This window comes from Eucyclogobius newberryi, unplaced genomic scaffold (genome assembly GCF_026437365.1).
Source record: "Eucyclogobius newberryi isolate DKJ021-1_F unplaced genomic scaffold, fEucNew1.0.hap1 SCAF_306, whole genome shotgun sequence".
Classification (NCBI taxonomy): domain Eukaryota; kingdom Metazoa; phylum Chordata; class Actinopteri; order Gobiiformes; family Gobiidae; genus Eucyclogobius; species Eucyclogobius newberryi.
Window position 1 is genome coordinate 18,358 of NW_027315953.1, and position 61,643 is coordinate 80,000.

The following is a 61,643-nucleotide window of genomic DNA, read 5'->3' on the forward strand; positions in this document are numbered from 1 at the left end:
TGTGGGGTCCTGAGTCGTTTGTCGGGGTCCGGAGACGGTTGTGGGGTCCTGAGTCGGTTGTGGGGGTCCTGAGTCGGTTGTGGGGTCCTGAGTCGGTTGTGGGGGTCCTGAGTCGGTTGTGGGGTCCGGAGACGGTTGTGGGGTCCTGAGTCGGTTGTGGGGTCCGGAGACGGTTGTGGGGGTCCAGAGTCACTTGAGAGGGTCCTGAGTCACTTGAGAGGGTCCAGAGTCACTTGAGAGGGTCCTGAGTCACTTGAGAGGGTCCAGAGTCACTTGTGAGGGTCCAGAGTCACTTGAGAGGGTCCTGAGTCACTTGTGAGGGTCCAGAGTCACTTGTGAGGGTCCAGAGTCACTTGAGAGGGTCCAGAGTCACTTGAGAGGGTCCTGAGTCACTTGTGAGGCTCCTGAGTCACTTGTGAGGGTCCAGAGTCACTTGTGAGGGTCCAGAGTCACTTGTGAGGCTCCTGAGTCACTTGAGAGGGTCCTGAGTCACTTGAGAGGGTCCAGAGTCACTTGAGAGGGTCCTGAGTCACTTGAGAGGGTCCAGAGTCACTTGAGAGGGTCCAGAGTCACTTGAGAGGGTCCTGAGTCACTTGAGAGGGTCCAGAGTCACTTGTGAGGGTCCAGAGTCACTTGAGAGGGTCCTGAGTCACTTGTGAGGCTCCTGAGTCACTTGAGAGGGTCCTGAGTCACTTGAGAGGGTCCTGAGTCACTTGAGAGGGTCCAGAGTCACTTGAGAGGGTCCTGAGTCACTTGAGAGGGTCCAGAGTCACTTGAGAGGGTCCAGAGTCACTTGAGAGGGTCCTGAGTCACTTGAGAGGGTCCAGAGTTACTTGAGAGGGTCCTGAGTCACTTGAGAGGGTCCTGAGTCACTTGAGAGGGTCCAGAGTCACTTGAGAGGGTCCTGAGTCACTTGAGAGGGTCCAGAGTCACTTGTGAGGGTCCAGAGTCACTTGAGAGGGTCCAGAGTCACTTGAGAGGGTCCAGAGTCACTTGTGAGGGTCCAGAGTCACTTGAGAGGGTCCAGAGTCACTTGAGAGGGTCCTGAGTCACTTGTGAGGCTCCTGAGTCACTTGTGAGGGTCCAGAGTCACTTGTGAGGGTCCAGAGTCACTTGAGAGGGTCCTGAGTCACTTGAGAGGGTCCTGAGTCACTTGAGAGGGTCCAGAGTCACTTGAGAGGGTCCTGAGTCACTTGTGAGGGTCCAGAGTCACTTGAGAGGGTCCTGAGTCACTTGAGAGGGTCCAGAGTCACTTGAGAGGGTCCAGAGTCACTTGAGAGGGTCCTGAGTCACTTGAGAGGGTCCAGAGTCACTTGTGAGGGTCCAGAGTCACTTGAGAGGGTCTTGAGTCACTTGAGAGGGTCCAGAGTCACTTGAGAGGGTCCAGAGTCACTTGTGAGGGTCCAGAGTCACTTGAGAGGGTCCAGAGTCACTTGAGAGGGTCCAGAGTCACTTGAGAGGGTCCTGAGTCACTTGAGAGGGTCCTGAGTCACTTGTGAGGCTCCTGAGTCACTTGAGAGGGTCCTGAGTCACTTGAGAGGGTCCAGAGTCACTTGAGAGGGTCCAGTCACTTGAGAGGGTCCAGAGTCACTTGTGAGGGTCCAGAGTCACTTGAGAGGGTCCAGAGTCACTTGAGAGGGTCCTGAGTCACTTGAGAGGGTCCTGAGTCACTTGTGAGGCTCCTGAGTCACTTGTGAGGCTCCTGAGTCACTTGAGAGGGTCCTGAGTCACTTGAGAGGGTCCAGAGTCACTTGAGAGGGTCCTGAGTCACTTGAGAGGGTCCAGAGTCACTTGTGAGGGTCCAGAGTCACTTGAGAGGGTCCAGAGTCACTTGAGAGGGTCCAGAGTCACTTGTGAGGGTCCAGAGTCACTTGAGAGGGTCCAGAGTCACTTGAGAGGGTCCTGAGTCACTTGTGAGGCTCCTGAGTCACTTGTGAGGGTCCAGAGTCACTTGTGAGGGTCCAGAGTCACTTGTGAGGGTCCAGAGTCACTTGAGAGGGTCCTGAGTCACTTGAGAGGGTCCTGAGTCACTTGAGAGGGTCCAGAGTCACTTGAGAGGGTCCTGAGTCACTTGTGAGGGTCCAGAGTCACTTGAGAGGGTCCTGAGTCACTTGAGAGGGTCCTGAGTCACTTGAGAGGGTCCAGAGTCACTTGAGAGGGTCCTGAGTCACTTGAGAGGGTCCAGAGTCACTTGTGAGGGTCCAGAGTCACTTGAGAGGGTCCTGAGTCACTTGAGAGGGTCCAGAGTCACTTGAGAGGGTCCAGAGTCACTTGTGAGGGTCCAGAGTCACTTGAGAGGGTCCAGAGTCACTTGAGAGGGTCCTGAGTCACTTGAGAGGGTCCTGAGTCACTTGTGAGGGTCCAGAGTCACTTGTGAGGCTCCTGAGTCACTTGAGAGGGTCCTGAGTCACTTGAGAGGGTCCAGAGTCACTTGAGAGGGTCCTGAGTCACTTGAGAGGGTCCAGAGTCACTTGAGAGGGTCCAGAGTCACTTGAGAGGGTCCTGAGTCACTTGAGAGGGTCCAGAGTCACTTGTGAGGGTCCAGAGTCACTTGTGAGGGTCCAGAGTCACTTGAGAGGGTCCAGAGTCACTTGAGAGGGTCCTGAGTCACTTGAGAGGGTCCTGAGTCACTTGAGAGGGTCCTGAGTCACTTGTGAGGGTCCAGAGTCACTTGAGAGGGTCCAGAGTCACTTGAGAGGGTCCTGAGTCACTTGAGAGGGTCCTGAGTCACTTGTGAGGCTCCTGAGTCACTTGTGAGGGTCCAGAGTCACTTGTGAGGGTCCAGAGTCACTTGTGAGGGTCCAGAGTCACTTGAGAGGGTCCTGAGTCACTTGAGAGGGTCCTGAGTCACTTGAGAGGGTCCAGAGTCACTTGAGAGGGTCCTGAGTCACTTGAGAGGGTCCTGAGTCACTTGAGAGGGTCCAGAGTCACTTGTGAGGGTCCAGAGTCACTTGAGAGGGTCCTGAGTCACTTGAGAGGGTCCAGAGTCACTTGACAGGGTCCAGAGTCACTTGTGAGGGTCCAGAGTCACTTGAGAGGGTCCAGAGTCACTTGAGAGGGTCCTGAGTCACTTGAGAGGGTCCAGAGTCACTTGAGAGGGTCCAGAGTCACTTGAGAGGGTCCAGAGTCACTTGAGAGGGTCCAGAGTCACTTGAGAGGGTCCTGAGTCACTTGAGAGGGTCCAGAGTTACTTGAGAGGGTCCTGAGTCACTTGAGAGGGTCCTGAGTCACTTGAGAGGGTCCTGAGTCACTTGTGAGGGTCCAGAGTCACTTGAGAGGGTCCTGAGTCACTTGAGAGGGTCCTGAGTCACTTGAGAGGGTCCAGAGTCACTTGAGAGGGTCCTGAGTCACTTGAGAGGGTCCAGAGTCTCTTGTGAGGGTCCAGAGTCACTTGAGAGGGTCCAGAGTCACTTGAGAGGGTCCAGAGTCACTTGAGAGGGTCCTGAGTCACTTGAGAGGGTCCTGAGTCACTTGTGAGGCTCCTGAGTCACTTGTGAGGGTCCAGAGTCACTTGTGAGGGTCCAGAGTCACTTGTGAGGGTCCAGAGTCACTTGAGAGGGTCCTGAGTCACTTGAGAGGGTCCTGAGTCACTTGAGAGGGTCCAGAGTCACTTGAGAGGGTCCTGAGTCACTTGAGAGGGTCCTGAGTCACTTGAGAGGGTCCAGAGTCACTTGTGAGGGTCCAGAGTCACTTGAGAGGGTCCTGAGTCACTTGAGAGGGTCCAGAGTCACTTGACAGGGTCCAGAGTCACTTGTGAGGGTCCAGAGTCACTTGAGAGGGTCCAGAGTCACTTGAGAGGGTCCTGAGTCACTTGAGAGGGTCCAGAGTCACTTGAGAGGGTCCAGAGTCACTTGAGAGGGTCCAGAGTCACTTGAGAGGGTCCAGAGTCACTTGAGAGGGTCCAGAGTCACTTGAGAGGGTCCAGAGTTACTTGAGAGGGTCCTGAGTCACTTGAGAGGGTCCTGAGTCACTTGAGAGGGTCCTGAGTCACTTGTGAGGGTCCAGAGTCACTTGAGAGGGTCCTGAGTCACTTGAGAGGGTCCTGAGTCACTTGAGAGGGTCCAGAGTCACTTGAGAGGGTCCTGAGTCACTTGAGAGGGTCCAGAGTCTCTTGTGAGGGTCCAGAGTCACTTGAGAGGGTCCTGAGTCACTTGAGAGGGTCCAGAGTCACTTGACAGGGTCCAGAGTCACTTGTGAGGGTCCAGAGTCACTTGAGAGGGTCCAGAGTCACTTGAGAGGGTCCTGAGTCACTTGAGAGGGTCCAGAGTCACTTGAGAGGGTCCAGAGTCACTTGAGAGGGTCCTGAGTCACTTGAGAGGGTCCAGAGTTACTTGAGAGGGTCCTGAGTCACTTGAGAGGGTCCTGAGTCACTTGAGAGGCTCCTGAGTCACTTGTGAGGGTCCTGAGTCACTTGAGAGGGTCCAGAGTCACTTGAGAGGGTCCAGAGTCACTTGAGAGGGTCCTGAGTCACTTGTGAGGCTCCTGAGTAACTTGTGAGGGTCCTGAGTCACTTGAGAGGGTCCAGAGTCACTTGAGAGGGTCCAGAGTCACTTGAGAGGGTCCTGAGTCACTTGTGAGGCTCCTGAGTCACTTGTGAGGGTCCTGAGTCACTTGAGAGGGTCCAGAGTCACTTGAGAGGGTCCAGAGTCACTTGAGAGGGTCCTGAGTCACTTGAGAGGGTCCTGAGTCACTTGTGAGGCTCCTGAGTCACTTGAGAGGCTCCAGAGTCACTGTGGGAGTGTGTTATTCCTCATATAAAGACACATTTGCAATTAAATCTACCATTTAATATCTATAAAAATCTGATTAAAAGTTATCAAACTGAAAAGAGAAAAAGGAACAGGATTGAAAAGGAGCACGTTTGACCGTCCTCCACAAACAGAGCCCCACAGTCCACAAGCACAGCAGCTTCTGCATCTTCTGCAGCTGAATCTCATTCAGTGGGAGGAGCTGTGACCCCGGACAGCCTCTCGCTGACCTCCCACAGCTTCTTGGCCAAAGCGTCGTCTCTGGCTTTGGCCGACACTTGAGCCACAGCACAGTCTGAAAAGTACCTGAAAACACACAAACAAACACTAAATACATTTAACTTTGATTTTTGAAAAGAATATTTGTAATAATAATACAAATATATCCTTTTCACCTAGATTTCGAGTCACTTCTTACATTACAGCCTATTTTACTGTACAACAGGCTGTTATTTAGCATTAGAACATGTGTCGTTTGATTGATTTGATCAGATCGTGTGAGTCCATTTGTAAATATTCTACTTTGTTACAGTGACATTGAAACAAAAGCGCTGGCTGCTCATTGCAACGCTCCCTCTCTTTTCCAGACTTTATGTGCTCTACTTATTGTAATTTTGTAAATACTTTTGTACATTCACATTACTCTACTCTCCCCGCCATCGTCACGGGAAACGTAACATGTCTCCAGAAAGAGACAGCGGCGCTGGCGGGTCTTACGCGGTCCCAGCGGGAGCACAAGGACAGCAGCATCATGCTTTTCACAGAGACGTGGTTAACCCCAGAAATGCCGGATTCTATTATCAATTTGGACAAATTTCATCTCCTGCGCGCTGATAGGACGAGGGAGAGCGGAAAAAAGAGAGGAGGCGTGGCCTGGCTGTGTTTGTGAACGAGAAGTGGTGCAAACCTGGAACAGCTGTGGAACAAAGACATTGAACTGTAACAAAGACATTGAACTGTAACAAAGACATTGAACTGTGGCATAAGGCCATATTATCCCCCCGGGAGTTCTCACGTGTGATTGTAATCGCAGTGTATGTGGCCCCGTCTGCCAATGCTGACAATGCTTGTGAAAAACTGCTCTCCTGCACCCACAGGTCACAGACACAGCACCCACAGGTCACAGACACAGCACCCACAGGTCACAGACACAGCACCCGCAGGTCACAGACGCAGCACCCGCAGGTCACAGACGCAGCACCCGCAGGTCACAGACGCAGCACCCGCAGGTCACAGACGCAGCACCCGCAGGTCACAGACGCAGCACCCGCAGGTCACAGACGCAGCACCCGCAGGTCACAGACGCAGCACCCGCAGGTCACAGACACAGCACCCGCAGGTCACAGACGCAGCACCCGCAGGTCACAGACGCAGCATCCGCAGGTCACAGACACAGCACCCGCAGGTCACAGACACAGCACTAGCAGGTCACAGACACAGCACCCACAGACTCTCTTCCTCGTCTCTGGTGACTTCAACCACGCTTCTCCCTCTTCTGTTCTGACACACCCAGTATGTCTCCTGTCCCACCAGAGACAATAAAACACTGGACTTGTTCTTTGCCAACACCAGGAGGCTCCTCCCCCCTCCCTCCCCTGGAGGACCACACCCTTGTACACCTGAGGCCTGTGGTGCCCCGTTTGGTGAGGATGTGGTCTGCTGAGAGCGAGGAGGCTCTGAGGGACTGCTTCAGCACCACTGTCTGGACTGAGCTTTACGGCCCACATGGGAAGGACATCAACACCATCACAGAGCATCACGGACTACATCAACTTCTGTTTTGAGAACATTGTTCCATCCCGGACGGTGCGGTATTTTCCAAACAACAAGCCTGAAAACCATCTCAGGCTTCAAAATCCCCCCTGTCCAGACGGAGGGGGATCTACAGTGGGTGAACGAACTAAATTCTCACTTCCTGAGATTTGATCAATCACCAGCGCCTTCAACACCATCAGCTCCTGAGGGACAAGCTGGAGACGGCTGGTGTGGAGTATGACCTGCAGAGTGGATCCTGGACTACCTCACAGACCCACCCCAGTTTGTGAGAGCCCGGGACTGTGTGTCTGACATTCAGACCTGCAGTGTGAGGGACCTGCAGTGTGAGGGACATGCAGTGTGGGGGACATGCAGTGTGGGGACCTGCAGTGTGAGGGACCTGCAGTGTGAGGGACCTGCAGTGTGGGGGACCTGCAGTGTGAGGGACCTGCAGTGTGGGGGACCTGCAGTGTGGGGGACCTGCAGTGTGAGGGACCTGCAGTGTGGGGGACCTGCAGTGTGGGGGCGCCCCAGGGCACCGTCCTCGCGCCCTTTCTCTTCACCCTCTACACTGCAGACTTCAGGCATGGACAGCTGTGTCTTGCAGAAGTTTTCTGACCACTCTGCCATCATCGGACTCATCACAGACGATGATGTGGAGGACAGAGGACTGGAGCAGGACTTTGTGGAACCTCCTCTTCATCAACGCGGGGAAGACCAAGGAGATGGTGGTGGACTTCCACAGAGGCCACGCCCCCCTCACCAGTGAACATCCAGGGACGGGACAGGCCACGCCCCCCTCACCAGTGAACATCCAGGGACGGGACAGGCCACGCCCCCCTCACCAGTGAACATCCAGGGACGGGACAGGCCACGCCCCCCTCACCAGTGAACACCCAGGGACGGGACATTGAGAGAGTGACTCATACAAGGACCTGGTGTTCATCTGAACCACAAACTGGACTCATAACACAGACTGAACAGGAAGAGCCAGAGTCGGTTCTACCTCCTGAGGAGACTCAGGTCTTTTGGAGTGACAGGGCCACTCCTGACAGGGCCGCTCCTGACAAGGCCGCTCCTGACAAGGCCGCTCCTGACAGGGCCACTCCTGAAGACCTTCTCCTCCTCTGTGGTGCATCAGCTCCTGTAGGTGTGGTCATCACAGAGAGGAAGAGGAAGAAGCTGGACAAAGCTCTGTCCTGGGCTGTCCTCTGGACTCGGTGCAGGAGGTGGGGGACAGAAGGGTCCTGGCTAAACTCACATCTATGCTGGACCATGAGACTCGCCCCCTGCAGGACACTCTGTCCCCTGCAGGATACTCTGTCCCCTGCAGGACACTCTGTCCCCTCTGGAGGACACTCTGTCCACTCTGGAGAGCAGCTTCAGTGACTGATCCACCCTCGCTGTGTGAAGGAGACGTTTCACACTCTGTCCTTCTGCTGCTGTCACTCTACAACAAACACTGTCATACCCATGTGCAATACTGTCATACCCATGTGCAATACTGTCATACCCATGTGCAATACTGTCATACCCATGTGCAATACTGTCATACCCATGTGCAATACTGTCATACCCATGTGCAATACTGTCATACCCCTGTGCAATACTGTCATACCCATGTGCAATACTGACATACCCATGTGCAATACTGACATACCCATGTGCAATACTGACATACCCATGTGCAATACTGTCATACCCATGTGCAATACTGACATACCCATGTGCAATACTGACATACCCATGTGCAATACTGTCAAACCCATGTACAATACTGTCATACCTATGTGCAATACTGTCATACCCATGTGCAATACTGTCAAACCCATGTGCAATACTGTCATACCCATGTGCAATACTGTCATATCCATGTGCAATACTGACATACCCATGTGCAATACTGACATACCCATGTGCAATACTGTCATACCCATGTGCAACATTGTCATACCCATGTGCAATACTGACATACCCATGTGCAATACTGTCATGTCATACCCATGTGCAATACTACCAGACCCATGTGTAATACTGTCAAACCCATGTGCAATACTGTCATGTCATACCCATGTGCAATACTGTCATACCCATGTGCAATACTGTCATACCCATGTGCAATACTGACATACCCATGTGCAATTTTTATAATTTATCTGTTTTTTATTATTTACTTCTGTACCTACTTTGTGTTTGAATTTCCCCATTGTGGGACAATGTTAGCATGCTAGTAGCTGTTAGCATGCTAGTTACTGTTTAGCTCACGGCAGTGAATCTTTAGGACGCTTTGACTGCGTCAGGAAAGTGAGTACGTTTGTAGTGACTCGGGTACAGTTCCTTTAATAAAGCAGATCATGTACCTTCCACTGAGAGGCTCCAGTCCCTCCTGAAGGACACAGTGCAGAGTGGTCTGAGCGCCCCCTTCTGCATCCAGGAAGAACAGCGCAGCAATGGGCGTAATCAGAATCTCAAACCACCGACTCAGGTTTCGACCGATTTCAGTTTTGATGACGCCTGAGGCAGAAGGAGCAGCCACACGTTTAGACTCAAACACCACGTTACAGCACCCGATTCTGTTCAGACTGTGGACGCTCTCATCATCAGGCTCTTCACTCCACGTCTGTGATGATATAATATATTGGGGAAATCATAGGGGCCCCAGTAGGTCTGGGTGATGTGGAAACATTTAGTTTTTTTCTCATATGTGGATGTTTATAGCCTGATGAATTAAGAGAAGGTCGACATGTGTGTAACATGCCGGGAACACTTCTTATGGCTCATGTAGGAGAGAGCCTGGGACCCAAGGACGTCTCACATGTCCTAAAACATTCAGCGTATTTTTGCAATATGTTGAGACTGGTTTTGTGCACTTGGACACTCGGGTGAAGAGCGGGGCGGAGCTGTAGAGCACCACCTGGTGGTGAGTTGAATCCCGGACAGACTTGGCAGACCCAAGCGCATCGTGAGGGTCTGTTGGGAACAGCTTGAGGAGCCTCTGTCAGGAGGGTCTTCAGCTCACACCTCCAGGAGAGCTTCTCCCAGACCCCAGGGGAGGCTGGGGACATTGAGTCTGAGGCAAAGTAATAACACCTCCACCAGAAAAGTGACACAGTGCAGCTTTAACTAGCTCTTGACCTGGGTGCAGAGAGAAGCAGGACACGTTGGATCCCTCAAGCTGATTGGCCAGTTCTCGAGTGAAGAGCACGTTGCAGAGTTTACTGTGGGAATAGGCCTGGAAGAAGAGCTTTGTTTAGTTTAAGCTTCTTAAACACCAACATTCATTTTCAGTGATTGGATTGTAATGTGTGAGCTACTGTGCCCAGCTCATTTCATGTATTTGTGCTTCAGTAAAGTCTGTCCAAGTCTAAGGCTGCGTTCACACTTGATTTGGTCCTAAATCCTGATGTGGACTTGGTTTGGTCCTGTTCTGGTCCTTGTTTAGTCCAGGTTTAGCTCCCATTTCCATGTGGTGAGAGTCAAAGTGTGAACTGAAGTATCTTAAAACTGCATAGGAATGTGTAGGATAAACAGGAGAGGCTTCCTGGTCGAAAAACAGGAAATTTGGTTGAGTGACGGGGCGATGAAGAATGTGTAGGTTAATTTTCTGACCTCTCCTGGGGGTAAGACGATAGCCGTAAAATTGCATACAGCTGGACCCATGTGGGGCCAGGCTCACGAGGGGAGTTTTCTTTGTCTTTTAAATGTATAAAAGCGCCTCTATTCGAAGGAACGGGGTTCTTCCTCAAATTGGCTATGAGGGGACCCGGATCGTCGACATCTGTATTTGACTGCTGCTTATTCATGATTAAAACCATTTTCTAAATCACGAAGCAGTGTCAAGCGAGCTGTCTTTTGTCTACCCAACGCACCTTCGAAACACCACCTCTTGAGAGGCACCACAGAACGCATCCTCAGGCTCCAAACACCTGCTCACCTTGAGGTCAGTCGTGAGGTTCCTCTCTCCTCTGACCAGGTCTTTGGTGGAGTCCAGGAGAGCGAAGTCGATGTCTCCCATGAGGTGGGCCCGAGACGCCACCGTGACGATCCGACTCGGCGCGCACTGCTTCAGTCGGTCCAGCAGGAGCAGCGTGAGCAGGAAGTGCCCCAAGTGGTTGACTCCAAACTCCATCCCGAAGCCCTCGTGAGTGCGGCCGGGACTCACCACACCTGGAGCACACAGAGGATCCTCATTCAAACCTCATGAGTTCTGGAGCAGCAAAGATGACTCCACTTCAAGTTCATCGATCCAAAACACATCATCTACAGTGACAACAATGACATGAATCCAGAAGTCCTGACATCGTTCTCTGACAAACGGCGTTCACAAACCGGCGTTGTTGATGAGGAAGTCGAGGCGTGGTTCTGTTTTTAGAAACGTTTCCACAAAGTCTCGGACCGACTGCAGACGGGACAGATCCAGAGGCATGAACAGCACCTGGTTGTTCCCGCTCTCCTGAAAACACACACGGTTAAAGTGCAGAGAACACGGCAAGACATACGGCAAAACAACCTGTAAAGAGCAGATCATGAGGTCAGATGATGCTTCACATGTTCTGGAAGATGAGTTTCCCCACATCAAACGTTACGTTTGAACTGAAGTAAACTCTTTAAAGTCAGGGTTAGACAGTTATCAGGCTGCGAAACTAAACTAAACTAAACTAACCCACGCGTCCATGAATGAGCTCAAACTTGTCTGTGTGTGATTTATTTGTTAAACAGTTTTTTATTGTCTGATATTTAAATGAAAGGAGGAGAAAAGAAGTTCTGAATGGGACATGCCCTGGCTCTTCACTGGATGTCCACAAGGGGGCACCACAGGCTTTCACTTCAATTGGTCGATGCACTCACATGATCCATTTGTCTATTTTATGATGTAAATCTGCTTGTATTTTACTGACTGTTTCGGTCAAATCAACACATTTTCTGTTGTGATCATGTGATCACGTGATCACATGATCACATGATCACAACAGAAAATGTGTTGATTTGATCACATGACTTTTTAATGGCAGGTCAGATATTTCACCATCTTTGAACTGAAACTCGGGACAGACATTGAAACATTGTGTGTGAGCTCAGGAAACAAACTTGTCCCGATCAAATAAAGCGACAGCAATAAATCTAAATGAACCGTTTCTGAGAGAAACACAGTTCCTTTGGCACTCACTCTCCTGATGTCGAGCACGGCGGCCTCAGCTCGCTCTTTACTGCGACAGGCCAGAATCACCCGAGCTCCTCTTTTGGCCAAGCCCAGAGCTGTGGCTTTCCCGATGCCCGTGTTGGCCCCTGAAGACAGAAGAAGAGAACATTAAACTTACAATTAAAGCACAACAAAGTCACATCCACTGACTGTCACAGCAGCTCAGGTGAGGAGTGAGCTGAAGGGGATTCAAGTGAGGAAGGAGCAGGACCTGAGGCATCAGCTCCAGGCTCCTTAAGTCCTGCAGATGAACTGTGTGGAGTTATGGAGCATGTCTTCAACATGAGCCTGAAGCTGAGGGCGGTACCACAGGTCTGAAGACCTCCTGTCTGGTACCACAGGTCTGAAGACCTCCTGTCTGGTACCACAGGTCTGAAGACCTCCTGTCTGGTACCACAGGTCTGAAGACCTCCTGTCTGGTACCACAGGTCTGAAGACCTCCTGTCTGGTACCTGTGCCCAAGACACCGCGCGCCAAAGACTTCAACAGCTTCAGGCCGGTGGCTCTCACGACCTGATGAAGACACTGGAGCTGGTCCTGGACCACCTCCGCTTCACCGTGAGCTCAGCCATGGACCCGCTGCAGTTTGCATATCGTCCTGGCATTGGAGTGGAGGACGCCGTCATCTCCTGCTGCACCGCTCTCTCTCTCACCTGGAGAAGCCTGGCAGCTCTGTGAGGATCCTGTTCTTTCATCTCTCCAGCGCCTTCAACACCATCAGCTGCTGCTCCTTCTCACCAGTGAACCTCCAGGGACGGGAAAGGCCACGCCCCCCTCACCAGTGAACATCCAGGGACGGGACAGGCCACGCCCCCCTCACCAGTGAACATCCAGGGACGGGACAGGCCACGCCCCCCTCACCAGTGAACATCCAGGGACGGGACAGGCCACGCCCCCCTCACCAGTGAACATCCAGGGACGGGACAGGCCACGCCCCCCTCACCAGTGAACATCCAGGGACGGGACAGGCCACGCCCCCCTCACCAGTGAACATCCAGGGACGGGACAGGCCACGCCCCCCTCACCAGTGAACATCCAGGGACGGGACAGGCCGCGCCCCCCTCACCAGTGAACATCCAGGGACGGGACAGGCCGCGCCCCCCTCACCAGTGAACATCCAGGGACGGGACAGGCCACGCCCCCCTCACCAGTGAACATCCAGGGACGGGACAGGCCACGCCCCCCTCACCAGTGAACATCCAGGGACGGGACAGGCCACGCCCCCCTCACCAGTGAACATCCAGGGACGGGACAGGCCACGCCCCCCTCACCAGTGAACATCCAGGGACGGGACAGGCCACGCCCCCCTCACCAGTGAACATCCAGGGACGGGACAGGCCAAGCCCCCCTCACCAGTGAACATCCAGGGACGGGACAGGCCACGCCCCCCTCACCAGTGAACATCCAGGGACGGGACAGGCCACGCCCCCCTCACCAGTGAACATCCAGGGACGGGACAGGCCACGCCCCCCTCACCAGTGAACATCCAGGGACGGGACAGGCCACGCCCCCCTCACCAGTGAACATCCAGGGACGGGACAGGCCACGCCCCCCTCACCAGTGAACATCCAGGGACGGGACAGGCCACGCCCCCCTCACCAGTGAACATCCAGGGACGGGACAGGCCACGCCCCCCTCACCAGTGAACATCCAGGGACGGGACAGGCCACGCCCCCCTCACCAGTGAACATCCAGGGACGGGACAGGCCACGCCCCCCTCACCAGTGAACATCCAGGGACGGGACAGGCCACGCCCCCCTCACCAGTGAACATCCAGGGACGGGACAGGCCACGCCCCCCTCACCAGTGAACATCCAGGGACGGGACAGGCCACGCCCCCCTCACCAGTGAACATCCAGGGACGGGACAGGCCACGCCCCCCTCACCAGTGAACATCCAGGGACGGGACAGGCCACGCCCCCCTCACCAGTGAACATCCAGGGACGGGACAGGCCACGCCCCCCTCACCAGTGAACATCCAGGGACGGGACAGGCCACGCCCCCCTCACCAGTGAACATCCAGGGACGGGACAGGCCAAGCCCCCCTCACCAGTGAACATCCAGGGACGGGACAGGCCACGCCCCCCTCACCAGTGAACATCCAGGGACGGGACAGGCCACGCCCCCCTCACCAGTGAACATCCAGGGACGGGACAGGCCACGCCCCCCTCACCAGTGAACATCCAGGGACGGGACAGGCCACGCCCCCCTCACCAGTGAACATTGGGACATTGAGAGAGTGACTCACAAGAACCTGGTGTTTCATCTGAACCACAAACTGGACTCATAACACAGACTGAACAGGAAGAGCCAGAGTGAGCTCCACCTCCTGAGGAGACTCAGGTCTTTTGGAGTGACAGGGCCGCTCCTGACAGGGCCGCTCCTGACAGGGCCGCTCCTGACAGGGCCACTCCTGAAGACCTTCTCCTCCTCTGTGGTGCATCAGCTCCTGTAGGTGTGGTCATCACAGAGAGGAAGAGGAAGAAGCTGGACAAAGCTCTGTCCTGGGCTGTCCTCTGGACTCGGTGCAGGAGGTGGGGGACAGAAGGGTCCTGGCTAAACTCACATCTATGCTGGACCATGAGACTCGCCCCCTGCAGGACACTCTGTCCCCTGCAGGACACTCTGTTCCCCGCAGGACACTCTGTCCCCTCTGGAGGACACTCTGTCCACTCTGGAGAGCAGCTTCAGTGACTGATCCACCCTCGCTGTGTGAAGGAGACGTTTCACACTCTGTCCTTCTGCTGCTGTCACACTACAACAAACACTGTCATACCCATGTGCAATACTGTCATACCCATGTGCAATACTGTCATACCCATGTGCAATACTTTCATACCCATGTGCAATACTGTCATACCCATGTGCAATACTGTCATACCCATGTGCAATACTGTCATAATCATGTGTAATACTGTCACACCCATGTGCAATACTGTCATAATCATGTGCAATACTGTTATATTCATGTGCAATACTGTCATACCCATGTGCAATACTGTCATACCCATGTGCAATACTGTCATACCCATGTGCAATACTGTCACAATCATGTGTAATACTGTCACACCCATGTGCAATACTGTCATAATCATGTGCAATACTGTTATATTCATGTGCAATACTGTCATAATCATGTGCAATACTGTCATAATCATGTGTAATACTGTCACACCCATGTGCAATACTGTCATAATCATGTGCAATACTGTTATATTCATGTGCAATACTGTCATAATCATGTGCAATACTGTCATAATCATGTGCAATACTGTCATACCCATGTGCAATACTGTCATACCCATGTGCAATACTGACATACCCATGTGCAATACTGTCATACCCATGTGCAATACTGTCATACCCATGTGCAATACTGTCATACCCATGTGCAATACTGATATACCCATGTGCAATACTGTCATACCCATGTGCAATACTGTCATACCCATGTGCAATACTGACATACTCATGTGCAATACTGTCATGTTGGTGCAATATTCTTTGTCCATATAACGGCTGTAAATAAGTGTTACTATTTTTTTTTTTTTAACTTTTTATTAAGAATATAAAAAGGTTTTTTATAAGAGCTTTTCTATTAGAGTTTTTTTTTTTTTTAAGTTTTCTAGAAGTTATCTTTTCTTTTACTTCTGTTCCTACTTTGTGTTGCAACACTGGAATTTCCTCATTGTGGGACAAATAAAGGCTTATCTTGTCTTATCAAATGTGTCACATATTCTTTAAATCAGTGTTTCCGGTGTATTCCAGGGGGACTATGGTGACTATCGTCTCAGCCTGACCCCGTCTCCACTTTCACCTGTCCTGGGACTGTCCTGGGACTGTCCTGGGACTGTCCTGGGACTGTCCTGGGACTGTCCTGGGACTGTCCTGTTGCTCACAAATATTGGACTGAAATGAATAAAGCTCTGCGACTGTGACATTGGGACCCTCTTACAGAGACTAGAGGACAGGGTGGGACCCTCTTACAGAGACTAGAGGACAGGGTGGGGCCCTCTTACAGAGACTAGAGGACAGGGTGGGGCCCTCTTACAGAGACTAGAGGACAGGGTGGGGCCCTCTTACAGAGACTAGAGGACTGGGTGGGGCCCTCCTACAGAGACTAGAGGACAGGGTGGGGCCCTCTTACAGAGACTAGAGGACAGGGTGGGGCCCTCTTACAGAGACTAGAGGACAGGGTGGGACCCTCTTACAGAGACTAGAGGACAGGGTGGGACCCTCTTACAGAGACTAGAGGACAGGGTGGGGCCCTCTTACAGAGACTAGAGGACAGGGTGGGACCCTCTTACAGAGACTAGAGGACAGGGTGGGGCCCTCTTACAGAGACTAGAGGACAGGGTGGGGCCCTCCTACAGAGACTAGAGGACAGGGTGGGGCCCTCCTACAGAGACTAGAGGACAGGGTGGGGCCCTCCTACAGAGACTAGAGGACAGGGTGGGGCCCTCTTACAGAGACTAGAGGACAGGGTGGGGCCCTCTTACAGAGACTAGAGGACAGGGTGGGGCTCTCTTACAGAGACTAGAGGACAGGGTGGGGCCCTCCTACAGAGACTAGAGGACAGGGTGGGGCCCTCTTACAGAGACTAGAGGACAGGGTGGGGCCCTCTTACAGAGACTAGAGGACAGGGTGGGACCCTCTTACAGAGACTAGAGGACAGGGTGGGGCCCTCTTACAGAGACTAGAGGACAGGGTGGGGCCCTCCTACAGAGACTAGAGGACAGGGTGGGGCCCTCCTACAGAGACTAGAGGACAGGGTGGGGCCCTCTTACAGAGACTAGAGGACAGGGTGGGGCCCTCTTACAGAGACTAGAGGACAGGGTGGGGCCCTCTTACAGAGACTAGAGGACAGGGTGGGGCCCTCTTACAGAGACTAGAGGACAGGGTGGGGCCCTCTTACAGAGACTAGAGGACAGGGTGGGGCCCTCTTACAGAGACTAGAGGACAGGGTGGGACCCTCTTACAGAGACTAGAGGACAGGGTGGGGCCCTCTTACAGAGACTAGAGGACAGGGTGGGGCCCTCTTACAGAGACTAGAGGACAGGGTGGGGCCCTCTTACAGAGACTAGAGGACAGGGTGGGGCCCTCTTACAGAGACTAGAGGACAGGGTTGGGCCCTCCTACAGAGACTAGAGGACAGGGTGGGACCCTCTTACAGAGACTAGAGGACAGGGTGGGGCCCTCCTACAGAGACTAGAGGACAGGGTGGGGCCCTCTTACAGAGACTAGAGGACAGGGTGGGGCCCTCCTACAGAGACTAGAGGACAGGGTGGGACCCTCTTACAGAGACTAGAGGACAGGGTGGGGCCCTCCTACAGAGACTAGAGGACAGGGTGGGCATCCCTGGCCCTGCCCTAAACTGTTTAAGGTCCTATCTGGAAGACAGGAAGTACTTTGTGTCTCAGACCACATGACCCTGACCTGTGGAGTGCCCCAAGGGTCAGTCCCGTGTCCCCTTCTGTTCAACCTCTACATGCTGCCGTTAGGTCACATGACACGCAGTGAAAATGTGTCCAATCACAATGATGCAGACGAGTCAGATCTATGTTTGACTGTCACAGGTGAATCTGGACCATTCACTCTGTCACTGCATCAGATCAGTGTGTGGACCGGCCTCCTGCTGGTGCCAGAGTCAGGACTAAACATGGACCGGCCTCCTGCTGGTGCCAGAGTCAGGACTAAACATGGACCGGCCTCCTGCTGGTGCCAGAGTCAGGACTAAACATGGACCGGCCTCCTGCTGGTGCCAGAGTCAGGACTAAACATGGACCGGCCTCCTGCTGGTGCCAGAGTCAGGACTAAACATGGACCGGCCTCCTGCTGGTGCCAGAGTCAGGACTAAACATGGACCGGCCTCCTGCTGGTGCCAGAGTCAGGACTAAACATGGACCGGCCTCCTGCTGGTGCCAGAGTCAGGACTAAACATGGACCGGCCTCCTGCTGGTGCCAGAGTCAGGACTAAACATGGACCGGCCTCCTGCTGGTGCCAGAGTCAGGACTAAACATGGACCGGCCTCCTGCTGGTGCCAGAGTCAGGACTAAACATGGACCGGCCTCCTGCTGGTGCCAGAGTCAGGACTAAACATGGACCGGCCTCCTGCTGGTGCCAGAGTCAGGACTAAACATGGACCGGCCTCCTGCTGGTGCCAGAGTCAGGACTAAACATGGACCGGCCTCCTGCTGGTGCCAGAGTCAGGACTAAACATGGACCGGCCTCCTGCTGGTGCCAGAGTCAGGACTAAACATGGACCGGCCTCCTGCTGGTGCCAGAGTCAGGACTAACGGCCTCCTGCTGGTGCCAGAGTCAGGACTAAACATGGACCGGCCTCCTGCTGGTGCCAGAGTCAGGACTAAACATGGACCGGCCTCCTGCTGGTGCCAGAGTCAGGACTAAACATGGACCGACCTCCTGCTGGTGCCAGAGTCAGGACTAAACATGGAGCGGCCTCCTGCTGGTGCCAGAGTCAGGACTAAATATGGAGCGGCCTCCTGCTGGTGCCAGAGTCAGGACTAAACATGGGCCGGCCTCCTGCTGGTGCCAGAGTCAGGACTAAACATGGACCGACCTCCTGCTGGTGCCAGAGTCAGGACTAAACATGGAGCGGCCTCCTGCTGGTGCCAGAGTCAGGACTAAACATGGACCGACCTCCTGCTGGTGCCAGAGTCAGGACTAAACATGGACCGGCCTCCTTCTGGTGCCAGAGTCAGGACTAAACATGGACCGGCCTCCTGCTGGTGCCAGAGTCAGGACTAAACATGGACCGTCCTCCTGCTGGTGCCAGAGTCAGGACTAAACATGGAGCGGCCTCCTGCTGGTGCCAGAGTCAGGACTAAACATGGACCGGCCTCCTGCTGGTGCCAGAGTCAGGACTAAACATGGACCGGCCTCCTGCTGGTGCCAGAGTCAGGACTGAACATGGACCTTTGTACTCTACACTTATGGCCCCGCCCCTCATAAAAGTCTTCATTAGACAAACATTCTCCTCAAAAATCTGATAAATCATGGAAACATCGTCACGTGAGTCAGAAGTTTGCAGAATCAGACAAATAATAGAGACTAAAATGGCAGAAATAAAGAGTCTTTTACCTGTGACGATGGCGGTTTTCCCGCGTAACTGGGTTTGACTCGTGCATTTCGCGCCTCGGAACAAAGTGTAGTAAATAAAGACGTAAAGTAAAAGTGCAGCCGCGATGGAGAAGAGCAGGAGCGACATGTGTCAAACTGTCCACGGGACGTTCTGTTTGTGTCCGAGAAACGACCGTAAAGACTGAGATACACACACACCGCGTTTCCGCCGGAACTTCCGCTACAAAATAAAACTAGTGGTAAAAACATAATCGAACTTAAAGCGACGGCGCAAAATGTATGAATGAGTCTTTATGGTATTCTAGAAACATACATTAAAAATATAACATTTGAAATGCATTTAAAAGTACGTTTTATATCAATATGTATAATTTACAACACTGTAGCCCACAATCAACAAGTACTGATTCTCAGGGGCGATTCTAGGGAGTGTGGGGGCCCTAGGCAGAAATTCTTAGGGGGCCCTACCGACCAGTGTTCACAAAAAATCTTCGAGGTCTGTTTTGTCCTCACTGTGGTGTCACTACCAGGGCTAGACAGATAGCGAACATCCAAAAAAGAGAGTCCAACGAGAAGACTTGTCTTTAATGTCTTTTAAGACGCTTTTCCCCACAACTTGGAATTTTGTAAAACTGTAACAAACACATAAAAACACATGTAAACCTTATAAATGTACCTTCACATCAATTGTACATGAACAGATACATATAAGAGCAATGAAAATAAAGGTCTGAACACGTAGCCTAGCTTAAAATGTGACAAGGCTACATGCACAGCAGCTAGCAACAACCAACATTACACATATACAAAGCAAGTACAGGTTAAGCTTAAGTTTGACATAAGGGTATAAATGCAAACGTAGAACAACATTATAACACAGAATAACATTCAACTTACGGACAAAGACACCCCAAGGCAGAAAACGGGATGTTTTTGTCAGTAGCTGCCGGAGCCGGACGTGCTCGACTGAACGCATGAGGCCGAAAAACCAACTTATACTGACAACGTCCACTAGGGGCAGTGTCGGCTATCGCGCACACAAAGAAGTTTAGAAATGACGTAATCCTGTGTCAGTATTAAGCACAACCAGAAATAAACCATATATTAAGCGCACGGGCGGCTTCGCGGGGGCCCCCTAGTGGCCTGGGGCCCCAGGCAATTGCCTGGTTTACCTAATGGGATGCAGCGCCTCTGCCGATTCTTGCAAGTTTGACTTTAGAATATTTGTCCACGGATTTCAGGACCCCCCACCCACCTGGAGAGAACAAGGACCCCCCACCCACCTGGAGAGAACAAGGACCCCCCACCCACCTGGAGAGAACAAGGACCCCCCACCCACCTGGAGAGGGCAAGACACCTTTTTTAGAGGAGCTGATTCTCATCCCCAGACGCTTCCCTCTCGTCCCAGGGCAGGTGCAGGTCCGGGTTTGATGAAGCCGTCAGGACGACATCGTCTACAAACAGCAGAGATGAGATCCTGAGCTCCCCAGACACCGCCCAAGGCCTGGCTCCAGGGTGGGGCCCCGGTCACACCAATCCAGGCGATGTAACCGTGTTATTTTACTCGTCATAATCGGCTTCTGAAGCGCTCTCTGTCTGACCCGTCACCTCTGACCTGTTGGCCTTGGGTGACCCGACCTGGAGCGTGTTGCCCCCGACAACAGCTTTTGCTATTGCAAAATAAATATATATTGTAGGAAAAAAACTTTATTTGTGTTTTCAGCCTTGTTTATGCAACATTTAATAATAAGTTATAACTGTAGTTATAACACTGTCATAACTAATTAGAAATTGCTTCAAAATGCTATTTTTGACAAAATATTTTCACAATTCTGTATCACCTTTAACTGAATCCAGCACCTTTAACTAAGTAACACTGAAGTGGTGTCGTAGATGAAGTTATTAAACTCATAAACGTCGTCATGTGCCTCAGTTTCATCTTTCTGCCACAATAGACGCCGTTGTGTGATGTTGCACAAGGTCTCCCATGACGACCGACCCGTAACCACGGACACTTCGCTCTCTTTCATCAGGAGTTCGTTCCAGAGTCACGACGTTCTCATGTTCTCCACACGAGATCATCCAAAAGACATGAATCTGAGACGTCGTCTGTTTAGACCTGTTTTAGTCCTGGTTTAGACCTGGTTTACACCTGGTTTAGACCTGGTTTAGACCTGGTTTAGTCCTGGTTTAGTCCTGGTTTAGTCCTGTTTTAGACCTGGTTTAGACCTGGTTTAGTCCTGGTTTAGTCCTGGTTTAGTCCTGGTTTAGTCCTGTTTTAGACCTGGTTTAGTCCTGTTTTAGTCCTGGTTTAGTCCTGTTTTAGTCCTGGTTTAGACCTGGTTTAGTCCTGGTTTAGACCTGGTTTAGTCCTGGTTTAGTCCTGTTTTAGACCTGGTTTAGTCCTGGTTTAGTCCTGGTTTAGTCCTGTTTTAGACCTGGTTTAGACCTGTTTTAGTCCTGGTTTAGTCCTGTTTTAGACCTGGTTTAGTCCTGTTTTAGTCCTGGTTTAGTCCTGTTTTAGACCTGGTTTAGACCTGGTTTAGACCTGTTTTAGTCCTGGTTTAGACCTGGTTTAGTCCTGGTTTAGACCTGGTTTAGTCCTGTTTTAGACCTGGTTTAGACCTGTTTTAGTCCTGGTTTAGTCCTGTTTTAGACCTGGTTTAGTCCTGTTTTAGTCCTGGTTTAGTCCTGTTTTAGTCCTGGTTTAGACCTGGTTTAGTCCTGGTTTAGACCTGGTTTAGTCCTGGTTTAGTCCTGGTTTAGACCTGGTTTAGTCCTGGTTTAGTCCTGGTTTAGTCCTGTTTTAGACCTGGTTTAGACCTGTTTTAGTCCTGGTTTAGTCCTGTTTTAGACCTGGTTTAGACCTGTTTTAGACCTGGTTTAGTCCTGTTTTAGTCCTGGTTTAGTCCTGTTTTAGACCTGGTTTAGACCTGTTTTAGTCCTGGTTTAGACCTGGTTTAGTCCTGGTTTAGACCTGGTTTAGTCCTGGTTTAGACCTGGTTTAGTCCTGGTTTAGACCTGGTTTAGACCTGGTTTAGTCCTGGTTTAGACCTGGTTTAGTCCTGGTTTAGACCTGGTTTAGTCCTGTTTTAGTCCTGGTTTAGACCTGGTTTAGTCCTGGTTTAGACCTGGTTTAGTCCTGGTTTAGACCTGGTTTAGTCCTGGTTTAGACCTGGTTTAGTCCTGGTTTAGACCTGGTTTAGTCCTGGTTTAGACCTGGTTTAGTCCTGGTTTAGACCTGGTTTAGTCCTGGTTTAGACCTGGTTTAGTCCTGTTTTAGTCCTGGTTTAGACCTGGTTTAGTCCTGGTTTAGACCTGGTTTAGTCCTGGTTTAGACCTGGTTTAGTCCTGGTTTAGACCTGGTTTAGTCCTGGTTTAGACCTGGTTTAGACCTGGTTTAGACCTAGTTTCTGAGGTTCATTAAAGTAAAAACAGACACAAATCGACAAATGTATTTCTTTTGGCACTTTGAGTACAAACTGAGGTTAACAGCGTTAGCTGCAGCTTTGACTCGTTACAGAAACAGAAAAGTTATAATTTGGGCTTGTAATTAGTTTAATGACTCGATTAAAGCGTTTACTACGTTAATGACAAAGTCTGATCACAGTAATAGTACTGAAAGTACTTAAGTAAAAGTACAGTTACATGTTACGGCTGCAAAACCTGAACGTCCCAAACTGTGACTTAAATACAAGTTACTTTTACCAAGTATTTTACACCTGAGAAAGTACTTTAAGAAAACATCATTTCCCCCAAAAAACACACAGGGGACACTGGGACCCAGGGACCCAGGGGACACTGGGACATCGGGACACGGGGACATTGGGACCCAGGGGACACTGGGACCCAGGGGACACGTGGACCCAGGGGACACGGGGACATTAGGACCCAGGGGACACAGGGACATTAGGACCCAGAGGACACAGGGACATTAGGACCCAGGGGACACGGGGACCCTGGGACACGGTCAGTCCCTACTCCAGGCCGCACATGCTCTCGCTGAGCTCCCACAGTTTCTTGGCGGCGGCGTCGTCTCGCGCTGCAGAGAAGACGTTCCGGACGGTGCAGTTGGAGAAGTAGCGGCCGCTCAGAGGTTCGATTCCCGGCTGCAGCGCACAGTGCAGCGTGGTCTGAGCGCCCTGCTCGGGGGTCTTGAAGAAGAAGGAGGTCAGGGGCTTCAGGAGCGTCACCAGGACACGGCTGAAGTTTCGGTCAAACTCTGAGTTTATGGCTCCTGGAAACAACAACGAGCTCGACTTTAGGTCCAAACCGACTCTTCATCATGTGCCCCGTCCCGCTGACCTGGAGCCCCGCCCCGCCCCGTCCCGCTGACCTGGAGCCCCGCCCCGTCCCGTCCCGCTGACCTGGAGCCCCGCCCCGCTGACCTGGAGCCCCGCTTCGCTGACCTGGAGCCCCGCCCCGTCCCGCTGACCTGGAGCCCCGCCCCCTGACCTGGAGCCCCGCCCCGTCCCGCTGACCTGGAGCCCCGCCCCGTCCCGCTGACCTGGAGCCCCGCCCCCTGACCTGGAGCCCCGCCCCGTCCCGCTGACCTGGAGCCCCGCCCCGTCCCGCTGACCTGGAGCCCCGCCCCATCCCGCTGACCTGGAGCCCCGCCCCGTCCCGCTGACCTGGAGCCCCTCCCCCTGACCTGGAGCCCCGCCCCCTCACCTGGAGCCCCGCCCCCTCACCTGGAGCCCCGCCCCCTCACCTGGAGCCCCGCCCCCTCACCTGGGTGCAGTGAGTAGCAGGTCACATGGGTTCCCTTCAGCCTCTTGCTGAGCTCGTGCGTGAACAGGACGTTGCAGAGTTTGCTGTGGGAGTAGATCCTCAGCAGGTCGAGGGTGGAGCTGCCCCGCCCGAGCGCCCGGTGCCTGCTCAGGCAGTCGAAGTCCACGCGTCCCCAGTTGTGGGCGACGGACGACACGTTGACCACTCGAGCGCGACCGCTTTCCTTCAGCCGCGGCAGTAGCAGCAGCGTGAGCAGGAAGTGACCCAAGTGGTTCACCCCAAACATCATCCCCAAACCGTCCTGTGTGCGGCCCCCACAGTACAGACCTGCAGGGGCCACAGCGAGTCATGAGTCACACTGATACTGAGGGGCCCCCACAGTACAGACCTGCAGGGGCCACAGCGAGTCATGAGTCACACTGATACTGAGGGGCCCCCACAGTACAGACCTGCAGGGGCCACAGCGAGTCATGAGTCACACCGATACTGAGGGGCCCCCACAGTACAGACCTGCAGGGGCCACAGCGAGTCATGAGTCACACCGATACTGAGGGGCCCCCACAGTACAGACCTGCAGGGGCCACAGCGAGTCATGAGTCACACCGATACTGAGGGGCCCCCACAGTACAGACCTGCAGGGGCCACAGCGAGTCATGAGTCGCACCGATACTGAGGGGCCTCGACAGTACAGACCTGCAGGGGCCACAGCGAGTCATGAGTCACACCGATACTGAGGGGACCCGACAGTACAGACCTGCAGGGGCCACAGCGAGTCATGAGTCGCACCGATACTGCGGGGCCCGGACAGTACAGACCTGCAGGGGCCACAGCGAGTCATGAGTCGCACCGATACTGAGGGGCCCCGACAGTACGGACCTGCAGGGGCCACAGCGAGTCATGAGTCGCACCGATACTGAGGGGCCCCGACAGTACGGACCTGCAGGGGCCACAGCGAGTCATGAGTCGCACCGATACTGCGGGGCCCGGACAGTACAGACCTGCAGGGGCCACAGCGAGTCATGAGTCGCACCGATACTGAGGGGCCCCGACAGTACGGACCTGCAGGGGCCACAGCGAGTCATGAGTCGCACCGATACTGAGGGGCCCCGACAGTACAGACCTGCAGGGGCCACAGCGAGTCATGAGTCGCACCGGTACTGAGGGGCCCCGACAGTACAGACCTGCAGGGGCCACAGCGAGTCATGAGTCGCACCGGTACTGAGGGGCCCCGACAGTACAGACCTGCAGGGGCCACAGCGAGTCATGAGTCGCACCGGTACTGAGGGGCCCCGACAGTACAGACCTGCAGGGGCCACAGCGAGTCATGAGTCACACTGATACTGAGGGGCCCCGACAGGCTGATAAAGGATTTGGAAAGTCGTGCACTTAAACTTGGAATGAACCAGGTTTGGTTTGTGGGCGCGGCAGAACAAAGGGCCCGTGATCTTTGGCCCTGATAACAGGTTGCACAGGTTCAAACACACAAATTGTTTGAACAATCACAATTGTCCAAACACACAAAGGGCCGCGCCTTTCACCCTTCACCTTCCAAAAGCGGGCGGGGCCAAAGGGTCTCTGTGAAAGAAAAACTCACAGCAGAAAAACTTTGAGCTTAAGACAAGTCACAGTTTGACTTTAAATGTGCCATAACGTGCTTTTTTTCACGTTTCCTAGTCTATCCTAAGTGTATAATTGATAATAATAAGTGTTGTGCAACACCCTTAACATAATAGTTAAGAAATATCACCCAGACCTTGGTCCCCCTCACCAACCCGGAAATGCAGACGGCTTGGTTTGATATTGTGATAAAATGTGAATATATGATTATATTTCTGTGATGTATTTTATCTGCATAATAGTGATATATTATCTGCATCACTAGTCTAAGAGAAGAACGGGTGTGTGACAAACTGCATTTGTTTGTGAAGGTGTCGTAAAGATGGCCAGGGGAATGTTTACTCTCCTAGGGAGGGGGTGTAACAGCCCAGGGGGGTTTGGGTAAACATTACCCAGGCTTTATCTCTACGGAAAATACCAACCGTTGTAAAAGACAAGTGCCTTGATGTGAAGCTGACCAATGAGAAATGTGAGCCGCCTATTCCATAATATCTAATAAAACCAACCTGCATGAGAAAAAACGGCGTGAGACGCAGGAGGGTCACGTAAGCTGCTTACAACAGCCTGCGTGACCGGTCCCGGCGTTTCTCCCATGCATGTCACACAAACGTCTGATATTTCTGTGTCGTTTCATATTCTATGTTGAATTGTGTTCTCTGTGTGTTAAGGAATAGCATTGGTGTATGTCTCATTCCATGACAGATATTCGCCCCCACCCTTGCGAAGAGCGATCTGGCTCCCCCGCCCAACCCGTGACGTAGTCTCAGAGCGCGTGTGTGCCCCGCCCACCCGTGACGTAGTGTGTGTCCCACAGCTGTCTGCTCCGCCGTGCGCCGCTATCTATCTATCTATCTATCTAGATAGATAGATAGATAGGGGGGTGGAGAGGGGGGATGGTGACACGTGCTTGCCCTTATGACTCGGTCTTGTGAACACCGCCCGTCAGTTTGGAGATTGGAGGAAAGGAGATAGCCTGTACTAAAGCTAAACACTGCGGGAATCAATCAAAAAAACACTCTGGACATAAATGAAGCACAAATAGCGATGTAAGAAGGTTAAAAGCTCTGAAAAGTCTATTTTGCATGTTATGGGACCTTTAAACTCTCAAAACGAAAAAAACACACAAATAAAACACAAGTGAAACTTATTTCATTCCTCGCTAAAGCTTCGACACGAGGAAGTGTTATTTCTGTTGCTGTTACGGACTTTGATCCACAGAATACGTGACCTGTGTTTGGGGGCGTGACCGCGTGTGGAGGAGGCGTGACCGCGTGTGGAGGAGGCGTGACCGCATGTGGAGGGGGCGTGATCGCATGTGGAGGGGGCGTGATCGCATGTGGAGGGGGCGTGATCGCATGTGGAGGAGGCGTGACCGCGTGTGGAGGAGGCGTGACCGCGTGTGGAGGAGGCGTGACCGCGTGTGGAGGAGGCGTGATCGCATGTGGAGGGGGCGTGATCGCATGTGGAGGGGGCGTGATCGCATGTGGAGGAGGCGTGACCGCGTGTGGAGGAGGCGTGACCGCGTGTGGAGGAGGCGTGACCGCGTGTGGAGGAGGCGTGACCGCGTGTGGAGGAGGCGTGACCGCGTGTGGAGGAGGCGTGACCGCGTGTGGAGGGGGCGTGATCGCATGTGGAGGGGGCGTGATCGCATGTGGAGGAGGCGTGACCGCGTGTGGAGGAGGCGTGACCGCGTGTGGAGGAGGCGTGACCGCGTGTGGAGGAGGCGTGACCGCGTGTGGAGGAGGCGTGACCGCGTGTGGAGGAGGCGTGACCGCGTGTGGAGGAGGCGTGATCGCATGTGGAGGAGGTGTGACCTGCGTTGTTGATGAGAAGGTCCAGTCTGGGCTCCGATTGGAGGAAGTTCTCAGCGAAGTCTCGGACCGACTTCAGACTGGCTAAATCCAGAGGCGCGAAGAGAACGTCGGAACTGCCGCTCTCCTGGAGCATCAGCATGAGCAGCATGAGCACCAGACATCAGCATGAGCACCAAGCACATCAGCATGAGCACCTAACACACCAGCATGTGCAACTAACACACCAGCATGAGCACCAAACACACCAGCATGAGCACCAAACACACCAGCATGAGCACCAAACACACCAGCATGAGCACCAGACAGCAGCATGAGCACCAAGCACATCAGCATGAGCACCTAACACACCAGCATGAGCACCAAACACACCAGCATGAGCACCAGACATCAGCATGAGCACCAAGCACATCAGCATGAGCACCTAACACACCAGCATGAGCACCAAACACACCAGCATGAGCACCAGACATCAGCATGAGCACCAAGCACATCAGCATGAGCACCTAACACACCAGCATGAGCACCAAACACACCAGCATGAGCACCAAACACACCAGCATGAGCACCAGACATCAGCATGAGCACCAAGCACATCAGCATGAGCACCTAACACACCAGCATGAGCACCAAACACACCAGCATGAGCACCAGACATCAGCATGAGCACCAAGCACATCAGCATGAGCACCTAACACACCAGCATGAGCACCTAACACACCAGCATGAGCACCAAGCACACCAGCATGAGCACCAAGCACATCAGCATGAGCACCAAGAACACCAGCATGAGCACCAAACACACCAGCATGAGCACCAAGCACATCAGCATGAGCACCAAGCACACCAGCATGAGCACCAAACACACCAGCATGAGCACCAAGCACACCAGTATGAGCACCAAGCACATCAGCATGAGCACCTAACACACCAGCATGAGCACCAAACACACCAGCATGAGCACCAAACACACCAGCATGAGCACCAGACATCAGCATGAGCACCAAGCACATCAGCATGAGCACCTAACACACCAGCATGAGCACCAAACACACCAGCATGAGCACCAGACATCAGCATGAGCACCAAGCACATCAGCATGAGCACCAGACATCAGCATGAGCACCAGACATCAGCATGAGCACCAAGCACATCAGCATGAGCACCTAACACACCAGCATGAGCACCAAGCACATCAGCATGAGCACCAAGCACATCAGCATGAGCACCTAACACACCAGCATGAGCACCAGACATCAGCATGAGCAACTAACACACCAGCATGAGCACCAAACACATCAGCATGAGCACCAGACATCAGCATGAGCACCAAGCACATCAGCATGAGCACCTAACACACCAGCATGAGCACCAAACACACCAGCATGAGCACCAGACATCAGCATGAGCACCAAGCACACCAGCATGAGCACCAAACACACCAGCATGAGCACCAAGCACACCAGCATGAGCACCAAGCACACCAGCATGAGCACCAAGCACACCAGCATGAGCACCAAGCACACCAGCATGAGCACCAAACACACCAGCATGAGCACCAAACACACCAGCATGAGCACCAAGCACACCAGCATGAGCACCAAGCACACCAGCATGAGCACCAAGCACATCAGCATGAGCACCAAGCACACCAGCATGAGCACCAAGCACACCAGCATGAGCACCGAACACACCAGCATGAGCACCAAACACACCAGCATGAGCACCAGACATCAGCATGAGCACCAAGCACACCAGCATGAGCACCAAGCACACCAGCATGAGCACCAAACACACCAGCATGAGCACCGAGCACACCAGCATGAGCACCGAACACACCAGCATGAGCACCAAGCACACCAGCATGAGCACCAAGCACACCAGCATGAGCACCAAGCACACCAGTATGAGCACCAAACACACCAGCATGAGCACCTAACACATCAGCATGAGCACCAAGCACATCAGCATGAGCACCAAGCACATCAGCATGAGCACCAAGCACATCAGCATGAGCACCAAGCACATCAGCATGAGCACCAAGCACACCAGCATGAGCACCAAACACACCAGCATGAGCACCAAGCACATCAGCATGAGCACCAAGCACACCAGCATGAGCACCAAGCACACCAGCATGAGCACCAAGCACACCAGCGTGTCCTAAATGAAGGCGTGTCCTCACCCTCCTGACGTCCTCGGCGGCGGCCTCTCCTCGCTCGCGGCTCCGACACGCCATGATGACCCGGGCGCCGCGCTTGGCCAGGTCGACCGCCGTCCGCTTCCCGATCCCCGTGTTACTGCCTGAAAGACGCCGCAGCACGTGACGCGACAGGCTCCGCCCTTTCCTCCCGTTCGGAGGTGCAGTGCGTCACTCTGCCAGCAGGGGGTCATCAGGAACGTTCCACAATTAAATTTTCCAGTTTGACCTTCCACCGGAAAAGTGACGCAGTGCAGCTTTAACACCAGATCCACGTCAATCACTGTCATTATCGTCCTACTTTTTTATTTCCTTTCATGTCATTCATTTGAACATCTTTTTTATATTTTCTTGAGTTTAATCTATTGCAATGAGTCACAGAAGTAAAAGTAAATCTACAAGAGACAAACGCTTCATGTTGACGTCACTTCTGTGCTTCATTTAATGTTTTGCCCTTTAAATTAAATCCACTTTAAATTATAAATCCGATGTTACGTTCAGAGTCGAAGTTTCCTCGGAGTTATTTCTTGAATAATAAAGTATAATAATAATAGTAGAACTCTGTACCTGTGACTATGGCCGTTTTCCCGTGCAGTTTGACGCAGCTGGAGCATCTTTGGCCTTTCACGATCTTTTCGCGGTAAAAATACGCGGCGACGACAAAAACCGCTCCGCAAATCACAAAACAGAACATGTTTGAGTTCTACAGGGACCGGAACCAGAACTGTGCCCACCCGGAACCAAAGAGGAGCCAAAGAACTGTGTCCGCCCGGAACCAGAGGAAGAGCAGAAACTGTTTGCCACCGGCTCCAGCTCCGGACCCGCCCCCAGACCCAGGTCCGCCCCCGGCTCCGCCCCCCGCCCCTGCTCCAGGCAGTGATTATTATTATTATTATTAACAATGTTGTAAAGATCGGCGACGCGGCTGAACGTCAAGTGAGAACAGTAAATATCGTCTTGACCTTTAACTTTCATAAAACATTTAGAACAAATGTCACGGACGAAGCTGAACGTGGGAAATAAAGATGAATATTTCTCAGTTGAAGCGGTTTGTTGACGCCCTCTGGTGGCGACACGTGGGATAATGTTATATTGATGACGGCAGAACATGAATAATAAACTCATTATTTACATCCCAAATCAGCACTTTTGATCCAGGTTGAACTTCTTAAGGTTCTGATGTTTGTGTTAAAGTGTCGTTAAAGTAAATATAAAACTTAGTTTATTGGAAACACAACGTCACAAAAGTTACTTCTTAGAAAATCTTTTTGTATTTACACGTTTGAACAGACAAGCCAAGAACAGACAGAGCGTTTATGTACAGAGCAGGGCGGGGCTAAAAGGGGCCGGACTCAGGGCGGCGGCGGGTGAGTGCCGAGACGCCGCGGGGGCACCACGAGGACCCAGGAGGGCCCCGCAGGGGCACCACGAGGACCCAGGAGGGCCCCGCAGGGGCACCATGAGGACCCAGGAGGGCCCCGCGGGCACCACAAAGTCGACGCTGTACAGTTAAAAACCAAAACAAAATGGCAAATTCTACAGGAAAATCCGGCACGTTTCCAAACCGAGGCGCGGCCAATATTAATATTTACAACATGTACATCGTAAAGTGTGTACGGCGTGAGGCCCCCCACACTGTCGGACCCCTCACGCCATCAAGGCCCTCGGGGGCCCTCACGCTGTTGGGGGGGCCCCCACGTCAGGCCCCTCACGCCGTCAGGCCCCTCACGCGGTGCAAAAGCAGCAAAACAACAGAACGTTATGGAGTTTAATATTAAAAGATGAGACAAAGTCATGTTTCCATAGTAACGGTGAATAAACGCGGCGACGCCCAGAACTGACCCGACCGCTTCAGCCAAAACAACAGATTGTCGATAATACTTCAAGTTCATGCAACAAAAAATATAAAAAGAAAAGAGTTTCTCTGTCGAGCGACTGGCGGCGGCGCTTTCCCTTCAACGGTGCAAAACCAGCGCGATGCCAGGAAGTGGAGGAACAGGAAGTGGAGGAGGAACAGGAAGTGGAGGGAACTATGGGAAGTGGGGGACAGACGGGAAGTGGAGGACAGACGGGAAGTGGAGGACAGACGGGAAGTGGAGGACAAACGGGAAGTGGAGGACAAACGGGAAGTGGAGGACAAACAGGAAGTGGAGGACAAACAGGAAGTGGAGGACAAACAGGAAGTGGAGGACAGACTGGTGCTTTCGTAGGAGAATAAAGTGAATTCATGATATTTAGCGTCAGAAAAGCGGCTTCACGTGGGCTGCAAATGACTTTTAGTATCAACAAGTCAAACTATGATCTGTGGAACACTTAATACAATAAATGTGGAAACTAAAGACTTGTAGAATATTTGAAAAAAATAAAAATAAATAATCTAAGTTTTTGTTACAAAAATCTTTCCATGTTTTTGAGTTTGGTCCAAACAGAAGTTTGAGTTGACCTGGATTTGCAGCTCAATAAAGACTAAACACTTTATTCCTTTCTATAAACCGCTTGAAAACATGACGATAAAATGTATATATTTAGCCACGCCTCCAGCAAACCTTTAAACGCATTAAAAAGACAGAAGACCTCAAACACGTCCAGATGTGGCCCGGAATGTTCCGCAGGACGGCATTAAACCCGGACGCTCCAGGAAACGCTCAGAAACACGTTTTGACCCAAATCAATGTGAAAGTGAATATTTACAGATAAAGTGTTTGTGGTAATTATTCATTTCTTTCTCAGACATTTTTATGATGAAATATGAAAATAGAGTTTAGAGCTGACGAGTGGAGTGGGCGTGGTCAGAGGTGGTGGGGGCGTGGTCAGGGCGAGGTCAGAGCGAGCCTGCTCACTCTCCAGTTTAAAGTCGAGCTGTGGAACATTCCAGACACAAACGAGAATATCCAAACCACGCCTCAAAACACCACCAATCATCAACTTCCTGGCATCGACCAATCCAAAGAGGACGTAAGAGGAGAGGGGGCGGGGCATCTATGCTACAGGGCCATTCCCCGCGGCGGCTCGGGCTACGCCTCCATCTCCGCCTCGTCCTGGCTGGAGGGACTGCTGAGGGCCGCGGGTGGCGCCAGCGAGCTCGGGGCGGAGCTCAAGGCGGCGCTGGGGGCGGAGCTCTGCTCTTCTTTGGAGGTTTTGGCGGCGAAGTCGGTGACGCTGAAGACGAACTGCAGACAGCCCAGTTTGACGTAGCTGCCATGGTGGAGCAGCGCCGTGCCCTCCCACCCGGCGCCGCCGCCCCCGATCAGGCTGGAGCTGCTGGACTTGCAGCCGCACCCCGGGGCCGCGCCCTGCGACTGGCTGCTCATCACGCCCCCTGCAGGCAGACGGCTGAGCAGCGCGCCGGGAGCAGAGTCCTCGTCCTGCTTCTTACTGCGACCTACGAAAGAGAAGAAGGGTCAGCGCGTGGAAGCGTGTCAGCGCGTGGAGGCGCGTCAGCGCGTGGAGGCGTGTCATGGCGTGGAGGCGTGTCATGGCGTGGAGGCGTGTCATGGCGTGGAGGCGCGTCATCGTGTGGAGGCGTGTCATGGCGTGGAGGCGTGTCATGGCGTGGAGGCGCGTCATGGCGTGGAGGCGCGTCATCGCGTGGAGGCGCGTCATCGCGTGGAGGCGTGTCAGCGCGTGGAGGCGTGTCATGGCGTGGAGGCGTGTCATGGCGTGGAGGCGCGTCATCGTGTGGAGGCGTGTCATGGCGTGGAGGCGTGTCAGCGCGTGGAGGCGTGTCAGCGCGTGGAGGCGTGTCATGGCGTGGAGGCGCGTCATCGTGTGGAGGCGCGTCATCGTGTGGAGGCGTGTCAGCGCGTCATCGTGTGGAGGCGTGTCATCGTGTGGAGGCGTGTCATCGTGTGGAGGCGTGTCATCGTGTGGAGGCGCGTCATCGTGTGGAGGCGTGTCAGCTCGTCATCGTGTGGAGGCGTGTCATCGTGTGGAGGCGTGTCATCGTGTGGAGGCGCGTCATCGTGTGGAGGCGTGTCATGACGTGGAGGCGTGTCAGCGTGTGGAGGCGTGTCAGCGTGTGGAGGCGTGTCATGGCGTGGAGGCGTGTCAGCGTGTGGAGGCGTGTCAGCGTGTGGAGGCGTGTCATGGTGTGGAGGCGTGTCAGCGTGTGGAGGCGTGTCAGCGTGTGGAGGCGTGTCAGCGTGTGGAGGCGTGTCAGCGTGTGGAGGCGTGTTATGGTGTGGAGGCGTGTCAGCGTGTGGAGGCGTGTCAGCGTGTGGAGGCGTGTCAGCGTGTGGAGGCGTGTCATCGTGTGGAGGCGTGTTATCGTGTGGAGGCGTGTCATGGTGTGGAGGCGTGTCATGGTGTGGAGGCGTGTCAGCGTGTGGAGGCGTGTCAGCGTGTGGAGGCGTGTCAGCGTGTGGAGGCGTGTCAGCGTGTCAGCGTGTGGAGGCGTGTCAGCGTGTGGAGGCGTGTCAGCGTGTGGAGGCGTGTTATGGTGTGGAGGCGTGTCATCGTGTGGAGGCGTGTCAGCGTGTGGAGGCGTGTCATGGTGTGGAGGCGTGTCAGCGTGTGGAGGCGTGTCAGCGTGTGGAGGCGTGTCAGCGTGTGGAGGCGTGTCAGCGTGTCAGCGTGTGGAGGCGTGTCAGCGTGTGGAGGCGTGTCAGCGTGTGGAGGCGTGTCCGGTCGTCCAGGGCGATCGTTATGATCCGAGCAGCAGTTTTGTAAAGCTCCAGATGAGTCTAAACTGCTCACATTCTGTTTATGCGTTTTGTACTCGCTTAAAGGAGTATTCAGTTTGGACAGTAGTTTAAGTACTTATACTAGTACTACTACAGTACTTATACAGTACTTATACTAGTACTACTACAGATCATTGTTATCAGATGTTTAATACTTGAGACAAACCTCCAGTGTCAGTGTTCAGTATTAGAAGAGACTCACGGATGAGGCCCTGCACTTTAGCCACCAGGCCACTGGGGGGCGACGGAGAGGCTTTTTCAGAGAAGTCACAGGAGTAAAGGACGTTATCCACCGTCGTGCCGTGTTCACTGTAGTTCAAGAGCTCGTAATGTTTGGTATTCTGAAAACACAGAAGAGTGAGACGAGGAGGAGGGGGAAGAGGAGGAGGAGGAGGGGGAAGAGGAGGAGGAGGAGGGGGAAGAGGAGGAGGAGGAGGAGGAAGAAGAGGAGGAGGAGGAGGGGGAGGAGGAGGAGGAGGAGGAGGAGGGGGAAGAGGAGGAAGAGGAGGAGGGGGAGGAGGGGGAAGAGGAGGAGGAGGAAGAAGAGGAGGAAGATGGGGAAGAGGAGAGGGAGGAGGAGGAAGATGAGGAAGAGGAGGAAGATGAGGAAGAGGAGGAAGATGAGGAAGATGAGGAAGATGAGGAAGATGAGGAAGAGGGGGAAGAGGAGGAGGAGGAGGAGGAAGAGGGGGAGGAAGAGGAAGAGGAGGAAGAAGAGGGGGGGAAGAGGAAGAAGAGGGGGGGAAGAGGAGGGGGAGGAGGAGGAGGAGGAGAAAAGGAGGAGGAAGAAGAGGAGGAGGAGGAAGAAGAGGAGGAGGAAGAGGAGGAGGAGGAGGAGGAGGAGGGGAAGAGGAGGAGGAGGAGGAAGAGGAGGAGGAAGAGGAGGAGGAGGAGGAGGAGGAGGAGGAAGAGGAGGAAGAGGAGGAGGAAGAGGAGGAGGAAGAGGAGGAGGAAGACTTTAACTTTACCTCGTCGTAGAAAATACAGGCGTGTTTCCCTGACACGTAGTTACAGTGACCGTAGTTCATCAGACACACGTCCATGTCGGCCCCTGCACAGGTCACAAGGTTTAGACACTTTAATCATCTGTATTAAGCTTTATTAAGTCATCTCTAGTGAATCATGCAAAAGTGGTGGTTTTTCCCTTGTTTTGTCTCAGGATCATGACAAAAGCAGCAGGTTTTACTATTAAAGTACTTTTAATTGCCATGACCAAAGTTTGGTGCAAATACTACACAATGTGTTTATATTGTACAGTGATCCTCGCTATATCGTGGTTCACTTTTCACGCTCTCGCTGCTTCATGGATTTGCATCATGCATTGTGTTCTGCATTCTGATTGGCTAAACAGTCTCTCCGCGTCTTCTCTTCCTGTGTCAATAAAGTTATGGATTCATATGTTCACGTACGTAAAACCACTTGCCAAATTGAAGTTTGTGAGGCCGGTGAGAGCTTCAATGTTTTATGGAGTATTTCATTGTATAATAATATCGCCTATCGCGGGTTCTTTTTGGAACGTGACCCCCGCGATAAACGAGGGTTCACTGTATATATATTTCTCCATGTTGAGTGGGTGGAGCAGTATGATGTGTACTTGTATGTACACAGTACTTCAGACACAGTACTTCAGACACAGTACTTCAGACACAGTACTTCAGACACAGTACTATAGGAGAAGGTGTGTTGGCCCCTGGTGAAGGGTCCTGGTCCTGGGGGCCTCACCTGTTCCTATGTAGAGCGTCCTGTAGCACATGTTCACGGCGGGGCCTTTGCCCGTGAGCGGGTAGAACACGGCCCGGGCCTGGACCGTCTTTGGACCTGGACAGAGACAAAGACAGAGACACCAGTTGGACAATCGTCTTCAGGACTCAAACTCTTAAAGACATAAAGGAGCTCACTGTCAGGGAGGGGAGGGAGCGTTCTGGAGGCCAGGGAAGCGGCTCGGGGAGGGGGCAGCCCGGGGTCTTTTTTAGGGAACAGCTGCTGTATCCTCTGCCAGGCCAGGAGCTTGACCATCTCTGCGTCCAGTTTGTCCAGCTCGATCCCTGAACACAACCGAGCGTCACATTAAACCAGACATAAGGAGGAAAAGAAGAGCCACAAGGGGCTGTATGTGGGCCTGTATGTGGGCCGCCCCGGGGGCTGTATGTGGGCCGCCCCGGGGGCTGTATGTGGGCCGCCCCGGGGGCCGTATGTGGGCCGCCCCGGGGGCTGTATGTGGGCCTGTATGTGGGCCGCCCCGGGGGCAGTATGTGGACCTGTATGTGGGCCGCCCCGGGGGCAGTATGTGGACCTGTATGTGGGCCGCCCTGGGGGCAGTATGTGGACCTGTATGTGGGCCGTCCCGGGGGCTGTATGTGGACCTGTATGTGGGCCGCCCCGGGGGCAGTATGTGGACCTGTATGTGGGCCGCCCCGGGGGCAGTATGTGGACCTGTATGTGGGCCGCCCTGGGGGCAGTATGTGGACCTGTATGTGGGCCGTCCCGGGGGCTGTATGTGGACCTGTATGTGGGCCGCCCCGGGGGCAGTATGTGGACCTGTATGTGGGCCGCCCCGGGGGCAGTATGTGGACCTGTATGTGGGCCGCCCCGGGGGCAGTATGTGGACCTGTATGTGGGCCGCCCCGGGGGCAGTATGTGGACCTGTATGTGGGCCGCCCCGGGGGCAGTATGTGGACCTGTATGTGGGCCGCCCTGGGGGCAGTATGTGGACCTGTATGTGGGCCGCCCCGGGGGCAGTATGTGGACCTGTATGTGGGCCGCCCTGGGGGCAGTATGTGGACCTGTATGTGGGCCGTCCCGGGGGCAGTATGTGGACCTGTATGTGGGCCGCCCCGGGGGCAGTATGTGGACCTGTATGTGGGCCGTCCCGGGGGCAGTATGTGGACCTGTATGTGGGCCGTCCCGGGGGCAGTATGTGGACCTGTATGTGGGCCGTCCCGGGGGCAGTATGTGGACCTGTATGTGGGCCGCCCCGGGGGCAGTATGTGGACCTGTATGTGGGCCGTCCCGGGGGCAGTATGTGGACCTGTATGTGGGCCACCGCTTTTATTGTCCTTTAAATGTGTGTCATTTACAAAGATTTGTTTGTGTGAATTTATCACACAAACAAACTCTTGCTTTCTTACAGTGACGACTAAAGAACTGATAAAAGAGTTTCACCTCCGTCCGCGTCTCTGAGCAACGAGAGATGATCCACAGAGAGAGCGTCCAGACGTCCAGGAGTGGACTTTAAATCTGCAAACACAACACGGACAGATTACATACACATTCTGATGATTTCTTTAGAGCTCAAACTGGTTTTAAACATGGGATTTTTCATGCCACACTTTAACTTGTTACACCGCCTCTGGTCAGACCAGTGTCTGTCCAGTGTGCACAATGGTCCGACCTGTGCACACTGGACAGACACAAATGTCATTGCTTCTTAAAAGAGGAAGTTCCACATGTGAGTGTGATGCATCATGGGAAAGCTTAGTCCTTCTAGTTTCTGCACATGTGCAGATGTCACACTGTCAGGGCTTCAGAACTCACACCACAGAAGCACAAACTAAATACTTCCTTTTTTACTCTCGTCTGAATATTGTCCATTTGTAAAGGTCCTAAAGACAGACTTCATTGTGTTTATGCTGTTCACTGTTGTCATGACAACAACTGTGTCAAGTTTCACATCTAGAACAGAAGCATTTTGTGCTTTTGACCTTTTTGTATCAAAAAGTAAAAGTTATTCAAATATGTGCCAAACTGTTTTATTACAACTTTAGCTCCTCTATGATCATAAAACGTTGGTTTTCTGTGGATTATTAGAGACAGAATGAAACAGCTTCAGACGGATTGAACTTTGTTGAGTCAGAACCAGAAACATGTGAGAAATGTGTTATGAAAAGTTGAGTTTTATCACAAACTATTGGTAATTGTTTATTGTGGCGTATTATTCAATGACATCATCGATTTGTTGAGAAAATAATCTTTAAAATGATGTATAACTTGCTGTGATTGACAGTGAGAATAAGATTGAGTTTCTCTTGTGCAGCAGCTGCTCAACAATCGTTAATTTTTCCAAATTTGTTTAGCTATGATAATTGCATAGCAAAACACGAAAGTGACTAACAATATTTTCTATTGATATAACACGATTATTTAAAATTTATTTGTAAATATTCTATTAAAACTCTTTTTTTTCTCAAATTAACTTTTAAACACTTTAAAAAATGTTTTTAAAAATAAAACAGAAAACTTTCAAATAAAATTAGTTGAACATATTAATCAACACAAAGTCAGATGGTCTTATTTACAACTTTCTTCCACATCATCATCATCATCAGATGACTAGTCTCATTTACATATTAATTGTCATTACACTCACAAAAAATATGTCTTAAGCTTCTGATGGAAAGATAAATGTTGCTGTGGCGACCATCATGGTGTATTTTATGTGTTATTCAAAACACACATCTGATTGTTAAAAACAGGTTGTGTCACTGCAGTGTAAATATGAGTGTTTTGGCTGTGAATGATCTGCAAAGACTTTTGTGTTTAGGAGCTATTGACCTCTGACCTCAGAGTCTGAATCTGTGACGCAAACTTTACCACACGTGGCTCCTCCCACTTTCAGACTCGATCTGTGACAGCAGCGTCCTACATGTGTCATGTCCGCACGGCGTCCTACATGTGTCATGTCCGCACGGCGTCCTACATGTGTCATGTCCGCACGGCGTCCTACATGTGTCATGTCCGCACGGCGTCCTACATGTGTCATGTCCGCACGGCGTCCTACATGTGTCATGTCCGCACGGCGTCCTACATGTGTCATGTCCGCACGGCGTCCTACATGTGTCATGTCCGCACGGCGTCCTACATGTGTCATGTCCGCACGGCGTCCTACATGTGTCATGTCCGCACGGCGTCCTACATGTGTCATGTCCGCACGCCGTCCTACATGTGTCATGCCGTTATTGACGATCGATTGACAGAGATCAGTACTTTTAGGCGCTTTGGTGACACAATTGAACACATTTTTGTACAAAAAAATTTTTCTGACGAATGCATCGCATGAGAGAGATATTTCGTTGCATTTTGCGATACCGCTTATTCTGAACCCTGTAACGTCTAAAGTACGTTTCTCGCCCGGCTCATGGCTGCGATGACTTTAAACGTCTTTTTGGTTTCACAGATGAAGGCGTCGGTTCTTTTTACCTGTCGTGAGTGAAGCAGGAGCAGCGTCTCGTTTCCTCGCCTCTCGTTCCTCGGAGACTTTCAAAAGTGCGTCTGTGGACGTCCCGCTGCCAGTTTGTGGCGGCTTCATGTCCAAACTGGGGCCCTCGTCCTGGCTCCGCCTCCTCTCGACGTAGGCCCATATCGTGGGCGCGGCCGGGCGACACGTTTGCCCGTCCGTGACGCTCTCTGACTCCTTCACGACTCTGATGTGGTTTAGCAGCGTGACGCTCTGTTTACACGGGACGCTGTGATACTCCAGGGGCCCGTTGGCTTTGGGGGGCGGGCTCTCCTCTGCCACTGGACCGTTGGGTTTCCTACAGTTCTGACACGGGTCCTGGTGGCCCGCCTGCTTTTGGCACGCCGCAAGGGCGGGACTAGTCCTATCTCCAGAGGATTTGAGCTCCTCGGAGGTTTTGAGGCCCTGCTCCTGGGCTTTGAGGTCCCGGTCTGGACTCGGGTCTGTGCTGGTTTTGTGCTGGTCCCGGTCAGACTTCTGTTTGAGGGAAAGATGTCGCATGATGCTGCACTGAAGGGCCAGGACGTCCTGGAGCCACTGCAGAGGAAAACACACTGAGTACATATGTCACACTAGTATGTCCTAGTATATGTACTGTAGTATGTGTACTAGTATGTCCTAGTATATGTACTGTAGTATGTGTACTAGTATGTCCTAGTATATGTACTGTAGTATGTGTACTAGTATGTCCTAGTATATGTAACATAGCATATTATACTGTGGTCCGGGCCTCACCTCGTCCTGTTCGCTCTCGGAGCTCAGGTGCCTGGGCTGCAGGTCTCCTCCACAGACCAGCTCCAGCTGTCGGACCCCTGAGGGCTGCTCCAGGGCCGGGGGGCTTCGGTACTGACACTTAATGGCATCTGGGACCTGAGACACACACCAGAGTTACACACACGGCTCTATCCTGGTTTAGAAGGACATCTCTAACACGGCTCTATCCTGGTTTAGAAGGACATCTCTAACACGGCTCTATCCTGGTTTAGAAGGACATCTCTAACACGGCTCTATCCTGGTTTAGAAGGACATCTCTAACACGGCTCTATCCTGGTTTAGAAGGACATCTCTAACACGGCTCTATCCTGGTTTAGAAGGACATCTCTAACACGGCTCTATCCTGGTTTAGAAGGACATCTCTAACACGGCTCTATCCTGGTTTAGAAGGACATCTCTTGTGGTGTTTTGTACCGTACGTTATCAGACCTTTATTGCCCTCTTGTGGTGGTGCGTGGAGCGGCGGTTGGGCGTGTGTCGTCGATGGACTCGACTCAGAAAGTCCAGTTTGACGGCGTGTTGGGACATTCGGTCCTGGAACTGGTCGAAGAGTTGGCACCGGCGCGACAGGCTCAGGCTCCTCTGGTTCAGCTGAACACACGTGAACAGGTTTACGAGGACAGAAACAACTGAAAACCTGGATCTGTACTTTTTCCTTTTTTCTGCCGCTTGATAAATACATTTCACAACTAGAAAAGTTACAGTGTGCGTCTTTTATTATTATTCATTATGGCTATACATTTGTTGTTCGTTTTGTGTGTGTTGTTAATGGTTCTTTATGGCGTCCTTAGAGTCTGAAGTGAAGTCTTAGCAAAGTTTTTTCCGGGTTAAATCTCACCGCCAAGTGCTCCACGTGGTTGGGGCACATCCACTTCCCAGCAGGCAGTGCGGTGAGCGGCGGGTCGAGGCAGTCCATGTGAAAGAGCAGAGGGCAATAGTCACACTGGACCAGAGGGGCCAGTCTGCAGCTCCTGTGGGTCAGAGGGGCAGAAGTGTGAGCCCCGCGTGCGAGTCGTTTGAGCCCCCCCGCGTGCGAGTCGTTTGAGCCCCCCCGCGTGCGAGTCGTTTGAGCCCCCCGCGTGCGAGTCGTTTGAGCCCCCCCGCGTGAGCCCCCCCGCATGCGAGTCGTTTGAGCCCCCCGCGTGCGAGTCGTTTGAGCCCCCCCGCGTGCGAGTCGTTTGAGCCCCCCCGCGTGCGAGTCGTTTGAGCCCCCCCGCGTGCGAGTCGTTTGAGCCCCCCCGCGTGCGAGTCGTTTGAGCCCCCCCGCGTGCGAGTCGTTTGAGCCCCCCCGCGTGCGAGTCGTTTGAGCCCTGTGGTGTAAAAATGTCATGTCTTTGCCTGATGCCATAGAACTTAGGTCAACATTTGTGTAACATCCGGGTCACACTTCTTATGGCTCTGTCTGCAGACGTCCCTGTGTAAACAGACTGAAGCTGCGGATCCAAGGATGTCTCACATGAGGTGGAACATTGAGTGTGTTTCTCTGCAATATGTTTAGACTGGTTTTGTGCACATGTGGCACCTGCTGTGCCTTAATAAGCTGAACTCAATGTTTGCTCTGGTCAGATCAGGAGGGACAGAACGGCAAATGTCAGGGAGAGTTTTTTTGGCTGTGCACGGCTAAAATAAAGAACCACTTTTGAACAAGACAACTTGGTTATATTTTGCCTCATTTTCTCTGTCATTTGTTATAGAATAGTTTCCGCAACAATTTGGTGTCAGAAGTGGGATCCTTCGTCCGATGACTCGTCTTCGCGGGCCGTGACCGGTGTTTGGCCACCTGAAACGATAACAAGATTTCAGCCTCATTCCTCATCATTTGGGAGAGAGGACCGTCTCATTGGCCTGGGAAGACAGCGTCGGCGCTAGGATCCGAGCAAAGAGAAAAGTTGTGGTGAGTTGTCTTTCAAATGTGTAGACTAGGGTTTTTTTATGTATGTTAACTGACAGACTATTCTGACTAGTCCGGTACCCATTTTTCCTTGACATTTTAAACACTAAAGGACGTGTCTGGGACTATTGTTGAGGTAGTACCCTAAATTTTAGTCTAAAAAAAGCACCTTTAAATTTATTCAAATTAAAAGGTCTTTCTTTATAGACATTCTTTACAATTCTAAAACTACTATTTAGACACAATTGCATTTGAACGTTTAACTAATTTTGCTGGACACAATAGCCCATTGTGCTGGTGTCCAAACGCAGCCGCATGACAGGTGCCTGGGGACAGGGTCAGAACACACGCTGGGGACAGGGTCAGAACACACGCTGGGGACAGGGTCAGAACACACTGGGGACAGGGTCAGAACACACGCTGGGGACAGGGTCAGAACACACACTGGGGACAGGGTCAGAACACACTGGGGACAGGGTCAGAACACACTGGGGACAGGGTCAGAACACACGCTGGGGACAGGGTCAGAACACACGCTGGGGACAGGGTCAGAGCACACGCTGGGGACAGGGTCAGAGCACACGCTGGGGACAGGGTCAGAGCACACGCTGGGGACAGGGTCAGAACACGCTGGGGACAGGGTCAGAACACACACTGGGGACAGGGTCAGAACACACTGGGGACAGGGTCAGAACACACGCTGGGGACAGGGTCAGAACACACGCTGGGGACAGGGTCAGAACACACTGGGGACAGGGTCAGAACACACGCTGGGGACAGGGTCAGAACACACGCTGGGGACAGGGTCAGAGCACACACTGGGGACAGGGTCAGAACACACTGGGGACAGGGTCAGAACACACTGGGGACAGGGTCAGAACACACACTGGGGACAGGGTCAGAACACACTGGGGACAGGGTCAGAACACACTGGGGACAGGGTCAGAACACACACTGGGGACAGGGTCAGAACACACTGGGGACAGGGTCAGAACACACTGGGGACAGGGTCAGAACACACTGGGGACAGGGTCAGAACACACTGGGGACAGGGTCAGAACACACTGGGGACAGGGTCAGAACACACACTGGGGACAGGGTCAGAACACACTGGGGACAGGGTCAGAACACACTGGGGACAGGGTCAGAACACACTGGGGACAGGGTCAGAACACACACTGGGGACAGGGTCAGAACACACGCTGGGGACAGGGTCAGAACACACGCTGGGGACAGGGTCAGAACACACACTGGTTAGGTTGTCAGTCAGCATTAAGCCTTCTGTAAAGTCCAGGAAGTCCTGGCGCACCTGGACCCACTGACCAATAGCCTGGTTTTAACACTAAAGCTTTGGTCGAGTTTTGTCTGAGACAATTAGTTTAGTGAAAGCTAAATCTAGGGAGGGTGTGACGAGACGAGGTCGGTAAAGATACAAGCGCCACACATCAGGTGGAGGCGTCGACGAGAGAGTCGTCGAAAAAGAAACATACGCTCTGCACAGACGTGTGCAGTTTGCAGAGAGCTCTGATATGGAAATCAATCTAAAAGTGAAGTGTCCATCCCGGAGACACCTGTCATGTCCCGGAGACACCTGTCATGTCCCGGAGACACCTGTCATGTCCCGGAGACACCTGTCATGTCCCGGAGACACCTGTCATGTCCCGGAGACACCTGTCATGCTGGCAATGTCAAATAAATATGGGAAGGAGTGTCTGGAATGCCTGCCAACGTGGGCGAATAAGTTTGGATTTCCAACTGGAGGTTCACTGAGCACTAATCAAATTGCAAATCTGAAAGCAAAATTAGAAAAAACAAAAAAAGAGACATTAGAGGGAAATAAAACAGTGTCCACAGAGGACGTGAGAGACATGGAGAAGCACGAGAAATGGATCAAACTGTGGGAAACTGAGGTCGTAACTCGGGAAAGGAAGAAATTATGCAAACAGATGACCGGTGTGAGTGTGAAAGAGAGTGAGAGAGAGAGAGAGAGCAATCCACACCCTGCACAGAGCACTGCACAGAGCACTGCACAGAGCACTGCACAGAGCACTGCACACCCTGCACAGAGCACTGCACAGAGCACTGCACAGAGCACTGCACAGAGCACTGCACAGAGCACTGCACAGAGCACACAGGCTGGTGCAGGCACAAGAACACATGTGCCCCTGCATACACACGGACACTCTCACCACAACACACACGGACACTCTCACCTGAACATATGACTGTGTCAGTTCCTTCTATTTACCCAGATCTCACCTGCCGTTCTGCGGCGCGGCTGGACCCGGATTTGGACACCTGTCCAGTCAGAACCACCATGTCCAAGCTCGAGGAGGAGGACATGGTGGAGGTCGTCACCCACCCCACACCAGAGAGGGCACCACCCGTACTTCAACCAGCGACACGGGCCCTGCGAAGCAACGCACCGCCAGGACAGCTTCTAACGTGTCCGATGATTGAAGTGGCCGGACCCGATGGGCAATTTTATGTGCACCGGCCCTGGTCAAAGGAGGAGGTCATGGCTGTGGCGAAATCTCTGCCCAATCCAGTCACAGATGGAAAAACCTTTGCCAAAGATTTCACAGAGTTTTGTGCTGAGTACCGTCCCTCCGGACTGGAAAGTCGTAAAATTCTGGGTTTTGCTATGACATTGAGTGACTTTGCGAAAATAAAGACAAGTATCCCGCAGAATCAGCTGCATGCCGACAAACCCACATATGAGGACAATGTGGAATACACTGCTGCCATAACAACCCTGACCACTGCCATCGCCCGTGAGTTCCCGCTGGTGTATGACTTAACAGCAATTGACAGATGCGTACAAATGCCAGACGAGTCCCCGGATGAATACATACACAGGCTCACCCAGGTGTTTGACCAACAAAGTGGCATGAAGGACTTGAAAGACCAAGCAGGCGGTCCATACGAGGTATTGCTCTGTCAGGCAATGATCGTAGGACTGCACAAGAACATTGTCAAAGCAATCAAGGGCTCATACGTGGGCGGCATCAAACGGCCCAAACTCCACGTACTGTCTGACCATGCGCGTCATGCATGGGAGATGATACAAGAAGAGAAGGTGAAAGATAAAAAGACAAAAGAAAAAGAAAAACATGATGCAACTCTAACGCTCTTCTCCAACACGGTTGCCGCTCCAAGACAACAACAGCAGCAAAACTATGTCCACAGACGTGGCCGTGGAAGACGGGATGGACAGAGAGGTGCGTGCTACGTGTGTGGTCAATTTGGACATTTCTATCGAGACTGCCCACATCAGAACCTGCGACCACACAGTCCTGGACCACAGCATGGGGCCTACTTTGGGCCATTTCCAGGACAGCCACAGCAACAGGCCTGGTCAGGGCCACAGCAACAGTCTTATCAAGGACAGCAGCAGCCATATCCAGCGCCACCACAGCACCTAAACCAACAGCGGCCTGGAGGGAATTATGGGTCGGACTGACTGGACGGGGCTGAAGGGGGGTCTCAGCGCGTGGCAGAAACAGCAGCCGGGACAACACACCCAGAGCACTTGTCTCTGCAGGAGGGTAACGAGCACGATACACTACTCACACACGCTATCTCCCATCTCGAGGCTCGAGCTGCTAAACCTAATGACATTTATCTCACAACATCTCAATCAAGTTCTAAATTTCCAGAGTTCTCTTTAATTGTTAATGGTGAAAAAATCAATTTTCTTGTGGACTCAGGAGCTACACGTTCTGTAGTCAAAAAATCTGCACTAAAAAAAAAGTTAAGTGGTCGCTACACATATTCATTAGCGGCGTCTGGTGAGACATAAAAGGAACACTACACCTCTCCTTTAACATGCTCCGATACCTCTCCTTTAACGTGCTCCGATACCTCTCCTTTAACGTGCTCCGATACCTCTCCTTTAACGTGCTCCGATACCTCTCCTTTAACGTGCTCCGATACCTCTCCTTTAACGTGCTCCGATACCTCTCCTTTAACGTGCTCCGATACCTCTCCTTTAACGTGCTCCGATACCTCTCCTTTAACGTGCTCCGATACCTCTCCTTTAACGTGCTCCGATACCTCTCCTTTAACGTGCTCCGATACCTCTCCTTTAACGTGCTCCGATACCTCTCCTTTAACGTGCTCCGATACCTCTCCTTTAACGTGCTCCGATACCTCTCCTTTAACGTGCTCCGATACCTCTCCTTTAACGTGCTCCGATACCTCTCCTTTAACGTGCTCCGATACCTCTCCTTTAACGTGCTCCGATACCTCTCCTTTAACGTGCTCCGATACCTCTCCTTTAACGTGCTCCGATACCTCTCCTTTAACGTGCTCCGATACCTCTCCTTTAACGTGCTCCGATACCTCTCCTTTAACGTGCTCCGATACCTCTCCTTTAACGTGCTCCGATACCTCTCCTTTAACGTGCTCCGATACCTCTCCTTTAACGTGCTCCGATACCTCTCCTTTAACGTGCTCCGATACCTCTCCTTTAACGTGCTCCGATACCTCTCCTTTAACGTGCTCCGATACCTCTCCTTTAACATGCTCTGATACCTCTCCTTTAACATGCTCTGATACCTCTCCTTTAACATGCTCTGATACCTCTCCTTTAACATGCTCTGATACCTCTCCTTTAACATGCTCTGATACCTCTCCTTTAACATGCTCCGATACCTCTCCTTTAACATGCTCTGATACCTCTCCTTTAACATGCTCTGATACCTCTCCTTTAACATGCTCTGATACCTCTCCTTTAACATGCTCTGATACCTCTCCTTTAACATGCTCCGATACCTCTCCTTTAACATGCTCCGATACCTCTCCTTTAACATGCTCTGATACCTCTCCTTTAACATGCTCTGATACCTCTCCTTTAACATGCTCTGATACCTCTCCTTTAACATGCTCTGATACCTCTCCTTTAACATGCTCTGATACCTCTCCTTTAACATGCTCTGATACCTCTCCTTTAACATGCTCTGATACCTCTCCTTTAACATGCTCTGATACCTCTCCTTTAACATGCTCTGATACCTCTCCTTTAACATGCTCTGATACCTCTCCTTTAACTTGTCCTGTCAATCTTCTTGGACGAGATCTCATGTGTCATTTGGGTCTTTGTCTCATCTCCACTTCAGATGGATTAAAGGTGACGACTATCAAAGAATTAAATTATGATTCAAATTTCCTTATGGAGCTCACAGCTCCCAAATCTAATTTTCACTGGAAATTGACCCCTAATTCCTCAATTGAACTGATTTCTTTAGCTCAGAACAAAGTGAAGCTGATGACACTGACTTTAGAGCTGCAGCAGCTGCAGCAGCTGCAACACATTCATGTTTGTCACAGACATAGAAGTGAATGATGCTGTGGTGTGAATGTGGGGAAGATGTACTGATGACTGACTTCTCTTACTGGGATGATCATTTCTCTGGCGTCTCTGTGCCACTCCCAGACCATCTCGAACATTTAAATTTGTCTAATACAAATATGTATCTAGCATTATCAAAACCTATTATGGCTAACTGGGGGGAAACTCAAGATTTAGTTAAAGATTTCTGTGGAGGACTGGGTTGAAACGCCTGATTCTGATGTGTTGTTTTAACATTCCACAAAGTCTTGGAGAAAGCGTTTGTCTCGAGCTTTACAGACGTTTGTGTTTCCAAAGACATCGAGAAGAGCAACGCTGCTGAAGGAGGTTTTTTTTTTCAAACATTTACATGCAGAAGGCCACAAAGCGAGCCTTTCTAAATTACAATTCGTTAAAGAGGAAGTCACCTTCTTGGGTCATGTGATATCTAAACATGGATCATGTGATATCTAAACATGGGTCATGTGATATCTAAACATGGGTCATGTGATATCTAAACATGGGTCATGTGATATCTAAACATGGGTCATGTGATATCTAAACATGGGTCATGTGATATCTAAACATGGGTCATGTGATATCTAAACATGGGTCATGTGATATCTAAACATGGCAAAAGTATATCCACAAAGCGTGTTGCAACAATACAAAATATTCCAAAACCAATAACTAAGAAACAATTGATGTCATTCCTGGGAATGTGTTCATATTGTCGACAATTCATTCCAAATTATTCTGTAATGGAGTCTCCTTTAATGGAGTCTCCTTTAATGGAGTCTCCTTTAATGGAGTCTCCTTTAATGGAGTCTCCTTTAATGGAGTCTCCTTTAAGTGCACTCATTCATAGTAAAGGCCTTCGGACTAATGACAAAATGACCTGGACAGATGAAGCAGACACAGCTTTCTGTGAGTTGAAAATGGCCTTACAGAAGCCTCCAACTCTGACCCGACACAACTAGACCTTTCACACAGACTGTCCACGAACACAACGGCTGCAGGACGTCTGTCCTTTTGACCACGGGGCCCTACCACCTGTCGCTTATTTCTCTGCTAAACTGGACCCAGTTGCAGAAAATTTCTCATCTTTCTATCTCATTGTTATGTTTCCACTGACCGGACCTGAGGGAGGAGCCACACACTGAGGGAGGAGCCACACACTGAGGGAGGAGCCACACACTGAGGGAGGAGCCACACACTGAGGGAGGAGCCACACACTGAGGGAGGAGCCACACACTGAGGGAGGAGCCACACACTGAGGGAGGAGCCACACACTGAGGGAGGAGCCACACACTGAGGGAGGAGCCACACACTGAGGGAGGAGCCACACACTGAGGGAGGAGCCACACACTGAGGGAGGAGCCACACACTGAGGGAGGAGCCACACACTGAGGGAGGAGCCACACACTGAGGGAGGAGCCACACACTGAGGGAGGAGCCACACACTGAGGGAGGAGCCACACACTAACCCTGATTTGATTCTTTTTCTAGATGGTTCTGCATCTTGGGACGCAGACACAGGACGGAAACCGAGTAGGGTTTGCAGTGTGCCCTAACTGAGAGGTGCTGGGCTCAGGTCCCCTGCCCAGACACATCTGTAACCATAGTAACCATAGTAACCATAGTAACCATAGTAACCATAGGACTGTGACCATTTTTACTGTATGTTTTGTGTCTCATGTAGCATCCATCCCACATTCTCTCAATGCCATGCAGAGCTTTGCCACAACAGAGGAAATCTCTGTGTGGAAGAAGTCTGGGGCGTGGAAAAGGGCTGAAGTTTGGTTGGTCTGCTGATCTAAATATGTTTTCAGATGGTGCTGATTTCACATGGCCGTGACCTGCATCGAAGAGGGGAATGATAAATTGGTTCACAAAGATTTTAACATTTATGCCCAAAAGATTTGTCGATGCTTAGTCCCGGCATGTGGAGGCGTTTCCATGGAAACACGCCTCCAGCAACGCTCAAAGCTCTGATCACAGAGTACCACGCCGGGACATGGCGTCCTGTAAAGAATTGTATGCACTGTTGTTCTCTATTTCTGTGCAGGTGAAAACGGCTCTCCCAAAGGCAGCTGAAGCTGTCCTCCACAACTTCAAACCAGGGGACTGGATCCTGGTCCGAGAGCCGAGGCGCAAGCATTGGAGATCTAAGCGTTGGATTGGGCCTCTACAAGTTCTTCTCATCGCCGACACTGCAGTGAAAGTTGCAGAACGGGGCACCTGGATTCACACATCACACTGCAGAGCCATCTTCAGCTCACCTGTGGAGGCTGTCTGTCCACCTGTGGGTCAGACACACGGGCCGACCACTGAGGACGTCGTGGGACCTTTGAGTTGCAACGATCTCAAGTGCGAGAGAGCGGGGGGCAGAGCAGGTCGTAAGGCTCGACCCGCACAACCAGAGCGGTCTGATCGGGTGCTCCGAGCACGTGGCACTTTGCCAAACCACAGCGCAGTTTAAAGCTCCACTTTTCTCTGCAGCGTTTGGTAATCACATCTACACAGACACTCTCCACTTTCCCACTTTCCTCATGGCTCCTGAGCCACACCTGGAGCCCAAGAGCTCCAACAAGATCGACAGGAGCACCGACAGGAGCACCGACAGGTCTTTGATCTGTAGAATCATATTTCTTGTCCCGTTGTTGTTGTTGTTGTTGTTGTTTGCAGCTTTAACATGGTTGATACTTCATATTGCTCTGCTTAATTTGATATGTCCAAAAGAACAAAGTTTAGACCGTAACACTCGCACTCTGCAGAATCATGACTCACTTAAAGCCACGACATTTGGACAACAGGGGAAAAAGTATTATTGGCATTGTTCCCAAATCTAGGTGTGAGTTAAACTGATGTTGCGTGTAGAGACTCTTAGCTATAGATTTACTTCCTTTATCAACACAACACTGGCTACTATTGAATTACAGAGAGAAGAGCTGCACTTCATGCAGTGGCACTTCAGAATCACATCGTCCTCGATCTGATAACAGCCTCAAAGGGCGGAGTCTGCATCTTACTGCACCAAGCTTGTTGTACATACATTCCCTCTAACGATGAGGATGGAGGAGCAATCCAACAGGGACTCGCAAATTTGACTAAGCTCCGTGATCTCATGGAGTCAGAGACTCTGTCCCACACTCACTCTTCGTCGGTGTTCGACTGGTCTCTGTCCTCCTGGTCTCTGTCCTCCTGCATAACAGACTTATCAATTTTGCTATAATTATGGTAGTGATCTTAATCCTATTCTCCTGTGTGATCCCATGCTTACACAGGATGTGATCCATGCTTACACAGGATGTGATCCCATGCTTACACAGGATGTGATCCCATGCTTACACAGGATGTGATCCCATGCTTACACAGGATGTGATCCCATGCTTACACAGGATGTGATCCCATGCTTACACAGGATGTGATCCCATGCTTACACAGGATGTGATCCCATGCTTACACAGGATGTGATCCCATGCTTACACAGGATGTGATCCCATGCTTACACAGGATGTGATCCCATGCTTACACAGGATGTGATCCCATGCTTACACAGGATGTGATCCCATGCTTACACAGGATGTGATCCCATGCTTACACAGGATGATTAGTAAGACGGTTTCTGCCCAATTTGTGTCCATTCAAATGACAGGACCTGACACAATCACTCCACCTGGTGATTCTGATCATGTGAGTGACTCAGATGATGACTCCATCTGCAGAGGAGTCCTGTAGATTAGTTTCAGATATAACAAAAAAAAAAATTAGATTGGAACCACTTGGTTTTATTTTTTATCTATTCTTAATCATATACTTAACCTAATCACCGGAGATGAACTAATCGTTGTTTGCATTTTAAATACATGTGCTCATTTTGTGGTAATGTGAGGATTGAGACACTGGTTTAAAGTCCCAGGACAAAGGTTTATACTCTGAACATGTGTTAAGTGTTTCTCCTTTGACAGTTTTGCTTCTGCTGAATTTTGATGACGTGCTTAACATTCTTTTGATTTTCAGGTTGTTGATTTACTTATATTGATTGATTGATACATTGTTGACATTTTTTTGCTAATGATTAATAATAAACCAGGGGTTTGATTCTAATCATAAGGGGGGAATTGTGGTGTAAAAATGTCATGTCTTTGCCTGATGCCATAGAACTTAGGTCAACATTTGTGTAACATCCGGGTCACACTTCTTATGGCTCTGTCTGCAGACGTCCCTGTGTAAACAGACTGAAGCTGCGGATCCAAGGATGTCTCACATGAGGTGGAACATTGAGTGTGTTTCTCTGCAATATGTTTAGACTGGTTTTGTGCACATGTGGCACCTGCTGTGCCTTAATAAGCTGAACTCAATGTTTGCTCTGGTCAGATCAGGAGGGACAGAACGGCAAATGTCAGGGAGAGTTTTTTTGGCTGTGCACGGCTAAAATAAAGAACCACTTTTGAACAAGACAACTTGGTTATATTTTGCCTCATTTTCTCTGTCATTTGTTATAGAATAGTTTCCGCAACAGCCCTCTGTAGTTACAGAAGCGTTCCAAACCTGTTGCAGGTGAAGCAGACTTTCACGGGCAGAGGCACCAGGCCGTTGGCGTCCAGTTCGTGCTGAGGCCTCCTGAACGGCTTCCCCAGAAACTCCTCTTTCCTCCGCCGTTTACTGCTCCCTACAGGCCAAAGTGAGAATTGCAGGAGGATTTTAGGCCTGAAGTCGACTAAACGTACCAGTACATTTTTAAAATCAGCTCTTTTGCAGCATTTGTATGATAACCAAGATTATATTATAGAAATATTACATATATATCAAAGTGTATAAAAAGTGTTATTGTGAAATTGTTTCTTTACTCTTTTTTTTTAATCATAATAAATAAATAATACCACCGTCTTTGTTAACAAAAAGTTCTTTTTGTTTGTGTTCCAGAGTCTGAATTGTCCAGAAAACAATTTATCATTTATCAAGCACAAAATAATTTGTAATTGACCCTGTAGAAAAGTACACCTGTAACCCCCGAGGAGCCGCCGCCCAGACCCGCCCCCTACCGCTTGGAATTGCCCCCTGATCGCACAGGACCCGCCCCCTGATCGCACAGGACCCGCCCCCTGATCGCACAGGACACGCCCGCCCCCAGACCGCTCGGACCGTCCCCCACTGCCCGACCGCCTTGACCTAACCACTTGGACACGTCCCCCAACCGCTCGGACACGTCCCCCAACCGCTCGGACCCGCCCCCAACCGCTCGGACACGCCCCCCAACCGCCCGGACACGCCTTCCCCCCAACCGCCCGGACCCGCCACCCGGACCCACCTGGCAGAGCGGTGGTGCAGGTCAGCTCGCTAGGCAACTGAAACTGGGTGGGGTTTCTCTCCATGGCGGCGGCGATGAGCAGCTGAAACGGCCTCTTGAGTCGGGGCGCCGGCGTGGACAGGGACGCGCCCTCCAGCTCCGGCGCCGGGACGTCCTCCTCCGGCTCCGCGCTCTCCTCCTCGCCCTCATTCTGTTCCTCTGAGGGCGTCGGCGTGGACGAGGTGTTGGAGGTCGGGGTCCCGGGACGACTGCTGGGCCTGGAGCTCGTCCTGCACCGGAGACGGGACAAAAGTGTCAACGTTTACTTCAGTTTCAGCTCAATGTGTTTAATCGACAACGTGCCGATTCTTCTTCTGCGTCGCTTAGAGCATAGAGCGCCCTCTTGTGGTTGTCAGTGTGAAAATAACGAATAATAATCACATATAAGTCGCTCTGCAGTATAAGTCGTACCCCAGCCAAAACTATGAAAATATAATCCTTTTTAAAAGTAATCCCTCTCTTTTTGATCAGTAAATCATGCAAAATTGTCTTTTCAGAGCTTTAAACCGTCACAGAGCTATTGGTCCTCATATCTGAGCCCAAAGAGGTTTTTTGATTGATTCCTGCAGTTTTTAGCTGGAGAACAGTCTCTATCCTTCCCCTGGGATGAGCAGACATTGACATTTTAATCTAATAATGCCACATTCAGTTATTATAAAGTACAGAAAAACTTGTTATTAGTCAGATTATTAGTTATTAATTAACAGTTGGACTTAATAACTGTGAATAATCATTAAATTGAGATGTTTTTTCTTACTATAATCCAAACATTGAGACGTGATATCGTGACATGAATAAGTAAACGTCTTTACAATCCCAGGACGGGTCAGTCGCTGGTACCTTCGGTCCAGAAGCCGGACTTGGGCCACACGTAGACCGGGTCCGGCCGCTCCGGCGCCGGGAGGTAAACCGTCGAGTCGCAGGGGCCCGGCGTTCAGCTCCAGCTCCACGGGCGGAGGAGACGCAGGACGCTTGGGGCCGCGCTCTGGGCCGCGTTCGGGGCCGCGCTCTGGGCCGCGTTCGGGGCCACGCTCGGGGGCGCGTTCGGGGGCGCGTTCGGGGGCGCGTTCGGGGCCACGCTCCGGCCCTCGCTCCGGGAGCCCGTTTGTCTGCTCCAACTTGTGCTCCCGCTTCTGAGGACAGAATCACAGCATCATGAAACGGTCAGTACTAGATCAAACCCCCGCTGGCGCACGGAAGTCAGAATTGGCTCCAATATGGCGGCCCAAAAAACAATAATTATATGGCGGCCCTCGATACGCTTCAGACACTGGGTTAGGGACAAGCAATGTTATCGCTGAGGGGTTTTGGCATGGCGGGGGCCCGCCGCCATGGGGCCCGCCGCAGCATGGCGGCCGCCAGGTATTAAAATAACCACGGCGCTCGCAGAGTACCCAAAAGATATGGAAAGCCATTATGATCACACTCCGCCACTTAGGAGCGGCGTCTGGCGTAAATTACGGCGCATATTTTGTAAAAGTGTCGGGAAATACGCAGCGATACGCGCTCCTGAGTGGCGGAGTGTGATCATAATGGCTTTCCATATCGAGCCCCGTGGGCGAGCGCTGCCTACAGTCCCAGAGCCTCCAGCCTCAGCCCGGGACTGTCCAACACGGCACACGAGAGCGGATTTGGACCCAAGAGAGAAAATTATTGCCTGAGCTGTATCAGCGGGACCGGTCTTAGTCGCCGCCATGTTGGGGCCAGTCACTTCCGTTTCGGTCGCCGCCATATTGGAATTCTGACTTCTGTGAGCCAGCTGGGGTCTGATCTAATGCCAACCATCAGAAACACAAACGACACCATCAGGAAACAAAGAAAGAAACACAAACGACATTAATTTGGTTAATAATGTGAAATAGTAATAACCGTTTACTCGTCGAAAGCTTAAATAATCGCTCGGCGCAGCTTGAATTCATAACATTTGTTCATTGTTTCTAAAAGTGAAAGGTGGAGAATCCACTGACCTTTTTCCTCACGTTGCAGCGGTGACACATCCATTCTCCGGGCGGAAGCATCTCTTCGCTCAGAGGAGGATTACTATCACAGAAAAACACACGCACTTTAACACATTCGTCCATTTACATTCTTTAAACCGAGAAACTACTTTTCCTGCCGACGTTACGCTGCGTTTGTCTCCATCTAGAGGACACGCAGTGAACTACAGAGAGAAAGGCTTCGTTTCCCAGAGCAACGACAAACACATTTAAAACGTGATTCTGGTGTTTGAATTTAATAAAGAAACGCACAAGAAAATGAGACACGAGAAGCTCAAATCAGAATGTAGAACTTTTCAATAAGCGCTTTTAAACATTATTATTATTTATTTCTGTATATGATGTATTTTTTTTATCATTTTAAAAGCCATGTTATGTAATGTAGGGCACAATTCATTCATATTAAAAAGGTGCAAATCAGATGATTATTTTATGGGAGCAAGAATAGAGCGTGTTCTGCCCTCGCCTTATATGGGCATGTGTCTGGCGTCTGTCTCGAGCTTCCGAACGCCAATCACGAGCGGCGCAGATGAGGTGCAGAAGAGGGGCAGAAGAGGAGCAGAAGAGGAGCAGATGAGGAGCAGAAGAGGAGCAGATGAGGAGCAGAAGAGGAGCAGAAGAGGAGCAGCATTTACGCCACGCACGTCACGACGTTCACGCCGCGGAGTCTCAACACGAGCCCGAAGCCCGCGCTTGTAACGGAGCGGTCGCTCTCTGCGCTCGGCTGGAACGCCTGGTAAAATGGCGGCGGGCGCGCGGGGGACGTCGCCATATTGTAAACACACGGACGCGGCCTCGACTCCCTTTTTTAAGAGGCGCAACAAAACAGCTCGTCTGGCAAGTCGTGCGGGTGTTTACGCGTTTGTCCCCGGGCCGTGTCGCGGGGGGAAACGAACGGCGCGACCGGACCGTGCACCGCTAGCTTCCGCCGCGTTTTGCACGGATAAAACGACAGGAGCGTCAAACAGCCGCGTGACGTTAAAACACGGACGGGAGAAGGGGGCGCGTGGCTGTTTCGTGTTTTTAAAGCCTCAGAATTAATTTAAACCTGTGATAAATGTGTGTTTTCTCATTTATTCCATGTTTCTTTGTCATAGCAAAGATTTGATTACGTTTTTCATCACTAAATCACCGGAGCGAGTTCCTGTTTGTGAATGTTGTTCTTTGGCAATAAAACTTCTGATTATTTCACAATTAAATCACAAGAAAACCAATATTGACACATATGTTCAGTTTGAGTTTGTCAATGAAAAAATGAAGAAATCTTGACATTATATTGAGAAATGCTCTTTTCGTTTAGAGAGTTTTTCTGATACTTTGTGTTTTCATTTGTCAGTTTGAGGCAGACGTGTCCAAACTGCGGCCTGAGGACCAAGTTTAGTCCCACACGACTCGAGCGGCTCCAGAGCGGCGAGACGAGAGGTGTTTATCGTGTTTGAATCTCTGCGTCAAAGGACAACGCCTTCGATCGACCCGTTAATGACATAAATATGTATATATGTAAATATGTCCAGAGCGTGTCACGAGCAGCAGCTGAAACACCTTTGTTGAGTGTGATTTCAGATCGAGACATTTAGACTCTAAACGTGATTCTGTTTTAGAGACGTCGAGTTTGGACAGAAAAACACCTCAATGTGACTTAGGCCAAAACATAATGGTGTTTCCGGGAACCCGACCGACCTGAATAAAACTTAATTTAAAAAACGTAAACATTTGTCGCATATTTACTGGTTTTACCTCCGGCGCCTCCATGTTTGCCGAGCATCTGGGTCGGCACTAGATCATACACTCCTAACTCACGGAAGTCAGAATGAGTTAGGAGTGTATGATCACATGCTGGCTGCCGTGGTGACAGGCACGCCCGGGGCAGCAGTGGTGAAGATTTTTTGCGTTAAGTGCTCACATCACGTAGTGACAATAAGATAATAGTGCAGCGCTGCAAAGCCGGTCACGGGTCCATCGCCACTTTCACAGTTCCAACTGCTGGGAACGCCTTTAGCGAGTGATGCATGTGGTCAACCAGACTCACGAGTACGAATGGCACTACGAGTGGATCTACAGCTCAAAAACACGCGCGCACGGCGACAGTGCGGACCATGGCGAGGACCACAGCGTCTTCCAGGTATTTCACAATGTGGACGGGCATTTTCGAGTGCAAGGACGGTGTAATTTTTATTAATACATTTTAAGAAAAGGGATCATCATTAAATCGGGCCTGAAGCGCTTGACGATAGTCGCCGTGGTCCACGCCATGACAGTTTACTGTTACAAGTGAAAATTTGCATGCTGCGCACTGATTGGTCGACAAAGTTTGTGTGCTTGGCTCAGATTGGCTGCCAAGCCGTGTTCTGGAAAATGCCGAAGTTCCATTGTTTGCCGAAGCTCCACGGCCAAATACCATGTCAAATACGGCGCGATACGCCGCTCCTAAGTGTGACCCGCACGAGAGGCGCAGGCGGCGCCAGAGTATGGAAGGTCAATGTGATACGAGAGGCCTGCGGGCGCCGCTATAGATCGCCGTGTAGGCGCCTCCACGTTAAAAGCGCCGATTTGTTTGGTAAAAGCGTTGAAAAAAGGTCGCGATACAAATATTGGCTCCACAGCCTTCGGCTAAACATCCAACTGATCTGGATTTTATTTTAATGTTAAAAACACACTATTTATTTTATTTGGCCTTAATGCAGTTATTTTAGTCAAACCATAAACAAACACAGAAATGTGACACAGAGCGTTTTGGAGGGCGTTTGTGCCCGTGTGGTGGCCTCAGTGCCCGTGTGGTGGCCTCAGTGCCCGTGTGGTGGCCTCAGTGCCCGTGTGGTGGCCTCAGTGCCCGTGTGGTGGCCTCAGTGCCCGTGTGGTGGCCTCAGTGCCCGTGTGGTGGCCTCAGTGCCCGTGTGGTGGCCTCAGTGCCCGTGTGGTGGCCTCAGTGCCCGTGTGGTGGCCTCAGTGCCCGTGTGGTGGCCTCAGTGCCCGTGTGGTGGCCTCAGTGCCCGTGTGGTGGCCTCAGTGCCCGTGTGGTGGCCTCAGTGCCCGTGTGGTGGCCTCAGTGCCCGTGTGGTGGCCTCAGTGCCCGTGTGGTGGCCTCAGTGCCCGTGTGGTGGCCTCAGTGCCCGTGTGGTGGCCTCAGTGCCCGTGTGGTGGCCGTTACCAGCACTGCAGGTGGAAGGCGGCGGGGCAGTGGTCGCAGCACAGCAGGTCGCCTCCTTCCCTGCAGCTGTCGCAGGTGTCGTGGTTGGTGGCTCGCCCGCTTCGCCGCACGTCCCGCACCAGCTTCCGGTTCCTCTTCTCCACCTCCTCGGACTTGGGCGGAGCCAGGAGCGTCTGGATTTGCTGCAGAAAAGAATCGATTAGAACACGATAATATTCAGACACAAACGATGGCAAAACAGAGTTTTCTCTCATTTTGTGTCGTTTAAAGTCAATAAACGCCGACATTAACAATTAGAAAAGCATTTATATTTTAACATTATAAATTGAACTATAACAACTCATCTTTGCTTCTAAAACGGCCACAATTTTAATACTTTAGTTGGCACGACTGAACGTTATGACCTAAATAAATCACAATTATCATTAAAGATGAATAATGGTGAGTAAGGAAGTAGGGTTAAGGAAGTATTTGTTTAAACTACTACAAAATGTACCATTTATTCTTTTAAAAACGACCCGAGAGTTTGATTTAAACATCTGTTTCACAGTGAAGCCACAAAACCGTTTCAGTGCCAACTCTTTCACTTTACTCAATATTGGAACAAGCGCCGGGTAAAGGCCCTGCTGGAGCCCCCCGGGTAAAGGCCCTGCTGGAGCCCCCCGGGTAAAGGCCCTGCTGGAGCCCCCCGGGTAAAGGCCCTGCTGGAGCCCCCCGGGTAAAAGCCCTGCTGGAGCCCCCCGGGTAAAAGCCCTGCTGGAGCCCCCCGGGTAAAGGCCCTGCTGGAGCCCCCCGGGTAAAGGCCCTGCTGGAGCCCCCCGGGTAAAGGCCCTGCTGGAGCCCCCCCAGGTAAAGGCCCTGCTGGAGCCCCCCAGGTAAAGGCCCTGCTGGAGCCCCCCGGGTAAAGGCCCTGCTGGAGCCCCCCGGGTAAAGGCCCTGCTGGAGCCTGGTCCAACATGGAGGTCCTTCTCTGCCCACTCCACTCCGCGGCTTCAGAGGCTTCAGAGCCCCTGAAGCACGGAACCCGCGGCGTGGCACGGACACCGGGCTCTGGCACGTTTAACGCGCCACAAACGGTCACAATAATCGGTGCAAACGGCGCTCGGTGGTCGCGGGGCCTAGACGCCGCAGCTCGGGCTCTTACCTCCATTAAGCCCCCCGACGTATCCAGGTCGTACACAATAGTTGGGGTGTCCATTTTGGCCCACATCAATGAAGACGCACAGCCTCCGCGTGCGGGAAAGTCCTCTGCGCGCGCGGAAACGGGCGCAAATGCCGGTCAAATCCCGGGCGAAACGAGCTTTATTCGCGGTTCAGATGCTCCTCCGATGCTAACAGGCTAACGATGCTAACAGGCGAGAGACGTCAAGGTGACGCTCCCGGGGCTCCGCGGGCTCCGGGGGCCGCCGGCTCGGGACGACGGCGGCGAACGGCGCGGGGAAACGGGGCGTAATCCAAAAACGGGCACCGGGGGCTACGTGCCGACGCCGCGCGGAAAACACACGGAGAGAGCACCGGCGGCTTCGGGCTTGTGTGGCTCCTGGTCGCGGCCTAGCTCAGCCATGGCTCCCGCAACGACACGGAGCCGCGCGACGCTCCGCCGCAGCCGCGCGCTCCCATTGTCAACACGAGCCGCGTCCTGACGGTGAAAGGCCCCGGGGGGAAGCGCCGTGTCCCGGGGGCTGCGGGGTCCGGCGCGGGCGGTAGCTCCGGGGGAAACGCGGCGATGGAAGATGCAAATTCGGTGGATGTTATTGTTGTGAAGAAGCCCGTGCGTCTACGCGCGCGCTCGCGACATCCTCCGCTGTTGGCGCAACCGCGAACCGCCGCCTGCGCATGCGCCGTGCGGGCCGTATGCTAATGAGCTTTGACGACGTGGAAACGGAACAAGCGGAAGTTTTAGTGATTTATAATGAGCTTAATGAGCTTAATGATACGATAATGAGATGCAGAGTCACGTGGGTGTGTTTGAAACGTCTTATTTTAATGTTTTTTATGTTTAAAGTCAAATGTCTCTGTTTTTCACATTTTACCTCAAACGTCTCATTATTATTAAGTGTAAAAACAGACAAATATTAAACAGTTTAATATGAAGGTTACTTTGTGTTTTTATTAGACATTGTTGATTCATTTCTCCCTGTGGCCCTCAGAGGCAACTGTTGCTGTGATTTTGGGCCTTACAAAAATAAATTGATTTGATTTGATTTATTACGATTTTTTTTTTACATCGAATTTTTTTTTAGACATTGCATTTTTTTTTAACATCAAATCTAGTAAAGAATATTCATTGAATATAAATACGATTTAATTCGATGTTAATAAAAAAATCGTTGTCAAAAAATAAAAAATCGTAGTAAAAACACATCGTAATTATAATATTTTTTACATCTAATTTTTAAAACAGTGTAATCATATTTATACTCAATGAATATTTTTACTTGATTTTATGTCAAAAAAATAACATTCAATGTCAAGAAAAAACACAAAATAACCTTTATACTTTAACTATATATAGTTTAAACACGTGATTTATCTGTTCAAACGACACGGTGCTATTTCTTTAACTATATTATGTAACGTCTCATTGTGTGTTTTAAATTATGCTCATATTTAATCTGAATTTTGATTTGTTGTTTGCGTTTTATTGAATTATTTTTTCCAATAATACAAAAATTAAAAGATAAAGCAATTTCAAATAAAAATAACAAATAGACATCAAATAAATATAATCAGGACAATATTACACACAAAAAAAGTCCCATTTGGTCTTTACCATTTTATCCATTTCCAAATTTAGTCTGAATGTTTTTCCATTTGTCTGATTTCTGTCTCTTTGTCAGTCTTTGGTGTTTCTTTGGTGTTTGGTTCTTTTTAAAGTGAATTGTGTTTGAATCTTTGTGTATTTGAATAATTAAAAGTCAAATGTTGTATCGTAATTAAGAATTTCCTTCTTCTTTTTCTCAAATCTCTGGTTGTAATTGTCTTGGATTAAACTGTCGTGATCTTCACTTCTGCAACATTTAAGTCTCTTCTTTTGACGCGCTTCAGATGAAACAAACTCGAGCTTTTCTTGTTCTTTTCTTGTTTTCCTCGTGTTTGTCTGGTTTCGCGCGGTGCAACACTCGTGTCCGTCCAGCAGAGGGCACCATTGCTCTTCTGAACTTTATTTAATTATGAACTCAGGATTTTTACAGAACGAAACGTGTGAAACATGAAAATAAATGTTTTTATAAAATATAAAAAACATCAGTTTTTGAGATTTATTTGTTTTTTTGCAACAATTTACGGAAGATTTAACTATTTCAATGAACGAGTCTCTAATGTCACTTCTTTCATTTATTTTGGGGTTTAGTCCTAAACCAGGTCTAATCCAGGTCTAAACCAAGACTAAACAGGACTAAACCAGGTCTAAACCAGGTCTAAACCAGGACTAAACCAGGACTAAACCAGGTCTAATCCAGGTCTAAACCAGGACCAAACCAGGTCTGAACCAGGACTAAACCAGGTCTAAACCAGGACTAAACCAGGTCTAAACCAGGTCTAAACCAGGACTAAACCAGGTCTAAACCAGGTCTAAACCAGGTCTAAACCAAGACTAAACCAGGTCTAAACCAGGACTAAACCAGGACTAAACCAGGATTAAACCAGGACTAAACCAGGACTAAACCAGGTCTAAACCAGGACTAAACCAGGTCTAAACCAGGTCTAAACCAGGACTAAACCAGGTCTAAACCAGGTCTAAACCAGGTCTAAACCAAGACTAAACCAGGTCTAAACCAGGACTAAACCAGGACTAAACCAGGATTAAACCAGGACTAAACCAGGACTAAACCAGGTCTAAACCAGGACTAAACCAGACCTAAACCAGGACTAAACCAGGACTAAACCAGGACTAAACCAGGACTAAACCAGGTCTAAACCAGGTCTAAACCAGGTCTAAACCAGGACTAAACCAGGACTAAACCAGACCTAAACCAGGACTAAACCAGGTCTAAACCAGGACTAAACCAGGACTAAACCAGACCTAAACCAGGACTAAACCAGGACTAAACCAGGACTAAACCAGGTC

At 51.3% G+C, this 61,643-nt stretch overlaps 3 protein-coding genes across 3 annotated transcripts; all 3 read right to left on the reverse strand.

Moving 5' to 3' along the window:
- Positions 1 to 4,911: 4,911 nt before the first annotated feature.
- LOC140374731 (dehydrogenase/reductase SDR family member 13-like) lies at positions 4,912 to 18,954 on the reverse strand. The gene is made up of 7 exons (XM_072461727.1): positions 18,806 to 18,954; positions 11,671 to 11,789; positions 10,833 to 10,956; positions 10,438 to 10,670; positions 9,639 to 9,735; positions 8,864 to 9,017; positions 4,912 to 5,054 (listed from the first exon to the last, which is right to left on the reverse strand). Exons 1-7 carry the CDS (start codon positions 18,930 to 18,932, stop codon positions 4,934 to 4,936), a joined length of 975 nt encoding a protein of 324 aa, XP_072317828.1. The 5' UTR covers positions 18,933 to 18,954; the 3' UTR covers positions 4,912 to 4,933.
- A 3,411-nt stretch (positions 18,955 to 22,365) lies between these two features.
- LOC140374730 (dehydrogenase/reductase SDR family member 13-like) lies at positions 22,366 to 29,945 on the reverse strand. Its single transcript, XM_072461726.1, has 5 exons — positions 29,732 to 29,945; positions 29,150 to 29,268; positions 26,968 to 27,091; positions 23,537 to 23,863; positions 22,366 to 23,042 (listed from the first exon to the last, which is right to left on the reverse strand). Exons 1-5 carry the CDS (start codon positions 29,856 to 29,858, stop codon positions 22,783 to 22,785), a joined length of 957 nt encoding a protein of 318 aa, XP_072317827.1. The 5' UTR covers positions 29,859 to 29,945; the 3' UTR covers positions 22,366 to 22,782.
- A 484-nt stretch (positions 29,946 to 30,429) lies between these two features.
- LOC140374729 (PHD finger protein 12-like) lies at positions 30,430 to 59,400 on the reverse strand. The gene is made up of 16 exons (XM_072461725.1): positions 58,719 to 59,400; positions 57,575 to 57,756; positions 54,397 to 54,469; positions 53,270 to 53,562; positions 52,391 to 52,659; positions 51,631 to 51,751; positions 40,692 to 40,824; positions 40,283 to 40,444; positions 39,815 to 39,949; positions 39,043 to 39,616; positions 37,009 to 37,083; positions 35,745 to 35,891; positions 35,569 to 35,664; positions 34,815 to 34,897; positions 34,049 to 34,187; positions 30,430 to 32,546 (listed from the first exon to the last, which is right to left on the reverse strand). The coding sequence occupies exons 1-16, from the start codon at positions 58,782 to 58,784 to the stop codon at positions 32,179 to 32,181; spliced, it is 2,916 nt and encodes a 971-aa protein (XP_072317826.1). The 5' UTR covers positions 58,785 to 59,400; the 3' UTR covers positions 30,430 to 32,178.
- Positions 59,401 to 61,643: the final 2,243 nt, after the last annotated feature.

Excerpts from the sequence above, each read along its gene's own strand:
- LOC140374729 (XM_072461725.1), bottom strand. The coding sequence starts at position 58,784 with ATGTGGGCCAAAATGGACACCCCAACTATTGTGTACGACCTGGATACG. Across the intron at positions 51,752-52,390 it reads CTGCACCACCGCTCTGCCAG|GGAGCAGTAAACGGCGGAGG; the intron begins GTGGGTCCGGGT and ends TTTGGCCTGTAG. Across the intron at positions 37,084-39,042 it reads TCCTGCTTCACTCACGACAG|ATTTAAAGTCCACTCCTGGA; the intron begins GTAAAAAGAACC and ends TTGTGTTTGCAG.
- LOC140374730 (XM_072461726.1), bottom strand. The coding sequence starts at position 29,858 with ATGTTCTGTTTTGTGATTTGCGGAGCGGTTTTTGTCGTCGCCGCGTAT. Across the intron at positions 29,269-29,731 it reads GAAAACGGCCATAGTCACAG|GCAGTAACACGGGGATCGGG; the intron begins GTACAGAGTTCT and ends GGCGTCTTTCAG. Across the intron at positions 23,043-23,536 it reads CTGCTACTCACTGCACCCAG|GAGCCATAAACTCAGAGTTT; the intron begins GTGAGGGGGCGG and ends TGTTGTTTCCAG.
- LOC140374731 (XM_072461727.1), bottom strand. The coding sequence starts at position 18,932 with ATGTCGCTCCTGCTCTTCTCCATCGCGGCTGCACTTTTACTTTACGTC. Across the intron at positions 11,790-18,805 it reads GAAAACCGCCATCGTCACAG|GGGCCAACACGGGCATCGGG; the intron begins GTAAAAGACTCT and ends TTCTGTCTTCAG. Across the intron at positions 9,736-10,437 it reads ACCTCACGACTGACCTCAAG|GCCTATTCCCACAGTAAACT; the intron begins GTGAGCAGGTGT and ends CTCTTCTTCCAG.